Source organism: Denticeps clupeoides, chromosome 17, assembly GCF_900700375.1.
Source record: "Denticeps clupeoides chromosome 17, fDenClu1.1, whole genome shotgun sequence".
Lineage (NCBI taxonomy): Eukaryota > Metazoa > Chordata > Actinopteri > Clupeiformes > Denticipitidae > Denticeps > Denticeps clupeoides.
Genome location: NC_041723.1, coordinates 8,114,498 through 8,185,963, shown reverse-complemented (window position 1 = coordinate 8,185,963; position 71,466 = coordinate 8,114,498). Strand labels below are relative to the sequence as shown.

The 71,466-nt window shown below is 44.0% G+C and overlaps 4 protein-coding genes across 7 annotated transcripts; 1 reads left to right on the top strand and 3 right to left on the bottom strand.

Moving 5' to 3' along the window:
- Nucleotides 1–19,366: 19,366 nt before the first annotated feature.
- On the bottom strand, nucleotides 19,367–19,906 carry LOC114767303 (achaete-scute homolog 1b-like). The gene has a single exon (XM_028958941.1). The coding sequence runs from the start codon at nucleotides 19,890–19,892 to the stop codon at nucleotides 19,374–19,376; it is 519 nt and encodes a 172-aa protein (XP_028814774.1). The 5' UTR covers nucleotides 19,893–19,906; the 3' UTR covers nucleotides 19,367–19,373.
- A 7,067-nt stretch (nucleotides 19,907–26,973) lies between these two features.
- On the top strand, nucleotides 26,974–31,036 carry irf7 (interferon regulatory factor 7). 2 transcript variants are annotated; one of them, XM_028958185.1, is made up of 9 exons: nucleotides 26,974–27,091; nucleotides 27,248–27,404; nucleotides 27,725–27,896; nucleotides 27,975–28,057; nucleotides 28,313–28,367; nucleotides 29,422–29,541; nucleotides 29,617–30,003; nucleotides 30,192–30,307; nucleotides 30,381–31,036. In XM_028958185.1, exons 1-9 carry the CDS (start codon nucleotides 27,084–27,086, stop codon nucleotides 30,525–30,527), a joined length of 1,245 nt encoding a protein of 414 aa, XP_028814018.1. In that variant the 5' UTR covers nucleotides 26,974–27,083; the 3' UTR covers nucleotides 30,528–31,036. The 2 variants fall into 2 exon arrangements, with proteins under 2 accessions (XP_028814018.1, XP_028814017.1); XM_028958184.1 differs by having other exon boundaries at nucleotides 27,972–28,057.
- A 691-nt stretch (nucleotides 31,037–31,727) lies between these two features.
- Nucleotides 31,728–45,128, bottom strand: phrf1 (PHD and ring finger domains 1). 3 transcript variants are annotated; one of them, XM_028958734.1, is made up of 18 exons: nucleotides 45,016–45,128; nucleotides 43,866–43,987; nucleotides 43,537–43,647; nucleotides 43,213–43,403; nucleotides 42,904–42,987; nucleotides 42,666–42,799; nucleotides 40,448–40,539; nucleotides 40,229–40,368; nucleotides 39,606–39,738; nucleotides 39,376–39,479; nucleotides 39,096–39,289; nucleotides 38,848–38,970; nucleotides 38,383–38,531; nucleotides 34,547–37,423; nucleotides 34,390–34,466; nucleotides 32,969–33,103; nucleotides 32,743–32,871; nucleotides 31,728–32,521 (listed from the first exon to the last, which is right to left on the bottom strand). In XM_028958734.1, the coding sequence occupies exons 2-18, from the start codon at nucleotides 43,954–43,956 to the stop codon at nucleotides 32,366–32,368; spliced, it is 4,920 nt and encodes a 1,639-aa protein (XP_028814567.1). In that variant the 5' UTR covers nucleotides 43,957–43,987; nucleotides 45,016–45,128; the 3' UTR covers nucleotides 31,728–32,365. The 3 variants fall into 3 exon arrangements, with proteins under 3 accessions (XP_028814567.1, XP_028814565.1, XP_028814566.1); XM_028958732.1 differs by having other exon boundaries at nucleotides 40,214–40,368; nucleotides 43,866–43,985; nucleotides 45,016–45,121; XM_028958733.1 differs by lacking the exon at nucleotides 45,016–45,128 and adding an exon at nucleotides 44,524–44,957 and having other exon boundaries at nucleotides 40,214–40,368; nucleotides 43,866–43,985.
- A 5,626-nt stretch (nucleotides 45,129–50,754) lies between these two features.
- Nucleotides 50,755–63,482, bottom strand: LOC114767470 (ras association domain-containing protein 8). Its single transcript, XM_074933604.1, is given in 7 exon segments — nucleotides 50,755–51,022; nucleotides 52,023–52,109; nucleotides 52,551–52,725; nucleotides 54,043–54,917; nucleotides 55,008–55,121; nucleotides 55,124–55,155; nucleotides 63,460–63,482. Coding segments are annotated over 7 exon segments (1,323 nt in total). The 5' UTR covers nucleotides 63,468–63,482; the 3' UTR covers nucleotides 50,755–50,990.
- Nucleotides 63,483–71,466: the final 7,984 nt, after the last annotated feature.

The following is a 71,466-nucleotide window of genomic DNA, read 5'->3' as shown; positions in this document are numbered from 1 at the left end:
CTTGTGCATTTGCATAATAGTAGACTTATCCTGCAGCTTATAAGAGAGAGACGCCGTCTTGAGTCCCAGAAAAGGGCTCTTTTTAACACAAGGGCTCTAATAGGCAGCACTGAGACTCAAAACCAATGAGAGGAAAATGCAAACGAGGCCCCTCCAGGGCTTAGAGCGCGCTGGCGTCCCCGTCGATGGGACGAGAGAGGCATGACGCTCAGGAGAAAGACAAGCGGTACACAAAGGTCTGGGTTCGGCTTGGGCTGAAAGCAGGATATAGATGCATGAGATTGTTAAGCATTGGAGCGGCTCTGGCCGCCCGGCCACTCCTGCACCAAGTTCGGGGGCTGGCGCAGGCTTGTACACACAGATTAACTTTGAATTTAAACAATTGGCGCTTCACCACGAGTGCCACAAACCAGAGGGGGAAAGTTATGTGCAGTAGTCAACTTGTTTTTAACATGCAGTAGCAGAGGAAGAGGGTCTCCTCTTATCAAGTTTGCATAAAAATACATGCAAACTGTGGATCAGTGAACTATATAACGTTTATCACAAAGCAACATGTCATTTTTATCACATGAACACCACGCTTTTGGGGAAACGGTCAAAGAAAATGTACTGCAGAATAAATATGTTTACAAAGAATATATTTCAACAGAGACCAGACAGGGTCTCTCTCACTCCTGCCCCCTCTCCAGCCCCTCGGCTTCCCCTCGCAGGGATGATGTGAAGTTCAAACAGAAGGGAGGGGTAACCTGTGTACAACATGCTGACCAACACTTCACGCCGAGTTTGAGGCTGAAAGGGTTCGGGTCCCAGCGTTACCCCACCCCTCTACCTCACCACCCACCCACTCACCTCCGCACAGCCCCGCGAGCGAGCCCACAGCCGGGGAGCCGCGAGGGAGCAGGGACCCCAGACAAAGCAAGTATTGATGTGGCACCGGGGAGGAGAGCAGAGGGGCATACAAACGAAACAACACAAACTGGGTAAAGTGCAACTAGTGGAGAGAATGAAACCTATTGTGTGCTGCAGTTAGGGATAAGGAGGCTGAATGGGGAGGCTGAGGGACTGGGTGGGGTGTAGGTTCGGGGGAGGTAGACAAATATTATTGATGGCAACCTAAAGCCAGACAGCAGCCTAAAAAACAAATACAAAACAAATCCACAATTAAATCAATAAAGCATAAATTGTATAGAGCAGTTGGTCACATTTCTAGGGGCTGTCATTAAAATAATAGTGGGACCCTAAAGTCTGCTTAATTTCTTGGTCATCAATCATATTTAAGCAAATCTGTGACGTTAGCCATGTTAACCCATGTTAACACAAGGTCATATCACTCTTTGCATCATTTTTTATTATGTTGGATAATATTTACAAAATCTTGGAAAAAAGAGTAAGAGTTAACAATATGCTAATATGTATATAAAATTAGAAATGGCATACCAAATGGGATATTAAATGATATCAGATATTTAAAGCCCTTTTAGATGTGAAAAACAGATTTCTTCCACTCTAATGTAGTTTGAGAAGAGAAGAAATCCTCAATTCTGCAAACCAACCATACATTAACTTAGAGGATAGATGGGGAAAAGGGGGAAAGGATCCAGGTTTGCATGTTTTTTAAGCCCACAGAAAGAACATGAGAATGACTAAAATCCCAGCTAACCTGTAGAACACAGCACACTGTTCAGAGTTCTGTTCAGGTGAGATACATTGCAGAACCGCATGTATTTTGCCTGCTGAGGTTCTATCTGTGTCTGCGCTGGCCATGTTGGGTATAAACTGCAGCAGTTTCCCTATGGGTAAAGCACTGTCACCATTAACTCTCACCCTCGTCGCGTCCAGCCTTGTGAGGCAATGCGTGCGTTGGCAGTTGCAAAACTGTTGCAGCATATACAAGACACGGCATGCACCCAAGGTCACAATTGCAAATCATTCCCATTTGGAGAAATTACACTGGTGCGGTAAAAAGTGTCAGAAAGTGTGTTTGTGTGTGTGGGCAGATAAGATACGTATGCAAATGTGTCTGGGCATTTTCTTGGCATTAGATCAACTGTTTGTTCTCCCATCAAGCAGTCTAACCACCGCCTCGCTCAATACAATGGCGTGGCACAGAGTGTACGCCAGACATGTTTTGCATTAAACATGGCAGTTAAGTAGAGGTTGAGTGCATTTATCCTGAAGCGGAGCGCCTGACTCATGTATTGGGGTATTACACTAGCTCTTCTCTCTTATGTGTGTACACGCGCTGTGTCCATATCGCCGTTTTTCTCAGAGCCTTTGTTTGTTTTGCTATTTTGCGTTCGACGTCAGGTCATTTGAGGTTCCGTAACTTGTCTGCCGGTGTGGGAAGCACACAACGTGTGTTTTTAAATTAAAGATCAAAAAGCTGCGTGCGCATATGTGTGTGAACGTCAGTGAGAATGACAGACAAGTGATGGTGCCAGAGTGAAAGTCTGTGTGTGTGTTGGAGCTGCTGTGAAAGGCACCATCTGCTCAGTGTGACAGTAATGAAGTGAGGGGCATTGTTGGACAAAGGCCCAGTCCCATTCATCAGCGGGCCCGGGCAGCCCCAGCATATTTCCTCTGTCTTATGGAGGATATCTTCACTCAATGACACACTGGTGGCATTTGAGGCCTGTGTACAGGTAACACACACACATACACATACACAGACAAAACAGACAATTATCATCATCATTGATTACATGTAACCTATTTATGGATTCATATGCTGTTGACATAATCATTATTATTTACATGGGTAGTAATTGTCATAAACACACATATACACGATACACATATACATATAATCATACCGTGTTTGACTGTGTATGTGACAAATAAAAATCGAATTTGAATTTCTAAAAATATGCGTTTATTACAACTGAAAACTCAAAAGCTTCACAGACACCTGTAAAATATTTGTGTTGTAAATGTGCAGCTGCAATATTTAATGATCCTTATGGGCAAGAAAGCAGTCAGCATTTGTCCGCTTTATGCCATAATATTTGGTTATGTTTGCAATATTTGCATATTGATTCAATGCATATTGGGGCAGTGGTGGCCTAGTGGTTAAGGAAGCGGCCCCACAATCAGAAGGTTGCCGGTTCAAATCCCGATCTGCCAAGGTGCCACTGAGGTGTCACTGAGCAAAGCACCGTCCCAACACACTGCTCCCCGGGCGCCTGTCATGGCTGTCCACTGCTCACTCAGGTTGATGGGTTAAATGCAGAGGACAAATTTCACTGTGTGCACCATGTGCTGCTGTGTATCACGTGACAATCACTTCACTTTTTTTTTTTGAATACTTGCAATATTTGCACTACTGTGGTCTATATCAGTCGCTAAAGCATTTCACTGCAAATCATACCGTGTTTGACTGTGTATGTGACAAATAAAAATCGAATTTGAATTTATATTGTGTGTGGGGATGGTACCTTCGTCAAGGGGACCTCAGCGGCACCTTAACGGTTCAGGATTCGAACCAACAACCTTACAATGACGGGTCCACTTCCTTAGCCGTTAGGCCACCACTGACCCACAAATCCTTCAGAAGGCACCAATAAATATGGGGTGTATATATAGGGGTGGTAGTGGCCTAGTGGGTAACACACTCGTCTATGAACCAGAAGACGCAGGTTCAAATCCCACTTACTACCATTGTGTCCCTGAGCAAGACACTTAACCCTAAGTTGATCCAGGGGGGGACTGTCCCTGTAAATACTGATTGTAAGTCACTCTGGATAAGGGTGTCTGATAAAAGCTGTAAATGTAAAAATACATTCTACTTCACACCCTATACAGACAAATATATACAATCTGTATATTTAGAATTTATCATGTCTAACCTTTTACAGAATTGTAACCTTATCTTTATTATTTCCCTGTTATCTTATTCACCCTATAGTATTATCAGTTCTGTTCATATTCATGGTTAGAGTGAACTTAAATCCCTCATGCACAGATTGGCTTTTGCAAAGTAATTCGCAGGAAGACACACGCACACTGTCCAGTGGCTAACATGCTAATAATGAATTCTGCTCCACGAGTCCTATTCACAGACTGACAACGCATTAACATAATTTGCTTTCTTCCTCCTCCCCCGAAAAAAAGCACATGCCAGAAAGAGGATGAGATTACGAAATGTTAAACAAACCCAAGCAGGGCTAATTGAATGAATCTCAAAATCAACACAGATTCGGTTTCTCATCTCTGAATGAACATTTGCTTTGGCGCGCGTGGGCCCCTACGTGCTACCTGCATGATGCGCGCCATTCCTGTGCAGTGCGGAGAAATGAAATTACAGCTTGGGTGGAGGGCGGGTCATTATCACCGAATGACTTTCATGCCCCACACGCCTTAATTGAAATGAGGTAAACATTAGGAAACATGCAGATGAAGTGTCTCTATGCAAACACCAGTACCAACGAATTTGTTTGGTGGGAAAATTCCCCTCTGTCAGCAGAGCTGGGGGGAAACACCCTTCCACGGGTCCAACATGACCGCAGATTGTTCTTCGCAGCTTTAGTTCACTTTTGTGGTTGAAAAACCCATGTAGATTATGTAGGACCTAAATTACACTGCCGTTATTCTGCTGAATTCACGACACCATGTGAGACAAATGCAGAAGTGTGGAACGACTTCTGTTCTCATTCCCCTAAGGCAGTACTGTCTGTTCAGGGGAGGGGGGGGTGCTGTTATTTTCTCAAGAAAGCTAGACAGGCTTGGACATGGACCCGCGATTTCGATTTTCCCTCAGTCAGAGCACAGGACAGGGTAGTTTCGCAGGGTAAAGTGTCTGTAGTCTAGTAAACATTCCAATCATCCATGCAGTGGTGGCCTAGTGTGGGGCAGTGGTGGCCTAGCAGTTAAGGAAGCGGCCCCATAATCAGGAGGTTGCCGGTTCGAATCCCGATCTGCCAAGGTGCCACTGAGCAAAGCACCATCCCCACACACTGCTCCCCGGGCGCCTGTCATGGCTGCCCGCTGTTCACTCAGGGTGATGGGTTAAATGCAGAGGACAAATTTCACTGTGTGCACCGTGTGCTGTGCTGCTGTGTATCACATTTGACAATCACTTCACTTTTTTTTTTTTTTGAATACTTGCAATATTTGCACTACTGCTTTTAGCAGTCACTAAAGCATTTCACTTCAAATCATACCGAGTTAGACTGGTTAATGTGACAAATAAAATTTGAATTTGAATTTATATTGTGTGTGGGGATGGTACCTTCATCAAGGGGACCTCAGTGGCACATGTGACAATCACTTCACTTTAAATCACTTTAGCAGGAGGATCACAGTCTCAAGCACACCAGACCTCTGAGGAGCCGTCACGCTGCAGCATCTGGACAAAACGCCTGTCATCCCACAACCTTTTCATGGAAAGGCGGGACTACTCACTGCTCACAGACCTACAAACAGTAAAAAAGATTAAAAAAAAGAAAAATGCAGCTGCATTCTCCTGTGAGGAGTCTGACCAGGGACATGGATGCCATTTTCTTCCTAGCCAGAGGTGAATAAATATGGACATGGCCAGTGAAGGAGTTTTTAGAGCGTATGATAAAATCTCCTCCACAAGGACTTTTAACTTTTCGCTTTGAACTGTTTTCTTTGGTCATACTGGACCTTGGCATAAATTCAGTACAATTCGCGAGACAATTTGATAGCTTTCCAAAGTTTGGGGCTGCTGTGAGGGGGGGTATGCCTGGCGAATGCCCGGCGTCTTGGACTGTTCATTCTTTAGCCGTGAATTCCAGTAAATCCACTGACACCTGCTCAGCGGAGGAGATCCAAGTCACCGGATGTCTCTAAACAAACAAGCCCCGACACTTAAAGGAGTACAGTCTCCCCTCCTCCCAAATCGGCACCTGCCATTGGCTCTGGATGTTTAAAGAGGGAAGGGGGACAAAAAGTCCCTACCTCAAAACAGTCCATACAAAGCAGCGACTTTATCTAACCGAAAATCGGGGTCGGAGATACGGAGGCTCAAGACACTCATTTCCCATATGAATAATCGGCGTCTTATCACCAACTGACCTTAAGACTGGGCCGCCTGTATCTTGTTGATTCAGCGCTGAGCACACGGACTCAGGGTGCGAAACGCGTGCGCGCGCGATGGGTTCCGCTTCGCTTTATCATATTTCTGTTTGCCCCACTGTCCCTATCATTAAAATCACTTCTGTCTCCCCTGCGCATGCAGGACGAGTGTGTGGGTGGGCTGTCCATTCGGAGCAGCTGATGTTGTTGTGTGCGTGTGTCCACAAAGACAACTGAAGTTGAGTCCAAAGTGCCAGGCAACTGTCTTAGGAATTTCCTGGTGTTTCTTTTTACAAGGTAAGATTGATTCTTCATAAATGAGAAGGTTTAAATAAAAAAGCTGAGTTGGCATAAAGGAGCTGCTTGTAGGGCTGTACAGTATGTGTCACTCTGGGCAGATCATTGTGTAAGGAATGCAGCAGACAAACAGCTAGTTTTTTTAACGCAGTGACGTTAATTGGAACGACAAACTCATCGGCATCCCTGAGCTTGCCACCTCGGCCACGTCGAGGTTTGATTGAGCGCAGAGCACCGGCGGCAGCAGCGGTTCTCGCACGTCCGGCCTATTTTTACTCCGTCTGTGGCAGGGCCGTCTCACCCGAGACCTCCTGGAAGAGGACAAATCAGATCAGACATTCCGCTATCTGCAAAGAGATTAGCTATCATTCGTGACAGTTATCAGTGGACCACCAGCACCTCACTCAGTCAAACTCTTAGGCATAATGGGATCAGATGGGAAGGGGCAATTCCTCCCTCCCTGAGCACCGTGCACTCTGTGAATTAACACCTCTGTTAGTCAAAGGCCTTTGACCCACATGCTAATGGCTAACAGATATACAGTTACATGTATTAAGTTTAACCAATGCATTCATAGAGAGCAACTACATGGCAACCAACATGCACGCCATCAATCTCTCAGGCTAGCACAAGTACAGAAGACGAGGACCTAAAAAGTATATTAAAAAACATCACTATAATGTATGTTTTTTAAAAACATTTTTTATCAAAGACCAAGAAAAACATTGGCTAGTTTTACAATACCAATTCCAATATTTTGTACAATATACAGTACAGGCAAAGGTTTGGACACACCTTCTCATTCAATGTGTTTTCTTTATTTTCATGACCATTTACATTACACTTTTTGTCCCCCTTCCCTCTTTAAACATCCAGAGCCAATGGCAGGTGCCGATGTGGAGTTATGTACTTAACAAAAAAAGGTGAAATAACTGAAAACATGTTTTATATTCTAGTTTCTTCACCCTTTGATCTGATTACTGCTTTGCACACTCTTGGCATTCTCTCGATGAGCTTCAAGAGGTCGTCACCTGAAATGGTTTTCCAACAGTCTTGAAGGAGTTCCCAGAGGTGTTTAGCACTTGTTGGCCCCTTTGCCTTCACTCTGCGGTCCAGCTCACCTCAAACCACCTCGATTGGGTTCAGGTCCGGTGACTGTGGAGGTCAGGTCTCCACTTTTTGTTAAGTACATAACTCCACATGTGTTCATTCAGTGAGAATCTACCAATGTAAATGGTCATGAAAATAAAGGAACCACATTGAATGAGAAGGTGGGTCCAAACTTTTGGCCTGTACTGTATGTAAAAACAAGCGTGAAGAAAAATATGAGCATAAGGGCTTCCATCACCTATGAACATCAAATTGTGGCACTATTGTCCCATAACCATGATGGGACATTTCTACAAATCCAACACTGAACTAGTAGGGTGATATTTGATCTTACAGGAAAGGTTGAGATCAAAAATATTTCAGAATCTTTCCATGCACCCCTATTTTATAGGGAAAAAAATTCTAAATCACCTAAGCCTTTCAACAATAAGCATTTGTGTGCTCGGCCCTCTTAACTGAAATAGACCGTGGTGATATGTAACTGACCTGATGAGAGCCTGGAGCTGTCAAACACTTAAGACCTTACAAAATCCATACCACCCCCAGCACCCACATTGTCAAAAAAATTAGAAAGACACCAGTTTTTGTTTTAAAACCCTTCCTTTCTCAAGGAATTGGTAGCCAAGGCTGTGGATAAATTTGTTCACATCCTTTGCAAAAGGAAAATAATATTTGGATACAATTTAATCTCTATCACAGAGTGTTCAATTCAATTCACAGTTTTCAGTGTACGTCCAGGCATTGTTCTCGCTGCCCGCCACCCTGCCTGGACTCAGGAGGCGGTAGAGAAGCAGACATTTTAACCTTTATTTCCTACAAATGCCCAGGAGCAGTGACACTCGCCGGCAATAAAAGTGCCTGGCACCTGCCTTCATGTTGACGTGAAATCCGTCCTACAGAATATCTAATCACCGGCCCTCGCCAGCCACCCCGGCCTGGTGATAAATAAGCCCGCGCTGGAATTTTTTCACTTGGGCTACAGTGCTGCGCTAAACACACAGATTGTTATCCGCAGGGGAAGGTCCGCAGCCTGGCTAATGGTTAGACCAGCGGGGGACAGCGAGGGGCAAGGATGCGCTGCATATGGGGTCAGCTCGTGTCAAAGGATATAAAGAGGCACAACTGTTCACTATCCGGCCCCGGTGATTGATTGATAACTGATATCAGCGAGGCGTGATGTAGGCCAACAGCCAGGCATCTTCAGGGCTACCAGGCGTGAGCAAAATGGATAGCAATCGATTAGAAATATTAACCAGATTGTGGAGTTTTGTTAGATTGAATTTCATTTCCAAGAAAACGTGGCCTAAAGTATTCTTGTTACTGCCATAAAATGGTTATATCAATAATGAGAATTGGGACACAACATATCTTTCAGCATGTTTTTCAGTGGAAATTTATTTTTAAGCATGTAAAACAGATTTTTTCGACCAAAGTCTATGATCTTTTAAATAGAATTTTAAACGAATTTTTAGTACAGTAAGCTTTTGCACCTACTCGCAAGAATAACAACCTGTGTGGCCATTGAGCTGAACTGTTTCATTGACCCCTCCATCAGATTTGGTTCGCCCAGTGCGGACTAAAACGTGACAGTAACTGCGTGCTGACTGACAGCATAGTCCAGTGCACTTCTGTCATTCAGTGATCCGAACCTGCTCCTCAGAACCCTGCCTGGTCAGATGAGACAGACGTCAGGACATCCGTGGACGCTGTCCGTCCTGATCCGTCCCATCGCTTGGAGCACTGCGTGAGAGGTACGCTGCCAGATACAAACACCCTCGGTGCTGACCGCAGTGAATGTTTGTCCTTCTCACACTTCTGTTCTCCTGAGAACACTGGGGAGAGGAATTAAATTGGGTTTCCTAACCCTCTCTGATCCTCCCGGGGAGGACCATCTCCTGTAGCGTCTGTCTTCTGAAGTCTAGAGGGATGTCTATATATAATCTTTTTAAGATCTCACAAACTGTCAAAGACACTTTTACAAGTCTATATAATATTGTTGGTTTCAATCTATTTTTCAATTTATTTCAGGGACGTCTTCCCACATTGCAATTGCATTTTTTCTCAGTATAAATGTGGTTTAAGAAGAGTTTAATGAACACTCATAAAACAGAAATTTGTAACTAAATTGAGATGTTCTGGCAAATCTTTTTATCCTCTATAAACGCCAAAGAACTAATTCATTTAACTTTACTTTACTTTACTTTATTTGGCAGACGCTTTTTTTTAAAGATTTTTTTTTAACATATGTATTTTTATGATGAACCATAGTAAAAAAAATGCATATAGAAATTAAAATAAACTTGGATTCAGTTTTGAATGACACCAAAAATGTCCTCTAGAGTGATTATGAGGCAAAGCAAATGACCAACCGGTGCAGCGTTTTGAAAAGCCACGTTGATTTGAGTGGCAATCACTGCAATAATAAAGCCTCCGGACAAAAAGCCAGTGGAACGAGCCTTAAGAACTCTCACTGTCGGATTTAATGAACACACACAGCGAGGGGGGTGACGGACAGCAATAATTACACACACTGACCCCTTGCTTAGCTGGTGGAGGGGAGAAAAGCCCCTGCAACCCCCCCACCCCACCTCACAAACCACTACCTTTAAAATGAGGCACCAATCAATCCAATCAATCAGTGAGCCCCCCCCCCCTGCCAAATCCTCATCTCCATCTCCCTTTGAAAAGCGGACTGGCAGCCCCTTTTCCTCCTGCATTGTGTGATGAGACTGATTAGGACCCTCGGCCCGGCTACCTCCACCACGGCCGCGCAGAGCCAAGGGTTAAAGGTTCTTCATTTTGAAGCGATGTGCTCAGAAGTTCTGGACACCTGCTTCTGAAATGATGCTTGTACTCAACACCAAGCCACTTTTTTTTTTTGGGATTTGGGGTGGATGTGAGGGCTGGGGGTGAAGGGAGGGGTGAATCGGGGAGGGTGCTAAAGTTTGAAGGGGAAAGTTGGCATTCGGCCACGGCGGGAACAAAAACGAGACGCTCTTTACATGCACAGCCAGACCGAGCAAACTGCTCTGCCTTCCAGTAAATACACACTGAAAAAAAACACAACCGATAGAAAGAGGAGAATAAAAGGTGAAGGAACAACAACAAAAAAAACAGACGTTGGCCTCCTGCCTCACACCCAAAAACATTGGAAAATATTTCTCCCTCTGTCTCACTTTTAGTTTAATAATCGTAATATTTGCTTTGTGTGAAAACGGGGAGTGCAAGCTGTTCGGGTTTGATTGTGTTTGCATTCAATATCGCCCGGCGTGGCCGTGGGTAAACGACTGCGATTCCTTTGCAAACAGCAACAGAAAGAACAAATAAGTGAGATTTGTGCAGCGGCACAGCTGAGAGCCAGGTGGAGGGAGGGGAGCGGGAGCACTGGGGGATCTGAGCCGAGCTCAGCCAATGTGAACCCAGGGAGGGTCCGTCGGGGTGAGACAGCACTGGTCCAGGTGGGACACAGCACTCCATCTCCCCAGTGAAAAAACTGCAACACCTCTAACGCCATATATCACGCCGAGGATCATGTGAGCCACACAGGGGCTTTTTCACAAGGTTTCTATTTATAACCAAACGTGTGTGGAGTTGGCAGAAAATAAATCTAAATCTGAAACAACAAAGAAAAAAAAAAAAAAGACTTAAAATCACACACAACACACATATACCTTGTATTTGATATATATGTACAATATATGTAATATTTTCTTATAGTGAATTCTTTGTGATAGTGAATGATTTAATAATAAAATTATTTCTCACTGTTGCTATAATTTAAGAGTAGAACGCTCATACTTTAATGACGGCATTTCTAAAGCAAGCTGCATGGCATGATTTGACTGTGCAGAATATTTTGAAATTTAAGGGAGTTTATCTTTATTTTAACTGGTACACAAAGTCTTAACATTTTGACTGAACATATGAATTGCAACATTTTAAACAGCTGACATTTGGTGGTACATATATATATATATATATATATATATATATATATATATTTTTTTTTTTTTTTTTTTTTCTTAAAAATATTGTCATCTAAACTGTACGTTTTCAGGAAACCACTGCCACTTAGTTCATAATTTTCAAACCTGTGGGTAGGCCAGGGAATCCCAGGTAGTTCCTCTGGCCTCCAGAGAAGTGGTTCCCTGCAAGAACATGAGGAGGTGACTCTGATTTTCCTATTATTTTCTTTCATTCCTTTTTCCACACATCTTAAGGCGCTGCTGCGATTTTGCTCTTTAAAAAAGAGCCACTCCATCAACGTGGAACAATACCATATTCTGACAAACGTTTCACCTCCCCTCAGAGGACTGCTTCCTCTCCATACAGACTGGCCCCGACTGGTAAATGCCACTTTCAGTCTCCCCCTTTTCCTCTGTGCTTTCTTTCATTGCTTTTCTCCCTTCATTTGGTGTGTTAACCATTGTATGTCCATTTCTGGGCGCATTTCTGTGTCACTCAGGGTCATTAAAAGAGGGCCGAGCCTTTGGCCAGATCAAGATAATTAACTGGAGAGGTCACAAGCATAAGGAATGAAAAGAGCCCGGAATGGCACTCACTAATCCCCTGGTTTTAAAAGGGGATGGACAAGAAGCAGGGCTGCAAAGACAGCAGCTGTGTGGCCCATCAGCTCAAACTGGGCACTAAGGAATGCTGCGTGTGAGTGTGTGTGTGTGTGCGTGTGTGTGTGTATGGGTGTGAAAATGTATGTTATGCACATGCAAACATGTGTGTGTGCGTGTATACATAAAATGCAAGGTAGCAGTGTAGGTGTGTATTTAATCCCACAGACACAACGCAAGTCCATAATACAAAAGGGAACTTAAAAACCCAGCGTGCATCCAATACATTTTCTTTAGCTTTTGATTTAGACGAAAAAGATCAAAACAAACACAAATATCCATGATGTTGGACACTAGATAACTGTGTCAGTCTTGTTCCAAGTATGCCATGGTTAGTATCTACATAAAGTGGTCAGATGAAGGACAATTGGTGAACCGGAGGCAGGGTCCTTGCCCTCCAAGAAATGAAGAATGAACTTGTCAGAACAAACAATGCACACATGCTAATTATTGTTCAGTCTTACTGCTGTTATTATTGTGCAAAGGTCTCTAGAACTGACATGTGATCGCCATAGAGCAAGAGAAGAACGTGACCATCACATCATTCTTAGATTACGTGGACCATTTTTGCGTTAGATGGCAGTGGGATGCACTGTGGAAATAAGGTGAGCGAGCAGACAATGTATAATGTTCTCTCAGGAAAGCAGGACATTCGTGTAGATCCATACCACATGACATGCAGGCCTCATGCATCCCTGCATAGCAGCAGTATTCCATGCTGATGGAACATGACAAAGACTACACAGTGTTTACTTGACCTCCAAATATCCAGATCTCAATCTGCTCAACATGAATGGTTATGGACAACCTTCATAAGAGTTGTGTAGTTTGTGGAGAGAGGGGAGCTTTTGCAATATTCAGTTATGCTTTGTATATCGTGGCTTAATACAAGGCATTTTAATATCATGTCATGTCTTGGAATGAGCATGGTGGTGAGTTGTGAAGAGTCTTCTCACGTGAACACAACATTTTAAATCCAAACCATTAAAGCATCAATCATGGTTGGATTTCTATTGGTCCTCCTTTACATATGCAGTGGTTGCTGAAATACTGAAGTAACTGCAGATTCTGGATTTAAACCCAGAGGCTTTGTGAAAGTTTTGGCTCAATTGAAAATGGTTAATAGAATTCACATATGAACCTAATGGAACATATAATTCATCTAATAAAGTTAAAACCAGAAGATAAGCAATACCTCTTTTTTAAACTCTGCACTGTTATTAATGTTTTGGCAACAAAAAATCCTACCATAATTGCAAAAATGTCAAACATATTGTCCACAGCAAAACATTTCTCCCTCCATTGTAGGCCCTTCACGAAACCTGCCAAGGTCTTGGAGCATGCATTAAAGTAATTAGGCCGATATGAGCTCAGTATCAGAGGAATATACCAGCCTAGACTTTAATGGAGCATAATTAGCCGTACCGTTGGAGCAGAATTACCCTGTAAATCAAGAACGTCCCCAACAAAAGGCGCTGGAGAACATTGGGATTAAAAAGAGTGAGAGTGAGCGAGCGAGGGAGTGAGAAGGGAGAGTGGGAGGGGAAGGGGGGGGGGGGGCACAGAGAGATTAAAATTGTTTGAATTGAGTCCACACTCAGACCATTCATTTGGTATTCTGCTCAAATCAGGGGCTTTTGTTTGGGCCGAAGTAAAGTAGTGTCAATCATATCGACCCGTTTTTTTTTTTTTTTTTTCTTTTTTTTTTGCACGGCTGAAGAATTTATTATGAATTTGCTATCGCACATAATGAGGACACCTCCCCCAGCCCAAAAAAGGGCCCCTTTTTGCCCCCACCCACCCACACTACCTCACAACCTCGGCAGCATATCGGAGCCGGAGAATAGGCAATGGGGAGTGAAGTTTGCCACAGCCAAGCCTCTCGCACTCTGGACCCACATCAAAGTGACAGAAACGTCCAATCAGATTTGTCTTACAGGCATTACATGATGAATATGGTGAGGCTGCAGCACAAAAGCGTCTTTGTGTCACCCGGGAGCAGAGACTATTCACAGGCCGCAACAGCCAGCCAGAGTGGAAGTAAATGGCCAAAAGGCCCTCACCGAAAAAAAAAGCATCCAAACTTGTGCGGCACAATGGCCCATGCAAATGACAGCCGCCCCGCCTCATCCCAAGCTAGAGTCCCACCCCTGTTAGGTCGTCTGAAGTTTAGGGTCCATTCAGCGTTGCAGTGAAGTGTCAGTTGAAAGTGCTGGGCTCTGCACATTCACACCTCTTCTTTTTCAAACCCCTTCCATTTCCACTGAAGAAAGGTCGCTTTTCTTCTGGAGATAGATGTCCACCGACTGACTTTTTTTGTCAAGCGCCTCGCAAGGCCTGGATCGGCCGAGCACTTTTCTCCTCAGGCTCAGGACTGTTATACGCCGGGGTGGCAGAATGGCAAAAAAGATAAAGTAAAACCCAGTGGGTTTTATAAAAAAGCAGGTTCCGAGCAACATGACCCATGAACATGAAGGACGACGATGCAAAAGCAGATGGGGAGCCGTGACTCTTTCCCATAGAGAGCATCAAAAACTGTTCATTTACAGTTTAGGAGTAGAATGTAAACATAAAAAAGCAGACTGACCTGCATGAGTACGCTGGGTCACTTGAATGTCTGATGTAACTGCGTCCACACATTATAAATGACTTTGGCGTGCATTGTGGTGATTTCAGGGTATTAACTTAGTTTAAAAATTAACAACTCTTGTCAATGCATCTCAAGGCTACCCAGACCATGGCTCTGCTCTCTTTATTCTCTTTTACTTGACGCAGGAGATCTGACACAGGCCTACAGTATACTGTGTGAATTGCATCATCACTTTTGCAATTAACATCGCCATTGCAGAGAACATCATTTGACTGAAGTAATTACTTAAGTGGTTCACCGATATAGAAAATGATGTTCTGAATTTTATGAAAAAAGCATGTACTAAAGAGAGTTCTGTTTCTAAAGTGTCTCACCACGTACACAAAGCAATTATCATTTCACAGCGAATAATAAATCTGTGTAGGTGATCATACTGCTGAGTGGTTCCTGTAGCCATCTTAACATTTACTAAAAGGGGTAAAAACATGAGTGAACCTGAGTTAGATACCCATGATAATAATTATAATGCCAATTCTGCAATATTCGATCTATTGCTAAGAACAATTTCTGATTTCTTTATTCAGCTTCAAACTCAATATGTTGACATGAACATCAAGATGTCTTATACTACAATCAGATGTGCCACATACAGTACAGGCCAAAGGTTTGGACACACCTTCTCGTTCAATGTGTTTTCTTTATTTCCATGACCATTTACGTTGGTAGATTCTCACTGAAGGCATCAAAACTATGAATGAACACATGTGAACATAAGTACCTTAACATAGGTACTTATGTACCTTTGCTCTGATTACTGCTTTGCACACTCTTGGCATTTTCTTGATTCAAGAGGTCGTCACCTGAAATGCTTTTCCAACAGTCTTGAAGGAGTTCCCAGAGGTGTTTAGCACTTGTTGGCCCCTTTGCCTTCACTCTGCGGTCCAGCTCACCTCAAACCATCTCGATTGGGTTCAGGTCTGGTGACTGTGGAGGTCAGGTCTCCACTTTTTGTTAAGTACATAACTCCACATGTGTTCATTCAGTGAGAATCTACCAATGGTCATGAAAATAAAAGAAACACATTGAATGAGAAGATGTGTCCAAACTTTTGGCCTGTAATGTGTGTTTATTGTCCCACCTCTTTTCGGTTATTATGCAGCAATTTCACAGACTGGACTTCAGCAGATAATTCAATAATCCAGATGTCTCTGTCAATTGGTGTGGATTTGTGTGGCAAATTCAAAATAAATATACAGCTTTCAATAGGACGCTTACATTAAAATATTTTCATGTCTCAGTAATTGGAGAACGCTGCATGGTCAGAGCCACAAACCGGCCAGAAAAGCTAACGGCTGCCTTGTGGGGACCCCGTCCGTTACATTTACAGAACGTAAAGACACAAGTGCTCTCACATACACACACGCTGGAGTGTTGCCTTGCAAAGTCCACCTTTATCCTTTCACAAACACGGCGGCTCGCTTATCACGCTTTACGGCCAGGTGCTATTGGTCGCGCAGGTTATTAACAGGAATAACTGGCCTTAGTTATTCCCCAGTGTTACACTGTACAAGATAACTCTCAGGCCTTATCATGGTAATCATTAAGCCACAGCATTAATATACAACTCGTCATAGGGAGCATTTTGTGTTAAACACCGCTTGGATCGGGTTCAAATCTGTTCTGTCGCGGAAATCTATCAGGCATTGTTGCGATACTTGCCTTTCTTTTGTTTCCCTTGAGGTATGGGCTCCTCGACCACCGTCCTGGTCACTGCTGAACCCCTCATTCTCCCCACCCCATCGTGTATTGTACGTATGCAAAAAGGTTCGACTGGAAATTGAAAGGTCTGATTATGAAAACGCCCCCGGGTGAATGGGCTGCGTGTGATGGATCGGTACGTGTATGATTGCCCCAAATGAACGTGACCCCTCGGTTTTGAGACGTGGAGAATCACCCACCGGTCAAATGACAAATATAAATCGGAACGCGCGCAAGGTCCTTTATGCTGTCGCCGGCTTTTTGAGAAAGGACATTGAATGTAGAGCGTGACGCCACCGGCCGATATTTGCCCGTCCGGTGGGGGCCGCGATGGAGATGAAAGAGATGAGTAATTGTGGTCATTAATCACGCGTTAGTAATTATTGCGCGCGCCCGCCCCGCCCCCTCCGGACGCGCGTGGACGCGCGCAGCGGACGCGAGCCTCCGGCCAATGGGAAGCGGCGGATCGCGGTCAGCGAGTGCAGGCACGTGGCGCGCACCTGCATACAAAAACATTGCGTGCGTGCGTGCGTGCGTGCGTGCGTGCGTGCGCGCGCGCGTGGGAGACTTCACGCGTGGAGGTGTCACTTTTTTTTTTCTTTTTTTTTTTTTTATTTCACCCCACCCTGGATAAGGTGGCTCTCTGAAGTTGGTCCGGGAGTTGCAGGAGTTGAAACGTGCCGGGTGTGGGCACCGAGGCCCGGTTATAATGGGCCGTGATGGGCCACAGAAGACGCGCACAATGCTCCCCACGATGGATGAGAGCTGAAAAACGCGGTCGGGGACGCGGCCAGACCCACAACCCCGAGGCTTCATTTAGATTGATCGCCCGCCAGCCAATGAGAGTTTTGACCCGGCATTGTCCTGCTGACTCGCAGGACGCTATTTCATAGTCGCCGTCGCATTAAAAGAAGAAGAAGAAGAAAACACGAGTGGAGAAACCACCCGTCCCCCAGAAGTACTTTAGGGTTCCTGGATGAGAACAATAACGAGACAAAACGGTGCATGAGGTCTCGCATTAATCTGTCTCGTGGACGCGAACAATGACCGAAGCCGGGCGCTCCGAACAGCTGGTACCTTTTTAAATCTGCGGGGATCTGCAGGTTCTCGACTTATCGATATCGCGATATATGTCGGTACAATCGATACAGTGCAAAGTTGACATGGTTTAAAAACGTTTAGGTTAAACGCAACTTTTATATGAAAACTTCATTGGGTGGCCTATAGCGGGTTAAGAAAGTGGCCCAGAAGGTTGCCAGTTCGAATCCCGATCCGCCAAGCTGCCACTGAGGTGCCACACACTGCTCCCCGGGCGCCTTTCATGGCTGTCCACTGCCAAACCAAGCAGAGGACACATTTTTTAAAGTGAAAATGAAGTGATCGTCATTGTGATACATGGTGACACAAATGTGTCCTCTGCTTTTAACCATCACCCAAGGTGAGCAGTGACAGGCACCCAGGGAGCAGTGTGTAGGGACGGTGCTTTGCTCAGTGGAATCAGGATTCGGATCAGGATTCGAACCGGTAACCTTCTGATTACGGGGCCGCTTCCTTAACCGCTGCGCCATTTCACCTTGTCACCATGTGCTGTGTTTCACAATGACAATCACTTCACTTTCACTTTTCAGTTCATCATTGTGAGTTTTTGCTAAATGTGCAATATTCAGATTGCATAAACCAACACCTTGTGCAAGCACAATATGTTGGGTTTTTTTTGGTGGGGGGGCATTAAATTCTAATGTTTGCACAAAATGAAGTTAATAGAAGCAAAGTTAATGTAACATAGTGGCCTCTGTATCTGTAGATGCCTATGCAAGGAGGAGAGGTAAACCAGATTGTTCTGTATAAATAGAGAGATCTTTATTTATAAAAACTTTACACAAAATATATCTGTTGAATCGCCTATGTACATTTCAGCCTACAGAAAACGGAGAACAAGTGCATACATCGTTTAAACAAACAAAACAAAAAAAAAGTCTCCATACTCGTACCCTCGTTCACAAGAAGTAATCGTACTTGAGGCTTCTATAAAATCCCACTGGACGATCATGCGGAATCGCGTCCAATGTTTACAGCAGGCCCATCGGTCAAACGCGGTCCTCATCACTAAGTCGCTGTCATAAGAAGGCAGGGTTAACGTAACGACTTTATGTACAAAAATAAGTCTTCATATATAACAATGCATATTAACATACACTTTCGAATAAAGAACGTGTTGAGATTTCATCAGATTCCTCTTCGGCATTTTCCAGTATGAAGTTTTTGTGTGTGTGTGAGTGTGTCCCTTTTTCTTCATGCCATGTTGTGGGAACCAGGCCTACTTTGTGTAGGTTCTTGCAGCCATTGACGACTGAATTTAATTGCACTTTTCATTTCTCTCAGATTCCCCTGCATCTTCAGAGCAAACCCTTGTCCAGTGGGTCCAGCAAGTGGGCTCCAGGGCCACCGCCCTTTAAATCCCCTCCTCACTGGAGAGGAGCGGCTGGAGGCCGCGAGTCCTACTGGTTTGGGCTTGCATGAGGTGAGAGTGGGACACAGGCTTACTGTAATTTTTTTTTTTTTTTTTTTTTGGTCTTTGCTTAATTTTCACAATACTGTTCACATTCCCTTTCAAAATGAATAAAAAAAGACACACCTTTACCCTAAATGTCTTGTAAGTCGTGATGGGGCGTTGGGGGGGTAGACTGCAAAATCACTGGCAGATGAATGTAAACAAATAAACTCGGTACAATCACGTCACGACGCAGGTGACGTCACGTGGCAAATACTCCCCTCACACCGATGCCTCTCCGACACTCAGACAGGTGCCGGAGGTTCGTAGGCAATAATAAATAAAAAAAAAAAAAGCAACAATTTAAAAAAAAAAAGAATAATAATAATAATAATAATCGACGAGGTTCTCGCAGGTGCAACGTTGCGTGGCTCTCTCTCTCTCTCTCTCTCTCTCTCTCTCTCTCTCAGTACCTGTCGAACCAGGTGGTAAAGTCCAGCAGCTCCTGGTCCTCGGAGCTCAGCTGGCCGTAGCTGCCCTCGTCGGACGAGTAGGCGGACTGCGGCGACTCCGGCTCGGCGGAGTAGCCGCTGGACAGCGTGGGCGACGGCACGCCGCACTGGAAGGCGGCCGACACGGCGTCGTGCTCGTCCAGCAGCTGCTGCAGGGCGCGGATGTACTCCACGGCGGAGCGCAGGGTCTCCACCTTGCTCATCTTCTTGTTGGCCGCCCCGTTGGGCACGTGCTGGCGCAGGGTCTGGAAGCCCATGTTGACCTGCTTGACCCGGTTCCTCTCGCGCTCGTTGCGCCGGGCCACCGCCACCGGCTGCTGCTGCGGGATGGCGTAGCCCAGGCCGGTGAAGGTGAGGCGGCGCTTGCAGCGCAGCAGCTCGGGCGAGGCGGAGCGCTGTCTCTTCAGCACCTTGGCCTTGCCGGGGAACGGCGCGCCGAACGCGTGCGTCGCGGGGATGCCGGTGGTCTCCATCGCGGTGCGCGCCGGGAGCGGGTCTGGTGCGAACTTTTGGCAGAGGCCGGCTTTTTCTAACACGCGCCGGACCCCACCCCACCCCTCCTCCCGGTCGGAGACGCACGCTCTGCGCTCGGGGGAACGGGGGGTTGGGGGGGGTTGGGGGGGGGGGGGGGGGAGACCCCGCCCCGCTGCGCGATTCTTCTGCTCGGCGACTCCGCGAGCCGGGCGCGTGGCTCGCCGGGCTTCGGCAAACAATCCGGGGCTTTGAGGCGCGCCGGGAGCACGCGCGGCGCTCATCTGCATCCCAATGCGGGTTCGGGGCCGGACGCCCATTGGCGGGCCGGCGGTGGAAGGCGAGCGACGGGGAGAATAGTAAAAAGAAGAAGAAGAGAAGAAGAGAAGAAGATGGGGAAAAAAAACGTCAATGGCGTGCTGCACCCCCCCCCCCCCCCCCCCCCCCCCCCCCCCTCCCAACTTTTTTTTTTTTTTTTTTTTTTGAAATTGACAATGTTCCTCTGGCAAGACTTTAATTTCGCCTATCGGCCCTCCCTCCCCTCCCGTCCCGTCCTTTTGACGCTGAAATTCCGAGGACGCCGTGTCCGGTATCCAGGTTACTTCTGCTGAATAGAAGGTGCATGAAAAGCGTGCCTCGCATCTAATAATAATAACCGTCATTCACGAGCATTCTTAATATCGTTGCTGTTGCTGATGTTGTTGTTTTTATTGCTTTGCGGCGATGCATTAATAACTACTGCTAATTGCACTCGTCGAAGTGCGTTTTTTTTTTTTTTTTTTGCATGTTTGCCGAGGTTTCGTCTCGGTTGTACAGTAATCTCCGATTTGGCGGCTGCTCTCCGACGGGGGGGTGTTTAAAAAAACCTGGTCGTGCAGCGCCACCTGGCGGTGGCGTTACATCCGTTCAACGTAAAGTTTATTAGAAATTCAAATTCGATCTACACACAACAACAACAACAACAACAACAACAGATCCCTCATGGGAATATGCAGACGTTGATTTGAGAATAAATGCATCTGGATTTTATTTATGTAATGAAACGTCGGCTTGAGGTCATTTCTGTGTGCCAAGTACTGGTAAAACTTCATAAAAACACAGAACAAATACAAAACTGACATTCAAAGAGGAGAACTTTCACTTCTGGAATTAGGACTTGACTGAGATCAATTTACATTCAAATTCATGTTTATATCATCTTTGTCCTGTCTCACCAGCCCATAGCACTCACGCTCACTCTTGGGGCAGTGGTGGCCTAGCGGGCAAAGAAACGGCACCATAATCAGAAGGTTGCGGGTTCGAATCACTGAGGTGCCACTGAGCAAGGGACCATTCCCACGCGCTGCTCCCCGGGCGCCTGTCATGGCTGCCCACTGCTCACCAAGGGTGATGGCTAAATGCAGAGGACACATTTCGTTGTGTCACCGTGTGCTGTGCTGCCGTGTTTCTCAATGACAATCACTTAACTTTATCTTTACTTTACTCTACTGACACCCATCATTATGAAGTGCTTTAAGAGGCTGGTACTGAGGCACATGAAGACTTCAGCTTGCTTACCACCCCAACTGCTCCACAGACGATGCAATTTCGTCCACCCTACATGCCACCCTCTACCACCTAGACAAAAAAAGACACGGCAGAAGCTTGTAAGGAAGTTGGACCTCCTGGGAATAAGCTTTCCAATCTGCAGCTGGATCTTGGACTTCCTAACAGACAGACCTCAGTCTGTGTCTATAGAAAATAACACCTCCAAGGTCCTCAGACTGAGCACAGGTTCCCCAGAAGGATGCTGCTCAGCCCACTGCTGTTCACTCTGATGACACACGACTGTGCTGCACAGTACCATTCGAACCACATCATCAAGTTCACCGATGACACAACAGTAATGAAGCTCATCACAGACAACGATGGGTCTGCTTACAGAGAGGAGATAAAACATCTGGTGGATTTGTGCCGGAGCAACAACCTGACTCTCAATGTCACCAAGACCAAAGATGGTTGTCAACTTTAGGAAGAAACCGACTGTCCCCACCCCACTGCACACCGATTGATCTGCTGTTGAGATCGTCAGCAGCGTGAAGTTCCTGGGTGTGCACGCGACAGACGACCTCTCCGGGAGCCTCAACACCACCTCCATCACCAGGAAACCCCAGCAACGCCTGCACTTCCCCAGGAAGCTGAAGAAGGCCAACCTCCCTCCTCCCATCGTCATATTGCTACATCACTGTCTGGTACGGGAACTGCACTGTCACTGACGGAATACACGTACCGGCGTTACGTATTTAGAATACAAAATACGAGTAACTGTATTTCGTTACAGTTACCGATTAAATGAGTGATAATCAGAATACAGTTACTTTGTTGAAATAAATGGATTACACGGCGGTCTGATCCACGCCCCGGGACACGCGTGCGCCCGCTGCCACCAGGACGACCCGGCCGGGCAGCATCTGCCGGTTCCAGAGCAAGCACAAGTGTGCGTAATACTGCGCGTAATAGTGCCAAACGTTTCTGCAAAATGTTCCATTTTCACCAACTACAGTGTGAGTGCGAGGAATAATTCATTCATGCATTTTTATAATCCTGTCATTAAAGTCATTCTGTGTGTGTGTGAGGTTTTTTTCACCGGTTGCTGTGACATGGACAGTTTCCCTCTTAAGTCAACAGGGAGCTGTGGGCTGTAAAATGTGTTGCCAGATATGTGCCATCTGTCCAAGAGGCTCATCTCCTCAACACAGAACCTTCTAATGAGGCAGGTCCAGCACCACTGGACCTGCCTCAGAGACAAATGAGCCAGAAGATGATGACGACAACTTCTTCAGTTTTCAGAGTCCATAGGTGACTTGTTCTACAGTGGAGGATGATGTACAGAGGTATCTTCAAGATTCAGATAAGTCATTGGCCTCATTAAAGGCATATCCAGTGATCAGAACCCTCTTCATAAAATACAAAACGACTCTGCCGTCAAGTGCTCCTGTCCAATGTCTCTTTAGCCACGGAGGACTTGTTTTCACCCCACACCGTAACCGCATTACATACAAACACTTTGAACAGCTGCTCTTGCTGCATTACAACCGACTTTACTGGACTGGAGACTAAGTGGAACAGATGTAGGTAGGTTGCTGAAAATATCTTGGTAATGTTCACTCATAAGGCTCATAACCTCATTCTTCTGTAAACTTAGTGTTTGATTTTTGCAAGTATTAGAAAAGCAGCACCTCATATGTTTATGGAAATTGTTAGCTAATTATTGGATTTTGATGGTTCTTGTTGCATTTGTTAAATGGCTCTGAAGTAATGTTGCGGGGTTGCATTAAAACATATATTGTCTTGTGTTTAAAATTATATCTGGTGGCAAGGTTTAAAGTGCATTTTGTCATTGTCACATCAAGTTTGAATATCTGATTTTTATTGAAGGATCTTTAGTATTTTTAAATTATTTGTAGAAGAATAATATTGACAGTAAATGCCAAAAAAAGGATATTTTTAATTTTTGAGATTTGTTTTATATATTCAATTTTTTGTCCTAATCAGGAAGAGGGTCATTGAAAATGCTGGGTTTTTTTTCCTTTTTATTTTAACTAAGTGATGGAATATGTTGGTGACCATAACTGTAAATACTTTTCAATGGCATATTTTATGTTTTTCTAATACTCTTCCACTTTTTAGCTTTATAAATAAAGAAATTGTTAAGGAAAAACAGGGCTTTTTATTATTTGTGATTGCTACATTCATGTAGTTGTAAAAAGCATGACAATATATTAAGTAATCCAAAGTATTCAGAATCTTGAGTAACTATTCACATTGAGTAACTTAATGGAAAAAGTTACAAACTACATTTTGGGGCATGTATTCTGTAATCTGTAGTGGAATACATTTCAAAAGTAACCTCCCCAACACTGGTCGCTGAGCAGAAGCACTTCCAGCCGTCTCTCAGCTCCACAAGAAACACCTCATCTGTCGAGTCCACTTCACTTTCAAGCGTCTTATTTGATGTTGTACAGTATTTTTCATAGTCTGTATAGGTATTTAAGTTTTAGTTTGTGTGAAACAGTATTTCAATACACTGTATACTGTGACTCTATGAATCTTACAGAGTAGTTTCGCGTGAATCCAGCAGAGGGCGGAAGGGTATAAAGAACTGAATTTATTTCAGTCCTGGTCATGGGTAATTTTTGCTGGAATGTCCTGGCAGTGGGAACACGCGTTTATTGTTTCTTGTTTTAGTGACAGTATGAAACAGGCATGACACTGTGACTGTTCTAGATTACTGCAGCGTCTCTTTTTTATACGATTCAGGGTTATGAATTAGGACTTCTGTCATATTAATGAATATGAAGATATTACAATCTATTAATCTTCTGACCGAACACTCTGTCTTTGGACAGAAAGAAGTGTGAGGAGGGGTAAAAGGGGATGTAAAATATTGACTCAACCTAACCCCTTCACCAAGATCAGCACGCTCATATATGAGGGTCGGCCGCTTCCTTTGAACCAGAATAGGGAAGTGCAAAAGAGAAGGGAGAATTCCTGTGGTGAATTTTTGAAGGGACAGAGTGTTTGGTGTGTTTTAGAAAAGAGATTATTTCATGGGGCCACTGTGAGCCATATGTTCATACTGCGTGTACCATGGATTTTGGCCTTTTGTGCACCATTCACATTAGACTGAAACTGTTCGGAATGTCACGCCTATTAATAACCAGAGCATGGTTATTGTTTCCCCTGAAACACAGACACCTGCAGAAAACCTGAAGTGTCACCAGATGTATACAGTGGCACACATTCCTTCCTTCTGAGGAGTTTCCCTGTGTGTGTTACCATCTGAACTGCATGGAACATTTCTGCACATTGGGGACATGTACGGCCTAGTTGCCTAGTGGGTGAAACACTCACCTATGAACCAAAAGACCACAGTCACAGGCTCAAACCCAACTTACTACCATTGTGTCCCTGAGCAAGACACTTAACCCTGAGTGTCTTGAGGGGGACTGTCCCTGTAACTACTGGACAAGAGCGTCTGATAAATGCTGTAAATGTAAAGTGATATGTGTTGTAATCACCACAGACTGATGACTAAATTTGATCCCTTCATCAGTGACTGTCGACTTTTTAAAACTTGCTTAACAAGTTGATGCAGATGCCACATTGCGTGGGAGCAACCAGTCTAGTCTGCAAGGAACCGAGCACAAAGGAGCCCGGCTCACTGGTATGGCAGTCGCTGGGGGTTGGGGAAATCTATAGTGTGGGAGTACGCCATAGTACATCAAGCTCCTGGAAAAAACTATGAAATCCTCCCAGACAAGCTGATTTTGGAATGACAAAAACAAGATGACACAATATTTGCCATGTCCGTTGACACAATGCCTTCACCTGAAAAGACCAAGCGATTCCAATAAACCGTGTATTGCTCAAGGTGTGTGAGATTTAATACTGTCTTCATCCCTGACACAAGTAGCCAGCTCACATCTGCAGGTCTCCGGCTGATATTTTTTTCCCCAGAGATCAGATTTTTGAACCTGAAGACTTTACTTAATGCCTTTCTGTAGCTTTTGGAATCTCATCCTCCTGGACCAAATTACCATTCAGACAGATCAAAATGGGACTAAATAAGAAAATATACAGTGGTTGATAAATCTGTTTTATAAGCATGGCTAATTTGCTCGTCTGCGAAGCTAAACTTCAGTGCTTATGTGTGCTACAGTTACAGTTGTCTTGCCCTACGCTGATTTACAGAATTGATTACAGGGCCCACCACTGTGCACAAGGTGTTCTAGCACAATTACAAGGTCAAACCACCCCAGCTTTCTCTGAGCTGCTCTGGTCCCCGGTGCTGAGTTGGACCAGTGTGAGACGTACCAGAGGGTCACCTAAGCAATCCAAACCACTGGTTCTGAAGCTACACGCACACTCATGCCACCAAGTTTTACTATCTTCTTCTCAGTTCTTTAAGCGCACAGAGACATACAGTGAAATGCATGCTGCTGTTGTCATTGCCATTGCAAACCATGTGCAAGGAAACCTCCACAGAGTGAGCAGGTCAGACATAGGTTTCACTTCATTAAACTTTCACCTGCACCACCGCTCAAAACTTTACGTTCATTTATACATTTTCCATGAAAAAAAAAACACAAAAACATGGTTTGAATAGAAATGTGTTCCCTGCATTGAACCATCACCCTTAGTGAGCAGTGGGCAGCCGCGTAAGCTCCCTGGATTTGAACCAGAAACCTTCCAATTAAGGGTCCACTTCCTTACCCGCTAGGCCATAAATGCCCTTTTTTTTGTACCAGAGTGAAAGTGAAAATTAGTTTTCTAATAATGACTTTCTAATAACCTAATAATGAGTTTTTAAAGTGACAGAATAATATATAAAGATATTCCATAATTACCAGCCATTTACAACATGAACAATGCCCATTGCTCACGTTTGGGGGTCTGCCGAGGTGCCACTGAGCAAAGAATCGTCCCCACACAATGTTCCCTGGGCTCTGGTCATGGCTGCCCACTTCTCACCAAGGGTGACTGACAAGTTAGGCCTTATCTTCTTCTTCTTGACAAGTTAGGCCTTATCAGGTCTCTTAGTTTTTTGAAAGTAAAAGTAAAGTAAAGTAAAGTGATGGTACAAAGCAGAGGACACATTTCGTTGTGTCACCGTGTGCTGTGCTGCAGTGTTTCACAATGAAAATCACTTCACTTTCAATGCAAATTTAATTCTATTTATTTGACCAAAATAAATTTGCCACTATAAAAAAAGTACATAAAGTTCTATATGATGCACATCTGTAGTGCATTGGTCAGTTTTACCCCTTACAACTCGATACAACCCCCACCCCACCCCCAAATCAGGGTGGTAGTAGCCTAGTGGGTAACACACTCTATGAACCAGAAGACCCAGGTTCAAATCCCACTTACTAACATTGTGTCCCTGAGCAAGACACTTAACCCCCTGCTCCAGGGGGGACTGTCCCTGTAACTACTGATTGGATAAGGGCGCCTGATAATTGCTGTAAATGTAAATGTTACTTTCACTGTACAGGGACGCATGACGTCACCCCAGGCGCGCCGCCAACTATTCCGTCACACCGGCAGCGCGGCCCCGCCCACTTCCACTCGCTCCGTATAAACGCGCCGCGTCTCGGAACCCGCGTCGTCGCCGGCGACCGAAAGCTGTGAAAGACAGCCTTCCTTCAGCCATGCAGAGGTAACGAAGGGACGGTCATGTTTTAACGTCGTGTTCGCTGTTGTTATGGTGCATGCTGGGTAAAGCGCACGCTCTCAGGTGGAAGTGTTGTTGTTGTTGTTGTTGTTGTGTCATATGCCCGATAACGACACTTTGCTCATGGTGTTGTTGCGCCAGCGTTAATAACAAGCCGCAGTTCGGCCCGTGGCTGGTCCAGCAAGTGCACAGCGGAGAGTACGAGGGCCTGCGCTGGATCGCCGACGGGATTTTCCGCATTCCGTGGAAGCACAACTCCAGGAAGGACTGCGGCGCCGGGGACAACAAAATATTCAGGGTATGCTGGTATTAAAACGTTTTTTAAAAGGTAGAGTCGGGGCCTAATGAGGGAATTTTGCTATGATTCTTCTCGTTGGTCTTGTTTTCAGACATTTACAGCATTTATCAGACGCCCTTATCCAGAGCGACTTACAATCAGTAGTTACAGGGACAGTCCCCCCCCTGGAGACACTCAGGGTTAAGTGTCTTGGGGACACAGTGGTAGTAAGTGGGATTTGAACCTGGGTCTTCTGGTTCATAGGCGAGTGTGTTATCCACTAAGCTACTACCACCCAAACCCATGGTGTTAGTAGCCAAGTTTTGACCAATTTCTTCCAGGCTTGGGCTGTTGCAAGTGGGAAGATCTCTGAGAACCCCGATGACAAGGCGAAGTGGAAGACGAATTTCCGTTGTGCACTGGGCTGTCTTAAAAACCAGTTCAGGATGCTGGACGATCACTCCAACAACATGGCTGACCCCCACAAAGTTTACCAGGTCCTCACTGTGGAACGTAAGTAACAAGGAAGTAAATGGCATGGCCTCTGATGTACTGAATGGTCAAGTAACCCCTTTTGACTTCTTTTAGCAGGGAGTTCGGCAAGCCAGAGTGCTCCCTTGGTGGAGCAATCCAGCCATTTTGCAGATCGCATGTATGCTCACGAGGAAATGGAGGTAAGGTGTTGTTCAGCGTCTTCACTGGCTGAGCACCATGTCAGCATCGCTTAGGGTCAAGCTCCGGAAGTCCTAGAACTTCAATGATGTTCTGCATCCAAAAAACACTTTTAGTCCTGGACTTAAACAGGAAACTAAGCCAAGTTTGAGTAGCTGCAATAAAGATTAACTAGACTGAGCGCACCAGTGGTGTAAAGTAGTCAAGGAGTATATCTTCTTTAATAACATCTGGGGGGGGGTCTCATTTCCTGACAGCCCAACGATCTGCTAAGAGACATTATGACCTTAGGCCTCAACAACCAACAACCAGGTAACAATCAGCATTCTTTTAATAGACAAATGTGGCTCTGAACAAATACAAGTGACAGCGGCGCTGATGGCCTTATGTCAGTCTAGAGTATAATGTGGTCTATACACTACTAGTTAAAAAGTTTGGACGTACCTACTCATTGATGGTTTTTTTTTTTTTTTTTTCCTCAAATTATAGATCAAAACTGATGACACGGGGCTATGAAATAAAACATGAAGTTATTTAAGCCAACAAGGCAAAAAAAAAAAGGTGTATGCTGAACACTTTCTTATCAATCCCTCCTAATGGGCATCTCATTTTGTGATGACAATAGAGAAGAAAGTACACCTTCACCCTACCTGTTACATTTGTTTTATGTTAAACAGTGTAATATTTAGTTATGTTTGCACATTGGTTCATTGTATATTTGCAATATTGAGGTCTATAGCGGTCGCTAAAGTGTTTGTCTTTGTATGTGACAAATAAAATTTGAATTTGAAAGCAGCAATGAAGGTGAAAAACAGGCCATTCTGAAAAAACTGATTCATTAAACATACTTCATGTTCTTCTGAAAAAATACTAAATGTGTTTCTTCCATTGGATTCCTCAAAATGGCATCAAACATTAAATTCCCTAAACCCCACAGAGTAGGTACGTCCAAACTTTTTATTGGTACTTTATCTTCTCTATATTCTTGAATAAATCACTAATCAGATTTGAATCAAAATCTGTTCAATTGTTAAGAAATAAAAATATACCACAGTTTTACTGTAAAGCAACATAACTAAGTTAAAAACAGAATAATCTTATAATGAAGGATATAATAACACTGTAGCTTAGAAAGGGTTAAAAAATCAAAAGAAGATTAAACAGGAGAGTTGAGTCCACGATGCCAAATCAGCATCTTATCCTGTTGAATGGTTGGGCGTGGAATGGCTGCCATAGAAAATAAAGGCAGCGTTTGAAGTGGCTTTTTTTTTTTTTTTTTTTTTTTTTTTTTCTCTTCATAGAGTTGTGTATAGGAATGTATAATATTCCATATTTTCTATTATTAAAACGTAACCTTTTTGTTAAGTACAAGAATGGAATACTCCCTACAACTATCAAGACCCAATTCCAGCTCAGCCCACCCAGTATCCAATACCAGTCACCCAGAATACTTCAGCTGTCCCAGTGGAGCAACCTTATTACGAAGGTGTGTGTGTGTGTGTGTGTGTGTGTGTAAAATATATATATTCTCATTATTCATTCATACCTGTCATTTTCACAGTAAGTCATGATTTGCCATCAATCTGCGATCTGGAAATCTCTATCCACTACCGAAGGCGAGAGATGCTGAAGACCAGGGTGTCTTCTCAGTTCGTCCAGCTTCACTTTAACTCAGAGATGCCAAATTTCAATGGTCAGTCACTGAGTTTTCCTACAACGGAGGGCCTGCTGGACCACAAGCAGGTGAAGTACACTAAGCGAATCCTCAACAGCATCCAGAGGGGGCTTCTCCTGGAAGTGTGTCATACAGGCATCTACGGCTTCCGCCAGGACAAGTGCAATGTGTTTGCCAGCACCAGTGACCCAACGGAGTTGCAGGGCGCCGAGCCCAGGAAGCTGGACCCGAATTGCAGGGTGCAGCTGCTTAGCTACGAGAAGTATGGGAGGGGTGAGTTGAATTTGGATCGTACAACCTGGACCTTGACCCCTGACCTCAGATGAGCATACAGTAGTTCTGTGCGCTTCTAGTTCTTGACAATGAAAGTTATAACATTTAAAAGAGACAGGCCCTGACTCTAATCACCTGAAACAGCAGATAGATTAAAGACTGATCAAAATTTTGAAATGCACACGCAGATCTGATGGACTTCAGAGAGAACAAGCGGGGATCTCCAGAGTACACCCTCTACCTGTGCTTCGGAGAGAAATTCCCAGACGGGAGGCCATTAGAGAGGAAACTGATACTGGTCAAGGTAACATCGCCACAGAAGATATTAGAGAGAGGTAAGAGGCGAGGTTGATGGTGTCTTTTTCCACCTGGTGCAGGTGGTGCCCCTCATCTGTCGAGAGTTCCATGAGAGAGCCCACCTGGATGGAGCCTCGTCCATATCCTCCAGTGTGAGTTTGCAGATTTCCCATAACAGCCTGTTTGACCTGATCAACGCCACATTCGGACTGCCTACTGCCGAGTGACAACATGGCGGGGAAATGGATTCCAGTTCTCCACCCCCACGCTCCTCTCTTCTTCTGACTGCAGCGAAGACAACGCTGCTCACTACTCATGAACACTCTTAAGCTGTTCACACACTTGCTGTTGCTCCATTAGGCTGTAGACTGTGGTCGTTTATTACGTGTTTTAATGCAGCATCACAAAGCCGGCTTTCAGAACTACAATGCTCTCTGCTCCAGTTGTAATCACCTTTGTCCGTAAAAACCACGTTTACAATCTTAAATAATGTAACAGTGATTCTGTCTAAAACATCCTTGCTTGTTTATTAACCTTGGACTGTAGGTGTTGGTCACAAGTGTCATAAGTGCACTTTTTCTTCTTATTATACCAGCACAAACTTCATAATGCTCCCTTATGAAGAATTTCTTCTGTACCCTATGGGTTATATATATATATATAAACTAGTTTCTTTCCTGTGCTACATTGCTGTAGTTTATGTAATATTTCTTAATAAAGCTATATATGATAAGTTTTTTTTTTTTTTATGTGGGTAAGAATGCTCACTGGAAATCACCATGGACACCGGTGTGTTTAATCTTTTTTATTTAATACATTACTGACAAAAATATATTTACAAAGCATTTTAGCTCAACGTCCCTCTCCAAGCAGTTTGACTGACAGCTGCCGTCACTCAAGTAGCAATAGTAAGCTGCCAAACTGGAGATATGAGGTCAAGGACACACACTCACCAATTATAACCTACGTTAAAAACGAGATAATGAAACAAATGTTGTCAGTAGGGTAACTGCAAAAGACTCTTTCCAAAACTCATGACTACGTCCATTGGGATTTTACCAGCAGAAAGTGAGTCCCATAAATAAACCATATGTACATTCAAATGAATAGAGGCACCAGTCAAACGATCAGACTTGGAGGGCTCATATTTGCATATTTACTGTGTCTTTGTGGCCAGTCTGCACAGTGAAAAAGCAAAAAAGTAAATATCTTAAAACTCAGAGGCGCTAAATGCAAGAAACACTGTCTCGTGTCCACCGCACTATCGTGCACACAAGATAAGAAAAAATGTAAAGTCAGGTTTTCACAGGCAGATACCTCCGCATACAATCTCATTTGATTTGAATTCCTTTTAGCAATGTGTGTGCATATCAACATAACCAAATTTTGAATATCAGCATATGTAAATCAATAGATACCACACTTAATTACTGACATGACCGTATTGTATTTTTCTGATCTTAACATCTTTTAAAAAGTTGTATGCATTCAACTAAACAACTTACACAGATTGCATATGGGAATCAAGTATTCACAAAAAGTGTAAATGGCAACTGATTTTTTTTACTTGGAAAGCAAAAACAGATTAATGTACATTACACTATGATGCCTGGTGTGCAATCAAAGACCACTAAAAAGAGACAAAGATGGCACTGGACAAGAGAAAGAAATACCTCCAAGTAGGATTTCTGCTGAACATGAAGCATACTTAACTTGGCAAAGTAAAACGCTCAGATGAGAACTTAAGCAAATGCTTTCATTGAGATGTGTGTGATTAATCTGTAAGGATACTTCCCATTTTCACTTCCCGGTTGCTCACAAACAGTGAACCTAGATTGACGTCTCACATTCATTGAAAACACACACAATTTCCAATGTCCCTGCTCATGAATTGTGGGTTCCAGTAGACTCTTTCCATGCTGATATGAATTTTTAAAAAAAGTATTCAACAAGCCCTTAAATATACCCATAGGGTTCCATAATTGGACAGGATCTAAAAAGACATTTTTTTGTAGTGTCTGATGGTTGCAGAAAGTTTCTACAGGTAGGTTTCATCCTGTTGCCTCTAAGTGTTGACCTCTTTACTGCTTTCTGCCTCCTGGCTTGACGTGCACTCTTCACCTTTCTTGTGCTTCCTGGCATACTTGTATTTGTCCACGTAAGCCTTGACCAGGTTTGCAACCTTCACAGGGTTGATCTCGCCACTCTTACTATGACACACCTTATGACACACAGAGAAACAAGACACGGGCTAAAGTTCACAGAGAACCTGTATAAACAAATTCATACACAGCCCAAAAGCAAATTCAAGTTTTAGAAAAATCTGAAATGATCTGAAAATGGTAAAAGCTGATATTGGAAGAGAATCCATGACTTCTCTTCATTAGTGTTCTCTGCACAACACACTCCAGTCACTTGTGATAAGGAAACATGTCTGTTTACCTTCTGAACAGCCTTACGCAGGATGTCCTTGTACTCCTCCTTGGTGATATCTCTTTTCTGATAGAAAGGCTTGATTGCAAGTTTCACCTCCTCGATGGCCCTCTCCTGCATATGCAGCTTCTTCATGTACTGGAAGTAAATGAATGTGTACAGAAATAATTGAAAATAGGAAACATACAGTAAATGGTGCCGCAAAGTAAAATGGGGTTTGTGGTGTTGAAAGTACCTTGTCTTTGCAGGATGGCTCCTCAGAGCTATCCTCCCCTTTGGCTGTTGAGGTACCCTGACTCGTGTCAGACACTTCACCTGGGACAGTGACACTGGTAGATGCAACGGCATCTACACTGAGTGTGGCTCCCACCTTGCATGAAGTTACAGGAAAAAAAAAAAAAGGAAGGAATCATAATTGGAAAAAAAACAATTAGGGTCAGACAGAATGTAGGCCACATGATGAACACTAGCAGTTATCAAGGAAATTGCTCAAGACATCTAGTTGTAAAAAGTTCCTAAACGGGATGAGGCGAGGACCACTTAAGTTACAATTTCCCTGTCTGCAGTGAGTTTCGTTTCAAAAGAAACCCTTCCAGATTAGGTACCATTTCCGGTCACGTGCAGCCTCTGCTGGATACAGTAAGGCCTGTATGGAGTGAAAGCTCTTGTTATTGAGCGAATACTGCCACCCAATGGTGTCACGACGCTACCAACTTTTCTTTGCTTCAAAATCCCCTGAAATTCAAGGGAAAGCACTGATGACTAAAAACAATTACTTTGTACTTTCCATGCATTTCTTGTCACTATTAAAAAAAAAAATAATAATTTTTAAGTATATGAAACACTGATAATGCTACTCTAGGTAGATGTTTTGGCCTCAGAGAAGCCCATGCCAAAAGCAAATGCTGCTAAGAAATAAAACATTTTGCCACATCAGTCTATTCCAATTGATCAGTTAACAGAAAAAAAACAGAATTCAGTGCATTGCCCCCAAGTTGAAAGCACATACAGTGGAATAATGTCTCTGCTTTTAACCCATCCCCAGAGGTAGCAGTGGGCAGCCATTGGGCAGCCAGTGTGGGGACGGTACTTTGCTCGGTGGCACTGTCATGAGTGGGAGGATCTTTTGACGACAGTGGTTGGCCTTGCAAGCAAGGAAACAGACCCGTAATTGGAAAGTTTGTCGTTTTTTGAACTCCCGAACCGCCAAGGTGCCACTAAGCAAAGTACCGTCCATACACACTGCTCCCCAGGTGCCTTTTTACTGCATATCACAGATAAAAGCCTAGTGGGTAACACACTCACCTGTAAATCAGAAGACCACAAAGTCACATGGAGTCTCAGAAAATCAAAGCAGTTGGAAATAGCATTATGAATGGACGTTTCTGCTGAAGAAAACGTGAAACCTTCAGGTGACCCTATATTTCAGACAGGACCAGATGTCTTGATCCAATTTGCATTTACATTTATCAGACGCCCTTATCCACAATCAGTAGTTACAGGGACAGTCCCAACCAGAGCAACTTAGGGTTAAGAGTCTTGCTCAGAGACACAATGGTAGTAAGTGGGGTTTGAACCTGGGTCTTCTGGTTCATAGGTGAGTGTGTTACCCACTAGGCTACTAGCACCACCTATGTAGTAGACACAAAGCTTTACCTGGCTTTGGCTCAGGATGTTGCTGGCAGCCTTTCGAGCCCCATCCTGCTTCAGTTTCATTTTATATAGTGCAAGCTCTAGAGAAGGCAGACAGAAGGCTTTATAAGAGTGACACCACAGGCTGCTCTGAGAGTCATCATACAGATTTCACACTTACTGCTGGTTTTCTCTACTGGAAGGCTGTCCGACTCTTGCAAGTTCCAGGTGACTCTTTTGACTTGACTTTTGGCCTTGGATCCCATGACGCCAGCAGTTGGCTCCACTTCCTGCTTTTCTAAGGCCAACTCAGTCTTGACCAAAGGAGCATTTAGAACAAAAGACTCTGCGTCTACTTCAGCATTCTTGGTCGTCTCATTTTTGATATCGATGCAGTCCAACATGGAATCTACATTGAAATCCTCATCAGTCAAGTCCTCATCATTCTCCTGTTTGACTGGATATAATCGCTGAGGAGAGTCAAGAACCACATTGTTCTCTGCTTCTGTGGTGAACTGAGAAGAGCTCGCTGTTGCAATCCCTGAGCAATCGGTAACCCAAGCACCATTAGGGTCTACACTGTATTCAACCAGATCATTCGAACGTGAACAGCTACTGACAGAGTGGTGTGTCTGCCCTGTCATGATATGCTCATCTTTTATCTCCTTAATGGCATCCAACATTTCCACTTTCTCTGACCTTTCTTCCAGATGCAAGGCAGAGGTAGTCTCCTCCTCAGACTTGACTCGTTCATGTTCTTCAATCTCTGCTTCAATTTGAGTGTGGTTTCCCTCTGTTTTTATCCCTTTATACCCATGTTCCTCACAAAAATAAGGAGCATTGTTTTCCTGCTTGAATTCAGGTGCCCCCTGTGATTGGCCTGCACTTGGTGACCAAGGTTTTTCTTGTTTAATTTCTTTACTCATAGGAAGTGAACGGTTTTTGTCCACATTGTTGTCAGATTCTTGAGAGCCCATTTTGACTATTCCACAAATGCTGTCTCTGATGCAATCAGACTCCTGTTTAATTGATGCATTTTCATATTTGATTTCTTGAACTTTTGTTTCTTCCTTTCCTGGATCTGGTAGGGTTTTTTTCTGGGCTAATTTCTGACTGGGCTCTTTATTCACTAAAGACAATGAGAATCTGGATGACACGGTCCTTCTATCTTTTGATTGTGACCTCGATCGCTCCCCCTTTTTCCCTTCAGACCTACCCTCAACTTGCTCCTTTGATGAGGAGGATGAAGAGATGGAAGACTTTGGCCAAGTCTGTTCCCTGCTCCTTTCCCTTGATAAAGATCTTGGCCGAGATCGGGAAGGGCTGTGCCTCTTGGTTTTTGATCTCCTGTGCCTATCGCAGTCATGGCTCTCGCCACGGTGCCTAACGTGCTTCTTTGTCCTCCTCCTTTCCTCACTACTCGATCGAGAACGTCCCCTGTCTCTTGACCGAGACCGTGAGCGTTTCTTCTTTTTCTGTGACTGCTGTTTACTACAGGGACTGCTGGATCGCGACCGGGTCCTTCTCCTTTCCCTGGGGTGGGAACCCGGACTGCTCTGCTCGGTCTCGCCTCTCTGTACATGATCAGAGCTGCTGGAGTTGGACCGATGACACCGCTTAGGAAAGTCATTGTCGTTACAGTGCTGCTTCTTATAAGCAGAGGAGCTTACAGGCTTGCAGTCAAGTGACGCTTCGTCAGTAGGCTCAGATTTGACCTCTGCTTCTGTCTTCCTCTTATCATTGTGGCGGCTGGATGTGGAGTTAGACTTGAAACACTGTGTCTGCCCTGCGACGCTTTCAGAAGTTCCACTTCCTTCAGCATTTTCAAAGTCAATATATTTTGGACTTTGATGAAAATGCATGGACATCCCTGACATCTCTGCCTCCTTTGGAGAGTTTCGTAACCGTTCATCAAGGTGGTGCAAGTGTCCATCATTCTCAGGTTCCTCCTTGACCTTAACACAGACCGCAGTGTTTTCCTCGACTTTCACATCAGTATTCTCACTTTTAACAGGAAGCTCAGTTTCTTCCTTTTTGCAGTCTGTGTGGCCCAGGCCAGACCCAAGAGAGGGTAAATGACTCTGGTTCATCTGTGCAGGTTCATCAGTGTCTGATCCATAATCAGACGAGTCTGAGCCTGTAGGATCAAACGGGTCATATATCTTACTCTTACCAGGCATCTCCTCGGTCTGAGACTTTGATGCCAACAGCATCTGTTTGGTCTTGTGGTGCCTCTTTGCTACCTCCTCCTGTGCAGGCTTTGGGGGTTTACTGCTGGATAACATTGCCCCAGATGTGCCCAGCCGCCGGACGTGCCATGAGTTCCCACTCGAGCTAATGCGGAAACTCACAGAGGACGACGATGCAGATGTAGCAGTGCTAGACACAGACCCTGAAGAGGACGCTGAAGAGGAAGAGGAGAAAGAGCTGCAGAAGGAAGACGAGTGGCCAGCTCTGTCAGACCTCTGCCTCTGAGCACCCATGTTCACACCCTGCTGGCCAGAGTTTGACCGTTGCTGGTTTACAGTTTGCTGCCGGCTCTGGTTCCCTGCCAGGCTGTTCATGCCACCAGGGTGTCCATTTCTCCTGCTGCCTTCAACCTGGGCGCTGTCCTCACGTTTGATCTTTGGTATCCTGGGCAACGTAGCAACATCTACCCAGACTGGTTTGGGTAGAGGAGCTTTTTTAGCTGCAGGCTCTTGTTGAATAGCCAAGTCCTGCCTCTCACTGTTGTGGAGTTCAGACGGGTTGCTCATGGGTCTTTGTGAAACCCAGGGGTTTCTGGCTTTGCCGAGGGCTGAACCCTGAGAAGGTCCAAGGCAATTAAGGCCGTTAGGCTGCAGGTCGGAGTGTGGCTGGAGAGTGGGAGTTGGAAGACGAAGGGATGTGGATGTATGTGGGGGACTAGTATGGCTACTTGTAGAGCTGTGTGATGGTGAGGTTCTGCTTAAAGGGGTACAATAAGGTCCGGCGTCTTCATTAGAAGAAAATGGACTTGATGCAGAGGTTGACGTATTAGCAGTTTCACTCACACTGCTGTTCCTGAAGGCTGTGTTCACTACAAATTAAAATAAAATATTTATTACCACTGAAGGACCAAAATGTACATAATTTATGGTCACAGGGTATACACTCTGAAAATCCAAGTAAGGACTATTTGACTGGTAAGAAACAGAAAGAAAAGGCTCCAACAGAGACGACTTTGATTAAAGGTCCCCTGACATGATATTTTTACTTTGTGAGATTATTTAACATTAATAAGGCTTCCCCTAGCCTGTTTATGTTCCTGCAGTGGCTAGAAATGGCGATAGATGTAAAGAATGCTTTGGTCATTCTGCTTCAGATGGTCAGCTTAGACCGTCGAATCTGGAATTTCTCCCCTCATTTCATCATATGGGGAAAGGTTACCTCCAGTTTGTCATGCTTTGTCCACCCAGAGCATTTCACCCCAAAAAAGTAACTCCACTGACAGTCAATGTATGCAAACGTGATAAGCATTGCAGTTGCTCAGTGATTGGATGTAAAAATTGTGGCATAATTGTATTTTATTTTAGTTCAGTCACGTGAGATTCTAAAAAAAAATATTTTCTGGAAAAACCACAGACACAACTTCCTGTCTCCGCCAAACATTGTGATTGGTGAATGGTGTTCATGACATAATTTCTGTGAATGCCCCCCCCCCAACGTCTATAGGCCTGTCTCCTTCTCGTCCTGCCTCTCTCGTCCTCCTTCTCATTTAAAGCTACACACAGAAAAGGCGCATCCTGGGGAAATGTCATTGTGTGACTGGATTAAAGTGGCTGTAATTCTGCACCAAGTTTGAATTTTGGAAAAGACACTTAAGATACAGTATTAGGGGACCACTAAGACCAATATAAAAGTAAAACAATTCATGTCAGGTCACCTTTAATAACTATAAATCGAACACGTGGCTTATTAAATCAAGCCATGCAGGACTCTCAAGGACTGGTATTTTGGATGCCAATTCCTACTAAATCTACTAAACATTGGTCTGACCTGGTTTGATTGCTTTAAGGGAGCCATCTCTATTAATGACCACGTTGGCGCTATCCATCATGAGCAAATTCTGTCCAGAGAGGATGCTGCCCAGCAGGTCAGGAACAGGGGCTGCAACCACCTCAGCTGGAGCCACACTCTGGCCCTGTCTAAAAAACAAACTGCATGAATACTATGCTTTTCCTTGACTGCGAGTTGTGCCAAAAAGTAGACAACAGCTATTACGCCTCTTTAAAGCTTAAACTACTGGCTAGGAGTGGAGTCAAATCTAGAATTTGGTTAAGAAAATAATTTTTATTAATATTTATTTTATCATATATATATATATGGAACAGTATGTATTTTAGTCAGCAGGTGCTTATGAGCCTAGAAAAGATTGAAGATCAGGAATGAACTATGCAGCCTGCCTGATTAAAATAATGTTTTCCTCATTGCAGTAAGAGTGCATTAGCATGGTTCTACTACCTGGACAGGCCAGCAGTTATGGGTCTGGCCACAGGGTGATGAGAACGCAGGGCAGAACGAGACAGGCCACCCCTCTTCAGATCCAGTAGGGATGAAGGTGTCTCCTCCATCTCCTCTTCTTCTCTATAATAACCAGCAAAAAGTTGCAGAAAAAATAGCGGGAATGTAATTACAGAAACACAACCGGGCACTGCCGACTACAAAAGGGATTCCTACAGAAGAATTTTGGAAACTTTTGGATGACATACCCATCTTCAAAAGGGTCCAAGTCAAACGGGTCCCCATACACAGAGAGTGATGCAGCCCCAATATCCATACGCATGCTACCCAGACTCTGCTCTGTGGGTCTGTACACAGAGGGAATGGAGGTAGATCGTGCCGGCTTTCCCAGGCCCAGGTTCCTGGCAATACGGCAACGGGAACTTGACTCTTTCTTCACAACCTGGGGATGGACCATCGTTTAAATACACATATCTCAATACTTTCAACGGAGTAAAAAATATATATATAAGCTTTAGATCATCTCACTAGTTTCCTCCTGGACTTTTTCCTTCTCACTTTGCGTTTACGTCTCTTCACCCCTGTGCCTGCAGTTTTGCCACCACTGGTGCTTTTTCCTTTTCTTCGTTTTACTGTTCAGAGACCAAACATCCCTTTAAATTGACGCCAGCTAAACCGCCCAAGAGTGACAGCCTCTGGGTGAGCGAGTTATAAAAGATAAACATTACAGTGTTTGGTGTTTTAAGGAGTGTCCTCACCTGTCTTTCTCCTCCTACGTGAGGTTGCCCGAGGTGTGAGGTTGCGCATATACACAGCAGTGTTCATTCCAGCCACCACAGCATTAATGGTCTCATCCAACCAGGTGGACTGGATCATGTACCTGGGAGCAAGCTAATTGTAGCCAAACAGATTGCAATCAGATCTTTCAATAGATTATAATACATTTATTTCACAATTACAACCTGCTGCAATTTTAGCAGCTCTTTGAGCTGTGGCTCAGTATTTAGACAAATAACTCTGATATAAAAAGTAAGTGTCGTATGATTGCAACCTTTCTCGTTGATACATTTTTATTTTATTTCAAAATGCAGGACAACTGTGTTAGTATAATCAGATTTTGCACAACGCCACACAGCAGCAAACACATTAATGATACACAATATTAGATTATGGCATGCGGCAGATGAGATTTTCATACCAGCCCCTCGTGAGGGAGAGAATGAAAATAATCTTCTGTGAAAAGGCATGTGACTGTCAAAAACGTACTTGAGTGATTATACCTTGTACCTGAAGACACGATTGCAGTGATTCACATAAACGGTCAAAAAAGAAAGAAAGCAAAATCAAGCAAAAAACTCATGCAAACCTGTGCAGTCCGTGCCTGTGTGATGCGGTGCCGGTTGATACTGGCCCGGACTCTCTCACTCTGCTGGGTTCGAGCAATGGCTCGGGTCGGCCGGGACGTGGAGGACCGTGATCGACTTGTTGAAGGACGTTCGTTAGAATCTCCCACCGCTCCACCTAAACGAGAGAAGAAGCCAATAATTAAAGTTTAAAACATGAAAAACATCAAGAATTATAAGATCTTCTGATGACTCACCTCCATTGCGACTATTGGCTGCACATTCCGGGCAGAACCACTCCTCCACAGGTACAGCGTCCAGTGGGGGAGTAAGACACTCCATGTGGTACCTGTAATTGGGGGGATGAAAACAGCCATGTTTCATGTCCAAGTACCTGTGAATGTTTTAGAGAATTGTGAGTGTGAGCCTAAGCCTATGTCAAAGAGGTGCAGCGGGCTTCTTTAATACAGAATGCACCCGCTCGTCCCAGCATGGATCTTAAAAACAACATTAATTGGAATAGACGCATCCTCCAGGCGGCACCCCCCTAATATTCTGACCAAGTGATTTGTCCCAGATAATCAGTCCATTCCTCGTTGGGCTGGACACCCATATTCTTAACTAGTGGCCGATGAAATAAGAAAATAAGAAATATTTGCGTCCAACGATATTTACGATCTACATCTAGCTACGACAGTTGGACATCCACCAGGACATAAAATACATTTCTGTATCCCTCTCAGTTTCCTAAAAATTAATGTGTCTTGATTGCCATTTGCTGCCTCGGTGTTCACCACACTTCTGGATGTATTTTTAAACCCGTGTGCACGCGCATGAAAGAAAAGAACTGCTCCTTCATACTCATGTGGGTGAGCTGATGGAGCGCCTTCCAAGTTTAGGATATGGACTCAAAGACTGTGATCACAAATTGTTTCATTGACTGCAAATGTTTGATAAGCAGTCCACAGTCAGGTACTGCTCAATGAATTATGACCATCAGAAACCATAAATTGCTCCCTTTCCACTGAGACTCATCTTTGGCTCTCTGACACCAGACTTACAGTTGTATCCAAATATTTTGAGAATGACAAGTACTGATTTTCACAAAATTTGCTGCCCTCGTTTTTATTATGTAAATTTTCATATATTCCAGAATGATCAGATGAATTGCAAAGTCCTTCTTTGCCATGAAAATAAACTAAAATAAGAGAATAAATCCACTGTATTTCAGCCCTGCCACAAAAGGACATGCTGAGATCAGTTCAGTGAGCATGTTGTCGAGCACAAGGCTGGAGATCATTCTGTCATGTTAGAATAGCAGACTGGATGCTTTAAAAGGAGGGAGATGCTTGAAATCATTGTTCTTCCCCTGTTAACCACGGTTACCTGAAAGGAAACACGTGCAGTCATCGTTGTGTTGGATAACATGGGCTTCACAGGCAAGGATATTGCTGCTAGTCAGATTGCACCTAAAATCAACCATTTATCGGATCATCAAAATCTTGAAGAAGAGAGGTTCAAGCGTTGTGAAGAAGGCTTCAGTGTGGCCAAGGAAGTCCAGCAAGCAGCAGGACCATCTCCTGAAGACGATTCAGCTGCAGGATCGAGTGCCACCAGCGCAGAATTGCAGCAGGCAAGTGTGATGGCATCTGTACACAGAGTGAGGCCAAGACTTTAGAGGATGGCCTGGTGTCATGAATGGCAGCAAAGAAGCCACTTCTCTCCAAGAAAAAGGATGGACTGATATTATGTAAAAAAAAAAAAAAAAAAAAAAATTGGACGGCTGAGGATTGCTGGGGTCATTTTCTCTGATGAAGCCCCATTTACTATTGTTTGGGGCATTTGGAAAAATGATTGTCCGGAGAAAAAAAGGTGAGCGCCACCATCAGTAAAGAAAGAATTCATGTGTGGGGCTGCTTCTCATCCAAGGGAATGGGCTCACTCACAATTTTGCCTAAGAATACAACCATGAATAAAGAATGGTACCAAAAGCAACCCTCTCAACCATCCAAGAACAGTTTGGTAAAGAATGATGCCTTTATCTGCCTGATGGAGCACCGTGCCATTAGGCCAAAGTGATAACCAAGTAGCTCGGGAAACCAAACATTGAAATTTTGGGTCCATGGTCAGGAAACTCACTGGACATTAATACAATTGGATTGAACACTGAAGCAGCAAACTGTGTGAAAGCAGTATTTTTACATTTACATTTACATTTATTTGTGTCACTCTCAAAACCTTTGGCCTTGACTGTAGGACAAGTGCCCTTTAACCTTTTCCCTGCTCTTCCTGCTCCTTTCAAGTCTCTGTGTAGTGTGAGTTCATCTGAAGTTAACTGTGTAAAAGGTTACTGTGTGGAAAGTCAGGCTTCGTAAAGGCCTGAAGAGGCCCAGAGACCCAGAAAGATTTCAATATTACCCACAAATATCACAACATGGGCTGTCGTGGAAGACTCCAGATTCCAGATATTTTTACCCAGCATCGCAGCCATCGCAGAGCAGGAGACGGTCCTCGCGATCACTTCCGCCACACACCTCACAGTTGGTCTGTTCCAGGTCCACATCCACCTGTTCATCCTCACCCTCTTTCACTTTTTTTTCAACCTCAATCTACATGACAAAATCCAGATGAAGTTAACACTTACACTGAACAAAATACATTCAAAGACAGCACATGAATTCAACAATTCTAAATTATTGTGATTGCATCTTACATGTTTTTGAACTTTTCCACCATAACACGTCCTTAGGCAGATGTTTTTGAACACTATCCGGTCCACGGGGCAAGAGTTAGCATTCTGAGGAAGAAGAAGATTTATAACATCCTGCTTTAGGAGCACTAGCACTAATCGCTACTCTGCAAGGGAACAGCCCAATGAAGAGCATTTAACCAACAGGGCAATCTTTAAAAATTTCACTGACTCTATAACACCGGAAAATGACAAAACCCTAAAAGAGCTGAAACCATTTTAACAAACAATTAATTTAAGGGGAGAACGTGAAGTTACTGATAACAGGCTCACCTTGGACCACTCAAGAATACAATCCAGACAGAAGTAGTGTTCACAGCTCTCAGGTGTGGCCACTGGCTGCTCGTGAAAAGAGTTGAGGCAGATGGGGCATTTCTCGGAGTCCTCGTCTGAGCTTAATCCAGCCAGATCTGTGGAGGGACCACCCACTGCACCTTCCAGCTCCTTTCCATCACAATCTCCTTCTATAGAAGATACAGAACATAATTCAACAAAACATAATTCAACAAAACCAATGCAGAATAAGGGATATTAATAACAAGGGATGTTATTAAAATGGTTTTCATGGTTCATGGAATCATGGTTTTATCCTATTACCGTCACTGACACCCTCTTCATCCTCCTCCTCTTCCTCTTCTTTGTGATCATCCTCTTCGTCGCTGTCAATTTCTTCTTCCCCTGAGTCGTCCCCATCATTGGAGTCTTCGTCTGGCATCAACAAGTATTAACAGTCAGAAATTATCTGAATTTTGGTTCATGAAGAAACAGCACAAACACTCAAATATTTTACAAAACATTGAAACTTTCCGGTACAATTTGAGAGAAAACCAAACTCCTATTTAAGATACAACATTACATTGCATTAGAGATAAACCAAACAAAATGTCTCTCAAGGCCATAGTCTACGTTTTTGTCCTGATATTCACCATTGTCTGACCAGATAATTGACGTTGGCCTCCTACTCTTCTGGGACGTGTTCCGGTTAATCAGCTCGTCCTGGCTGTCCTCCTCATCCATGACAACTCATCAGAGTCCCCAGTCAAGACCTCTTAAATTAGAATTATTCTTAGTCAACCTTATACCCGCTCAAAAACAGAGTGCCCATTTACGTTGGTAGATTCTCACTGAAGGCGTCAAAACTATGAAGGATCACATGCGGAGTTATGTACTTGTGTGCAAAGCAGTAACCAGAGCAAAGGGCGTCTATTTTGAAGAAACTAGAATATAAAACATGTTTTCAGTTAAGTACATAACCCCACATGTGTTCATTCATAGTTTTGATGCCTTCAGTGAGAATCTACCAATGTAAATGGTCATGTAAATAAAGGAAACACATTGAATGAGAAGGTGTGTCCAAACTTTTGGCCCGCGCTGTATAAAAAAAAACAACACTGTGACAAAAACGGGGGTAAAATGATGCCAGTTGCACACGAAACCCCCAGATCTACCCGACACAACCTCGAGGAACCTGCGAGTCGGGGTTCGATCAAGGACTTCGCTTAATTCGAGGCTCCTCCGGGCCTTCTGCTGGATTCAGGGCTGCACTTGCAGCTCCAACCATCCGCGCCGGACTCCAGTACTCACATCGCACGGAGAGGCCGGACGCTTTAAAGAGCTCCCGCGTCACTGGAGAAGAAAAAAAACCGTGGAAAAAGAGCCCGTGTTCGAGCTCGTCCGCGGCCGGGGCGCACCAGCACCGGCCTCCGCGGGGACCGGGGCGCTGTTCCTTCACGCTGTCGACGAGCCGAAGCTAACGGCTAACGAGCCGCGCCGTGCGCCGAGCCGGCGGTCAGCTGGACGTCAGGTGTGACGGACACCACAGTCGACGTGGCCGACGGACAGCCGCAAAAGTGTCCGAACGCTAAAGCCGGCACACAAGCGCGGCCTTGTCTTTGAACGCGTCGGCCTTGCCGAAGCCGACGCTGAGCCGTCGCGAGTCGGCTAGCCTAGCAGCGGACGTCGGCGCCGATGTCGACGTGGTGTCGGGACTGACGGTGCTCGTTGCACGGGGTGGGGGCCACTAGACGCGGCGTTCGGGTCGCGGCATGCGTTTCCAACGTCGCCCAGAACACCTACCCCCGACCGCCGGGTGAGACATTCGGCTTTACATCGCAGCCGGTGCAGCTGAGTGACGCTGCCGGCTGTGCGAGGACGGAAATGGCCGATGGCGCTCGAATCACCGGGACGATCTTAAAGCTACAGATTAAGGCGTGAGACGTGACGATTGCGGATCCCAGGACAACTACAGACATGCATTATTTACATGTAAAGTAGGATGCCCTCTAAAGCACTGTATATGCAAAAATACAGTACTTTACTTTTACTTTACTTTATTTGGCAGACGCTTTTATCCAAAGCGACTTACAATGGGAACAGTACAGGCCAAAGGTTTGGACACACCTCCTCATTCAATGTGTTTTCTTTATTTTCATGACCATTCACATTGGTAGATTCTCACTGAAGGCATCAAAACTATGAATGAACACATGTGGAGTTATGTACTTAACAAAAAGTGGATACCTGGCCTCCACAGTCACCGGACCTGAACCCAATCGAGATGGTTTGGGGTGAGCTGGACCGCAGAGTGAAGGTAAAGGGGCCAACAAGTGCTAAACACCTCTGGGAACTCCTTCAACACTGTTGGAAAACCATTTCAGGTGACGACCTCTTGAGGTTCATCGAGAGAATGCCAAGAGTGTGCAAAGCAGAATTCAGAGCAAAGAAACTAGAATATAAAACATGTTTTCAGTAATTTCATCTTTTTTTGTTAAGTGCATAACTCCACATGTGTTCATTCATAGTTTTGATGTCTTCAGTGAGAATCTACCAATGTAAATGGTCATGAAAATAAAGAAAACACATTGAATGAGGTGTGTCCAAACTTTTGGCCTGTACTGTATATAACACAATTAACAACAGAACAAAATAATCATATTGTATAGATGTAATTTTAGGATATAATCTTGTTGTTTGAAAATTGCAATCAGGGAGCAGTAGTAATACTATTTGTAGGATGACACCATGTTTAATGAGTCACAATTAACATATATTTAACATATATTTGACTCCCATTTTTACATTTACATTTACAGCATTTACCAGACGCCATTATCCAGAGCGACTTACAAGCAGTAGTTACAGGGACAGTCCCCCCCTGGAGCAACTTAGGGTTAAGTGTCTTGCTCAGTCACACAATGGTAGTAAGTGGGATTTGAACTTCTGGTTCATAGGCAAGTGTGTTACCCACTAGGCTACTACCACCCACCCATTTTTGACATTTTCAGAGGAACACTGATGTTTGCTTACAAAATGATGACACAAGAATTGACACAATCACATCAAAAGTGAATTTAGATCATTGTGTTGGTAGCCACAGGTTATATGTCTGTAATTGACAAAGTTCCGTGTAGGCAGAATGAAATGTCTCTACATTAAGTTGCCATGACTCACCTTTCAGACATGTCTGTAATAATTGCTGAAATATTTACTCAGTTGATTCACATGGGTTAAAATTGTTAGAGGGTTTTATAGAAATTAGTTAGGAACTTAGGAAACCCAGATGTCTTAGTCATGGGTCATTCAAATTGGTCAGATCAGTCAATTCTGTGGATTAATGGTGGATCTGGCAACCCAACATAGAGCTATGACATTGGTCTTTTAGAATGCGATTAATTTGCCGGCTTTTGGCCCATTTAGAGAATGTGACATACATACATTTGATCACCAACACATTTACGTTTACATTTGTGGCATTTGGCAGACGGCGTTATCCACTGTCACTTACAACATGCTTTCATGTTACCATTCATGTTACCATCGGGGTCAGCATAACCCCAATTATGAATAAAATCCTTTTGTTTCACTCCGTTGTAGTTTGTCTTACATAAGTCAGACTATAAGAAAGCTACAAGTCTACAGTTACAAGTCTACAGGTCTTAAACTGCCGTTTGGAAATACTCAGCTGTTCTGACCTCGAGGGGAAGTTCATTCCACCACCTCGGGGACAGAGAATGAGGGTCTAGATGAGTGTCTTCCTTGCACCTTCAGCAGTGGAGGGACCAGGCGAGTAGTACTGGATGCTCGGAGAAAACAAGGTGCAGTGTGAGGTATAATAAGGGCTGTGCGGTCGGCATTGTTTTTTAATGTTTGGCTTTGTAGGCCAGCAAAAGTGTTTTGAATCTGGAGCCAGAAAGCCTGTAAGTCATGACCATGTCAAATAGTTCTGAAAAACAGGTTATTCAAAGAAGCCTGATATACGCAAGTTGTTTTGCCTCATGTGATGACTGGCTTGATTGATACTGTTGGTGTATTTTTTTAACACCCGACCTGGTTGGTAGGGAGAAGAGGCTGATGCCACCTAGCGGTTCATTAATAGAACTCCCAGTTTGTTAAAGTCACTAAATCACTGTAATAATCGCTGTAATTATTATATAATTCCAATGTACGTATGTTCGCTCGCTCTAAACAGAGGGCAATAAATAATGGATAACTAATATAATTTAAGTTCTATATAATATAATGCTACGAAATGGATTGATTTATTGGCCATACACAGGTAAAGTTAAGTTGCTATGGATGATACCAGTTCTACTGAGATAAAAAAAAAAATGATAATCGTCTACTACTATATATATATATACTGCTCTTACTTCTATTAGCAAATGATGAAACTAATTTTAACAACAAGACTTTTTATTATTCATACTATCGTCGTCATCATTATAAGTAGTGGAACTAATTCATTTTACACCTTTATTCATTTATATCATTATTGTCCAGCTAAATTACGCCGTGTGGTTTTTGCCTGCCACTACAACAGTAGACACATACACACACACAATCACACACACACACACACACACACACCTCCCTCCCTTTCGATCCTTCGTTCACTGACTCTACTGTCATGCTGCATCCTTGGTACGTGCACAGCCACACCAGCTTCATGGCAACACTGTACACAAGCGGACCGAGTCAAACCATTCTGTGTCTGGCGGGTGGAGCCACGTTTCTTATACTGAATCAAAACGCCCCGTTTTCGCGGCCGACCATCCACATAACACGATATATCGCGCTTTTACGTAACATGGAGGCTAGTAAAGGGAAAAACTGTCGACCAATTCTTGTCAGCGACAGGAAACAGCCGGTCGAAATGGTATCTTCCCAAAGTAAGACGTGCAAAAATGAACGCACCGCACCCCAACTATAACTCGGGGAAAATCCACCAAACCCATTGGTTGTTGTTGTCACACCCCACGGCTGCTGTAATACGATATTAGTGGGTGGAGGGCGGGACCTGAAGTTCACCTGACAGTGTCTATTGGTTAAACGGCATGTCAGCCAGATGGTGATTTGCATAACCAGGTCAGGTTGCAGATGCAGGGGAGTGGACAGGGATGGAATATCGCAAGTGAGCTGAACTTCTGCACTGGTGTCCGCTCGAACAAAAAAATCTTTATTAAAAATCAGGTCTGCTTATTAATCCGACCATTTCGCGTGGGTCGTGTCGGTGGTTTGCCATGGACTTTTCTTTCCTCAGCCGAGGGTCTTGGAAGAAAGAAAACTTGAATGATGGTAAGAGCTAAACTGCACGCTTATTATATGAAATGATTAAAATTGTATATAGATTTTTGCTGGACTTTTTTGTCGCAGTTCATAAACGTCAAAATTTGGTTTAAATTATATTATTAAAAGGGCCAGTTGGACATTACAGACTTGCGTGAAACTGCAATGTTAATGTCAAATGTATAATTGAGCTTTGAAAAGCAAACTAGTAATGTTAATGTTAAGAAGACATATAGTGCAGAGATAATGAAAATAAAGTATATAGTGTGATTCATACGGCCGGCGCTATAAAGCGATACTGTAATCACGTGGGCATATCGCCAGTAATTCTGGTTTATTGAGGATTATTCCTATTGGACGCATTGGCTCGTATTGCAATTTAATGGTCAATTTGTCACTTATCCAACAGTTTCTGTTGTAATTTTTTCTTCCTCTAGATGAAAAAAGAAAGAAAGAAAGAAAGAAAGAAAAGAAAAAGATATTTCCATTTCTGAAAGCTGGTAAGCCACTGACTAACGCACATTGCGCCAGTTGTCAGTTCCACTGTGCGTGTGACAGCGGCTAACCAGCTTTTGGCCGTGTCGTGTCGCTCCGACGTGGGAGCGTGGACGCACCGGACCCACTCTTGCTCTGGTTAGAGTGGTAGGCCAAAGGGCGTCTCTCTCTCTCTCTTTTCCACCTCGTGTCACTGCGTCTCTTTTCATTTATGGACGGAGAAAAGTCATTTAAAAAAAAATGCATGCATGTTTTACGCCCAGAAGAGTTTTTTTTCTTCTTCTGTTTTAATTTGCATTGATTGGTGTTGCCCTGCTGGTTGTTATTAAATATGCCTGATCGTGTGAATGTCTCCTGTGTAATTTCTGTGTCTGTGCCAGTATATATGGACAGGAGGCTGTGTTAGGGTTGGTGTGCAGAGTAAGGGGGTAACAGGTGGACGAGCTTCCTTTCACACACGTGTGTCACCACAGTAGGAGTCACAGCGTAGTGTTGAAGCAGAAAGAAAATAAGACATATCACCTGAAAGACCAGGTCCATTTCATGCCAGTGTTGTCCTCCAAATACTCTTATCCGTAATGTATATTTTTGTATGATGAGTTGTCGACCTGTCCACAGTAACAGCATTTAAGTCTGTCCATTATTCCAAATAACAATAAAATATACTTTATTAAATACACTTTATTTTGAACCTGGGACCAGGTAAGAATGGTCACATGAGTCCGCTCTTCCTGGGCAGGTGCAATTTCATGCAAAAAGGGTGTAACGGTCGGTCTCTTGGGGACGTGCGACAGTGAGCAGACGCGAGTCTTTTTCTTTACACATGCTTAGCAGGCAGGGCAGCTCACTCTTGTGAACTTGCGGGGATTTGTGGTCTATCTGACCCAAGCCACACCAGACCAAGCCGATCTTATCATTGTAATCCAATTTGACATGATTAATCTTAGCAGCCCAAGCCCTTACAAACACCCAAGACAAACAAGTAAAAAAAAAGAAAAAGTGAAATAGAAACCAGTCAAACTTACATGCAGGTATGCAATTTGCTGGATGTTGACAATGCGATAAATTAATATGTAATAATTGTATCATACAATTTTTTTTTTTTTAATGAAACTCATGTGGCTTATTGTAGCTGCACTCTGATGAACATGACTGCGTTTATTCCCATGGTCTCTATTAACAAGAAGCTACGAGCCCATATGTGTATATTATTAGTATCAGTGAGGCTGCTGTGTACAGGTGTACAGTTTCGCTGCATTTAGCCACCACCCAGATTTGGCCTGCCCACTACATAAATGCAGCATATGATCAGAGTTCAGCATTTAGCCAGCGCCGCTCTTCTAGACGACTCCAAAGGTGTGTACATGCAGGAATCCATGCACCCTATGGCCTCCCCTCTGGCTGACTCACCGCCACGGCACACATACTTCAGCCCTTACTAACCTCACATCAATGATCAGCATGTACAGTATGCCTTGTTACCATTGTCAAGATGAAGGAACCTGCACTGTTTTACAATGTCCAGTGAACATGTACTGGAAAAAATAAACTACACATTTTCTGTAATATTTCATGCAAAAAAAAAAAAAGTAATTAAGTATGTACCTCAATAAAATATCCTATATTCCATTTAACCTGTTTTGACCAAATTTTATGACTAAACTGACACAAGTTTGAAAGTATAGTAGAGTGTTATATTACATCAGGACTTTAATGTAAAGTCAAATATTTCACAACACTCAGCACATGCAAAAAGACAATTCACAAATTTTATTTGATTTAAATATGCAGACAAAGAGATAGCTCTATAGATAAAACTTTATATGATTATTTTTACAGTAAATACATATTTTGCCATGTAAATATGTTCTATGTACAGTTTGTATGTATACATGGTTTATATCAACAGTGACACTTTATTAAAACTAAGTACAAAACTAAACATGGTAAAGTGTATATGGAACAAATCCTTGGTCCTTTTGGTCCATGTTTTACCTCCATGAAGACTCCCTGGATGTCAGGACTGTAAGACACACAAAAATAAGTGGATTCACGTTCCCTGTTGCCTTGTTTGGCTAAGAAACTTCATTTGTGAAGTGAAGAGACCATGCTTTGCCGTTTCCCCCGCTTTGTCCCATGCCACAAACATCGAAAACGCGACACCGCAACCAGCAGGAGAAGAAGCCTCCTTAGCTACTTTGAACTGACTGGAGAGACTCTGAGGGTATAGAACTACCCACAGTACCTTCACCTATACCTTTTTTATACTTCAAATCACATTTTTCTTTAAAGAACACTGTAAAATGGTAGTAAAGTAGTAACATCTGAAAACTTTGGCTCCGATGGTGCCATTTTCTTCCATATGGTCTCTACAGTTGTAACAGCTCAAATTTACACTCATAGAGAAAGAGTTTAGAAAATCTGAGAAACACCACCAACACAAGGTACACCGAAACACAGAACCTGCTGCCCTGTGTATGTGCCATTGTATCAGTTGTAGACAAAACATATGGGGAAAACATTTCAGTACATATGGTATCATATGTTTGTGTAAAATGAATGTCAATCTTTAGTGTGACAAGTAATATAATTGATAGTGCCATTTGCTAAACAGCCTGTGTCAGTGGTCTGGCCCACATTAGCAGCTGGAGACACCAGAGCTCAGTACTACTGTTCATCCCAAAACAAAGAGACGGCAGTTGCCACACCACAACCGGTGAGGGCGGAGTGGGGAAAAAAGGCAAACACCCAACAGAGAAGCAGATCCAAACAGATGAGTACAGGCAGATCAGAATCAAAGGGAAAGGGGAAAAAGGCTGGAAATGTGAAACCTGAAGGCAGCAGAGTCAAGGGAAACAACAGGCATGAAAAGTCCATTTTATTTGAGGAGAGGCTTTAGAGAACACCATGCGAGGAGGACCTCCACCCTTGGGGCAATTAGGCAGTTGGGTACGGCAGGGTCAAGCTGGAGAGGGTTGGATGGGATGGGAGGAGGGTAGCAGCGAGGTCTCACACATACACACCCTCAGGGTTGAGTCTGGACACCAGGGGATGCTGGAGGTTGCGAGGGTGCCCCAGGAACTGCTTGGCTGTGGGACGAGGAGGCGAATCTGCCGGACCAGACAACGGGCCTGTCAGGGTAGTGAAGACAACGGCATTCTGGGGTTTAATGCCTCCCCCCTGATGTGCTTTTGTTCATCGACATCATTTGGAAAAAAATGCAATTGCATATTGCTGACATGCTTTGTAACCTCCCACGTTTAAAAAGCTTTGAATCAGTTTTCCCCAGTGCATGCATGCACCCTGTTATCACAGAGTGGCTTTTGGATGTAGTATTAAACTGAATTTATAGGTGTTGCATAATCCAAAATTCGTAGTTGGTTTATGAGAAATAAAAGGGAATTCATTATAATGTCCATACACAGGGACATTATAGGCTTTTATGGAAAATGGAAGGGACATGTGTCTCAGATGCCTATCCACAAGTTCCATGATTGTCAACATACAGTGTGTTCATGTGTGTGTGTGTGTGTGTGAGAACGGACACGTACTGCTGTCCTTATATCGTTCTTGCAGCAGCTGGGCGAGATCCACATGCTCCAGCTGCTCCGTGAGGTCGGTGCGGGAGCTGGAGTGACCAGGAAGGGTGCCTGTCTGCTGGATGAAATGCTGCAGGTTGCACTGCCTCAGCTCTTTGTTCAGCTCCTCCAGTTCCTCCTGTTTGGCCTGAGGGATAAGGAGCACGACACGAGTCACTATGGCTGTAGGTGCTGACCTCACGGGCTTCAGAAGCGCAGGTGACTTATTACTTAATGTCTTGGCAACAAAGGTGGACATTTACTTGACATTTATTTTATTATCTGAATTTATAGAGTTAAGTAGATATTATAGCAAGAAGAAACCAGTCTGTTAATATGTGTAAAGAATGGTAGCAACCAATTCTTTTAATAGTATTTCTGAAAGTTTATAAGCAACAGACCCACAGTCTCTGAGTATTGCAATACACAATATGACCACAGGGGTGCAACAAAGTCTACTTAACACAAAAACACCCGGGACCAAAGTTTTTTGTCTCTTGGGTCAAGTTGGTTGTAACCTCTCCCTGGGAGTGTTTTACACCTGCAGGCTCTGCTGTACTTCAGTACATCTTGTTAAATATCAAAAGCCAAAACAAGTCTAGACCAAGAGTAGGCCTCCCTAGAAAATGGTTTCATGTTCTCGGCATGGAACAGGAACAATTTAGTGATGCAATTAAGATTCTGAGTAGATAATGGTTTTGGGACCCATTATGTAATAAAGATGTATTGTGGAATTACGTTATGGCAGAACAGCGAGTCTTCATTTTCTATGAATGCTATATAGTAACATTTATATGGATAATTGACTCATGAAACACTTGTAAAATGAACAAACATAGTGAATGTCATGGATTCGTAACGTTATAGCTTTTTCAGATTCCGTATTAGTTCACGTGCCACTCACCATCTTCATTCGCAACCAAAACACCAATTCATTCATTAATCACTTGGGGTTTTTTAAGTTTAAAATGATCAAAAAAACGTCCTTTGACAGTGTCAACAAACAAGTTTGTACAAATCTGACTTAAAAAAAAAAAAAAAGCAACCGCTTTATTGGTCATCAGGCATTTTTGAAACAACAAGAATGCTGCTTCAACACAGGACATGGCAGATTTCTACATGAGTTAACGTGCTAAATGACTTGTGACTGTGGAGTTTTTTTTTTTTTGTTTTCTATAGTCACACATTTTTATATTTTCAAGCAGATTCCCAAATGTAGACAATAGTTGAACTTGTAAGAATCAGATTCACAATCTTTATTTTTGTACCCACATCTTTAACACTTACACAAAGGAACATATTTCCATATCCCAGCACTGTTGTTGGTGGAGGTAGACATGCTAACCAACAATTTAAATGAAGCCACTGTATCATAAGATCATGAGATTGTTGGGAAATGGACCTCAGATCGTCAAAGTCTTTGTCGTCACACACCTTTTTCCAGGGTCAGGCGCTCTCTGCTTACCTCTAGCAGTGACTCTGCTTTTCCCATGGCCTTCTCTGTCTCACTCAGCTCCGCCTGTAACTCCGCCCCTTGCCTCTGTTGGCTCTGGAGCTCTGCTTGGACCGAATCAACAGACTTCTCTAAGCCCGTCTGACTGGATGGAGCCTTGGACCCTTTGCTTTCCCTCTGGATCTCCAGCTCCAGCTGTGCAGAGCGCGTGGAGAATTCGTGCAACCGCCGGCCGCAGTCGTCCATCTTGGCGTGCAGCTCTCCGAGCTTCCGCCTCATGCTGCCTTCCCGCTCCGTCTCCACCCTCAACTCCTCCTCCCAGTAGTCCTCGTGGATGAGCTCGGCTTGGTTCCGCCTCACGGCCTGCTCCAGCGCGTCCAGCTCATCCTGCAGGCCAGGCCCTGACGTTGGGAGAGGCTGCTCCCATGCCTGGCTCTCTCGCTCCAGGGCCTCCATCTGAGCCTCCAGAGCTGCCAACCGCTCCTGCTGCTGCAGAACATGCCGGAACACCTCCTGCTTTGTCGGGCCGGCAAGGGAAGATAGCCCATTGGAGGCATGGGGAACTTTCTGATCGGGAGAGTCTCTGGGTGTTTTTCGGGGCTGTTTGGACTTGGCTCTGGGTGAGCTGGAGGGACCAAGGTTGAAGGTAAGGGACTTCTTGGGCTCCCTTCGTTTCAGGTGTTCAGGCTCAGGCAGTTTTGGGAGCGGAAGACCTCTGTCCGGACCTGGAACGTCACTGCTACTGGGGCCGGTGCGACGGAGGAAGAACTGGACTTCGCTGCCATGCTGACCAAGCTTGGCTAGCGACTCCAGGGGCTTCTCATTGGCCAGCAGCTGCCGCTCTGTGTCCCTTAACCTCTGAATGAGCACATACCGACCCGTTTGACCTGACGAGGGCAAAGGGACAGAGTTAATGTGAGTTCAGATGAAGAAGAAGAAAGAAAATCTCAGTGGTTCATAACTAGAAATAGACTCACCAATAGCCTGGGCAAGGGCAATGACCACATCTTGGCAGGACGTCTCCTCAGACAAGCCACAGACCACACGCACCACTCCATCCACCCACACTTTCAGCTCCATCTGCAGCACTGGCACAGGTCACCACTGCATAGCACTGCCTTCAGTCTACGGGGAGAGAGGCAGACAACAGATCACTGCAGTGATACACATGGGACTAATGAGGAACAAGCTCACGCCAGAATCCTGTCTTAGTAAACAGTGATTGAGAATGACACAAAGAGTCCGGAATTCAGTTTTTTTTTCCAGCTACTATCATTTGTATGATTAATTTCCACCAGTTCCCTCAATCTTGGGTTCATCTTTAGAAATATCATTTTTTTAAACCAGAAAGGATTCTTGTTAGATATCTATACTTAACTACCCACACATCCCTTTTTTGTTTGAGTCTAAGTATATTGGAAACATAAAAGACAAGTTCTTTTAAACACTGTCAATGTCACATTTGTCATCTCCAGACACTGTCTGCTATAAAATCAAACGTGCAGATAGAATATCAGCACTTTAAAACAGAAGTATTCTGATTGGGGAACTAATGAATATGACATTTACAAGCTCTTCCTCATAATGGCACATACGCCGCTCTGGCTCTGCTTCCTTAATAACACACTATGCAACACAATGCAGATGTGTGAAGGTTTTTGTTTTTTATAATGGCGTTGATTAAGCAGACCTAAACAGCGGCCTGAGGCAGATAGCTTTCACACAACAAGCCTCATGTGAATTCTCACATACGTCAGCACCCGATCTTCTCCGGCAGGGAGGGCCAGCTTCTCCTGCTATCATTAGCGAGAGAGGTACCTCATGGACCCAGCAGACGCTTTAGCTCTGCTCCAATTAAATGCACCAGTGCATCTCTTCAAAGCCATTAGGACAGATTAGGGCCAAAGGGGAGCAGAGAAGCCGAACGTAGCATCGCTGAGACCCCATGTGATCCTTTGAAGCGGGAACACGCTGCGCACCCCGCAACATCACAGGCTCTGGCTGTGCAGCAGGTAGTCAGATGAGGGCCCGGGTGGGCATGGCGTGCGAGCGCACGTGGATGGAATGTCAGCCTTTTAAAATGTTTACAGCCACATTTTACAAGCCATTTGTAATAAAAATAGCACGGCCATAAAGATTTCATAAAGAAATCATGATGTACTGAAGACACACTCAGACAGATGGGGACAAGTACACACGCAGAACCATTAGAGCGGCTTGTATAAAGCTGCTGTGGTGCCAAATAAAGATCCACTCGGCTGTTTTTTTTTTTTTTTATATATATATTATTAAGTTCACTGATGTGTAGACTGTTATTTTTCCTAACTTCAAGGTTATGGCCCTTATTTAACCCACATTGATTTAAACAAAACGTGAGGTTTGTACAAACTAGCAATTATTTATGTGGCAAGAAAGTGGCGAAATCAGGCCCTACCTTCACATACATACCCAGCATAATAAAAAGGGCGATTAGAGGAAACCCTAAAAAAAAGAATATTCATGCAGATTTTGTCAATTACAAGCAACCTATTAAGAAAGCTTAGCATGCTTTAAGTCACAAAAGGATACACAAAAAATCAGTTCTTGCAACTACAGCATGCAATAGGTGGATTCGTAACACAATTACACACATTCTCACTTCCCTGGGATAATAAAGTGGGCTTCTGCAAAGGTGGGCTTTGGGGGTAATAGCACCCACCCATTTCTGGAATGACTCCTAAACAACAACACAGTGGGAATCTTTGCCTGGTTCATAATGCACATTTAGTGAAACCTAATCCAGTGTATATATGACAACATACTACACTGTAACATCACAGCTTGCAGAGCAGTACTGTTGTTTCATTCAGCAACTGTGTACACACGAAGAACCGGTACAGCCAATGATCGGGCAGATGATCTAGGTGGGATGCAGTGGACTCATTCTTTTTTAAGGAATCATATTTACAGGGTATATAAAACATGTAATTAACCCTGTTACAATGAAGGTTGTTGGAATGGCCCAACCAGTCCATGTGATTCAAAGAAGTATTTTAGTCGTTTTAAGTTACATTTTGTTGGGGGGAATTTTTACTTAAACGTGCTTTTCCACACATTAAAAGGTGATTTTTTTTGTTTGTTTTACACCTTTGTTCTAAATCTACACTTTTTACATCTACTCTACAGTAAGCATATATTAGGATTCTTTACATTTCTAACACATGGTTTGAACCCATTACCCACTGACACCACAAAAATGCACATCGTCCCTCCCAGCCCATCCCAATCTTTGGCCATAACAGCTGTCGATACAGAACACATCCCCTCCCATCATCATCCTCCTTCAGATCAGCAGCCTGGGAAAAGCCAACAGGAGGAACTCATAAATCACTCCGCTGCGTGAAATCCTGCTGAGGGGCCACACTCCATTTTCCTGACCACTGGCTTCCAGCTGGATTTTTTTTTTTTTTAAATAATAAAACCAGTGAAACTGTTTGAAGTGGAACTACACATTTTTTAACTAGTGGTCATACTTTCAAGAGAACTAGAAAGTAACTAGAAGGCCCTTCTGTGCTGAAACAAGGAACACCTTCATCAAAGGGAACCAGCCAGAATGGAACCCAGTGTGGCGTCCCCTGGCATAATGACTGATTAAATGGCAGCCATGAGGAACAGAAAACCATTACCGGTAGCTGAGTGTGACCCCGGCACCCATGTGTGAGAAACACCTGCTGGCACGAAGAGGGAAGAGTCTCCTCAGCTATGGGAAATACAACCTTACACTTACAGTAAATGTTATTGAATATATATGTACATTGCTGTAAGTCCATTAATAATGGTGTCACAATAGTTTGGATACTTGAAACAAACTGAGTAGTGGCATGACTACTGAATACCGTTTGTGGGAACGAGGCCAGATGAACTCCAGTCACCGGCACCTGGAGGGTGAGTGCAATGTTTGGTAGGTGGGGAGAGCAAGGTGCCGTCACGGCTTTGAAACCGTCCCAGGACAATTTGTCTGTATGACAGGGCTGCCTGGGCGCGGAAGAGAAGTATTTGACACCGCAGCCCTGGCACATTACTCTTCCTCGGGGTTTCAGCAGGGAACAATACAACAGTGGGAGGAAAGAAACGGGCTAAATACAGTCTCTGTCTAGACCGCACACACACACACACACACACACACACACACTTGACTGGCAGGCACACAAGTGCTTTTCTGTGTATCTTGATACTACCTATTAGTGTTTAACTGGCAAAATGAATGTATTTATTTATAGCAACGTGTGCTGGCATGGCCGCAGTCCATTATTCTCTGAAGAACACCATTCAACCGTTCTTGAACTTTCCCCGTGTTCAATACAATGAGCGAGGCTCAGCCGGGCCCATCAATATCACCGCTCTCCTGCCAGAGAAGCACATTTCTGCAACAATAAATGCCAGCAAAAACACACAAAAGCCATTAGGCAGGACGTCGGCCCAACAATGGGGTCTGTGCCGGGTGCCAGGCTGCTGTGAGGCCGCGGCAGTAACACCATGGCACTGCGCTGCCACGCCCTGCCCTGCTCTGCCCACGGCAGACAGAGCGGCTGGGAGAGAGAGACGTTAGACCGCCCGCCCTCGGCAGCGTAAACCATTAACACCAGACAGAGGCGAGCGGCCCAAACATGCCTTCCCCTCGTAAAACTCTGCAGAGACGCCGCTCCGTTTAATTACTTGCCTCGTTTCTGACCCATCTCACACACAGCGGGGAAGACGCCGTTTAGCCCGTGATTACACGTTGTGTGATATACCCCGCAGCCCCTGCTGAGGGCTCGGGTACGGGCAGCGCCCGCAGATGAGTCGACCACAGCGGACTGAGGGGAGTGATCCATTCGTTAGTTAGTGACTGCATCAAAGAACGTTTAAAAGGGAAAAACATAGATGACTGACATCACAGACATTCATCAGAGACTAAAGCAACTTCTTTAAAATGGTACTTTTGTGGTAGTTTGCAAGGCTAAACCAACATTAACTAGGTATAAACAAAAACCATCCCGGGAACACAAAGATGCATATTTCATAGGTACTGTATAAGAAAACCCAATATTAAAAACCCTGGCAACCTATCTGCATGCTGAGCAGATGTGGGGTCCCGAGACGATAATGTTTGTGATGTCTGCTGAACAAGGTGTATTATGAACATAGAAACCAGAAGGAAACAGAGGAGGAAGGGCAGTGACAGGACTGCATTTCAGTTGCGCATGTGATGTATTGGCAGAAAGAGGTTTAAATTTAGGCTTTGTTTAAAAAAAAAAAAAAGATTATTAAAATTGTGTCTTCTTGGTTTTAGAAATAAGAACACAACTGACAAAAAGGGCCTGGGTAGACATTGTGAGTGTGTGTGTGTGTGTGTGTGTGTGTGTGTGTATATATATATATATATGCATACATATACACACAAGTGCATATATAAATCACACACTCGCACACACATACACTCCATAGTCTCACAGCCACAATTTCGTAGTCTGATAAGTTTTTATATTGTTTATGTGTGTGTGAATATATACATATTCAATATAAAAACTTATCAGACTACGAAATTGTGGCTGTGAGACTATGGAGTGTATGTGTGTGCGAGTGTGCTATTATATATGCACTTGGGATATATGTATGTAACCTCTAAAAACCTGGTGACAATGACAAAGTTCTACAACATTAATGTTCAGATCAAATGAGGTAAAGTTCAGATCCAAGCATCTGTAGAAGGCTCCTGCATGGGCGTAAGGGTCTGAGGAGGTTTTAATGAGGGCGTGACGCGTCTGGCTTTTCACTGCACAGCCACAGGTCCATGAATAATGTCGTTCGGCTAATTTAATGATTCAAAAACACATGCCGGCAGCTAATTACGCCGAGCAGTTGCCTAGTTCCCCTGCAGATGAAACAATGTTTTGAAAAACGGATTTCAAGACGGTGATCTCCAGCACATAATTCTCAAGATATTTCTGCTGAAGGGTTTCAGAATGACTGCGATGCAGCTGCAGTCGGAAGCAGCTTTTCTTCATTCTTGCTCTAATAAGGGGATATGACACAGAACCTCTTTAGTGTGCCGTCACCCTGCCGCCACGAATTGCACGTTCTGACCCATGACAGCAGAGCCCTACTATGTGGGTCACAGGACACATACATGCCACTCCTCACTGAGACAGCGGCGCTAAATGCTATTCTTTGCATGGTGCTGAAATATTAAACAAGAATAAACAACTGGTAGAAAAGCAATGGTGCTCAAGAGCAGGAAAAACTAAAAGCACAACTAAAAGCACAAAAAAAAAAAAAAAAAACTTATAGGGCATATAGGCAATGGGTGGGTTTTATATTTACATTTACAGAATAGAAAATAGTGAAATTTTCAATACATATCTCCCTGTGCTACTGTGGCTGACTGACATACATCTGTTCATACATTGTTAACATTGTATTTGAGCACAATGACAGGTTTAGTTCATTGGTTTTAGGATTTTCCACATAAAGCATCCTTAATAATTCATCATTGTGTTCCTTTTGTGTACGTTTCCAACAAGGACCTGCATTATTGCCAAGCCGGACGCAACATCTCCGCGTTGGGCTCTGGCCGGCCATCAGAACAGTTCAACAAAGTAAGTAGGTGCATATTTACTACATTCCCCAGCAGTCATTTGAGAAATGTTTCAACAGATGAGCGCCGCCTGCTCCACAAATCAATTTCCGCAGAGGCGTGAAACGTGATCTGTTCCAATGGAAAATACTGGGAATGTGGACTGTAGTGGCGCCAAATCAGATATGTGGTGAGGCCCTTAATTCCTTGGTGATTTGGATTACCCATAAAAATGTACAAAGCTAAACAACATCAAAAATATATTTAAAAATGCATTTCATAAAACACCTAACAAAAGGTGGTGAGAAACCTTCTCTTGGTTCCGAGGTTGTAATGCGCGCGCACACCTTGACCCGCCGCATTTCGTAGAACTCTGCATAATTAATAGAGGCCAACGGCCAAGTCCACTAATACCTGCATACCTGCGGAAGGGGAGCGCGGGATGCCACTGAGCCGGCCACAGGGATTACTGAGGCACACCGAGTTTCAGGTGACTCCCGGGTCACTAAACACTGGGGTAGTGCAGCAGGACAGCGGTATTTGAACGCGGAACACAAATACACGTGCGAAGAATGCGTGTTGTGCAAACGCGTACACATTCCTAACTAGCGCCCACGGCCAATTAATTCACAACCTGATTTATGGAGCCACCAGCAGGATGGGTGGAGCCATCGCCCGTGGGGATACAGACGTGGCTCTGGGAATTTTTCCTGTTATTTGCATAGATGTTTGGGGTTGTGGGGTGGAGACTCGCGGCCTCTCATTACACATTCCCCTTACACATGACCCCAACCCTTCCCGTCCCCACCCTCTGCAAGGGTAGATGCCAGGCAACAGATTTACAACATGAGAACCGCCTTATTGGAGAGAAGCCCCTGTGTCTTGATCCAGGGTCTGTTGCAAATGAACACGTTTCCCTCTAGGAATTAGTCACCCTAGGGAACAAGAAAGGCAGAGGGGTGGTGCACCTCCCCTCTAAAATGCTTCAGAGTAAACAAAGAGCAACAAAAGTAAACTCAAACCAGTAATACAGTATAAGATACATTAAATTTGTTCATATTAAAAGGGGGAAAATGTGTTAGTTTGAGTATTAAATTCTTCTCAAAATCTGATTAATGCTACCAAGCTACCCCTTACGAAACAAACATATATTGCTATATACTAGAAGTTATATTGCAATACATTGGTACATATATTTCAATAAGAGAAATTTAACAAATTTCCCATTTCGTTTAATTTTTCAGTATATATAACAACGTATTTATTCAATATATGAAAATGGCTTTCATTACTAACAAATTGGAAAAAAGGGTGGAAGTAGCCTAGTGGGTAACACACTCCTCTATGAACCAGAAGACCCAGGTTCAAATCCCACTTACTACCATTGTGTCCCTGAGCAAGACACTTAACCTTAAGTTGCTCCAGGGGGACACTGTCCCTGTAACTACTGATTGTAAGTCGCTCTGGATAAGGGCGATTGATAAATGCTGTAAATGTAAAAAAAAAAAAAAAAAAAAAAAAAAAAAAAAAAAAAAACTAAAGAATCTCAGCCAGACGTAAATGTCACTACACTAGAATGATACAATATAAAGAGTGCAATGAAAGTGAAGCCACATTTAATGATCTGCAGAATTCTGCCCTCAGCACTTGTAGACTGAAACATTTCGCCAGTATGCTGCCAGCGAACCGGGAAAAAAAAAATAAAAATAAAAGAGCATAGAGAGCTTTTCCGGAGATTTACACGGGTGATAAACTCACGGTGCTCAGCGCACACTCTGTGTACACTGTCCTCATTCCAGACAGCCAAGTTGGGAGGGGTTTATTCAGTGGTGTGTAAAGAGGAACAGGTCCCACTGCAGGGGTGGGACACCTCAGCAAAGCACCTGTCCTCCAAAAGACCAGATTTACAGAGTCCGGCCTTATTTCGAGCCGCTTTAAAAAAAACTACCGCGGTTGCTGAGCCCTTCTGGTGTATTTACAGCCAAATAACTCCTCACTCACACACACACACACACACACACACACACACACACACACACACGTTAAGCTGTTTGTGTGACTCTCTCATGGAACTGTGGACTGTTTGCTTAGTCACTGGTGCTCAAAAACTGAATGAGAGTGAAGTAGAAGTGGGGGGCCGGGGTGGGGGGAGCAGATCTCTGGACAGATCTATGGACCCAGCCCAGCAGCTCAAGACAGACGGCTCAGCTCCCATGGCTCAGGGCCACTGGAGCCAACTTATCTTCCCAGTACAGACAATCGGACACCTTCTCGTTCTCGCAGCCGCACCGACAAACAGAACATGAAGAAAAAAACATTTAAAAAAAAAAAAGACGATGTGAGTGACAGGAAATAAGCACATCTGACTGACCCCTCCCATGACAAGCATTGTTACCGCACACAAAGAGGGAGAAGGGTACCGAAATGAGGGGACAATAGGGAGATGAAAAACGCACAGGGGGACGGATGAGAAAAGAGGAAAAAAAAAAAAAAAAAAGAAGAAGAAGAAGAAGAGAGATGAATTGAGCGCTTTACGTGAAACCGCTGTCAGAGAAACGGGGCGGTGGGAAGAGTAGGTGGACCATGTTCACACTGACCAAGTGTCTGCCCAAAGACAACAAGGTGATATAAGAGCCGAGGTTTCACCCTGCATCACCGAAAGGTCTCATTTAAATTATGTATGGCCCTGCAAAACAAAATATGTTTCACAAGCGAAGAGACATAAAACGTGAGAAGACTTGTTCTGCATTTAAAAGTGTGGTGGAGACACGGGTGACTGCAGAGGAACGCGGGATCGATTTCCTTCGTGACACTGGGCCATTGTCTCTACTCACCGGGTCATCGGGCCGCCGCACAATTTCTCAGTCCTAACCTGTCCTGACTGACGCATGACAGAGAACGCACAACTTCAACATCACACCCTTCAGCTGACAACTTCCCTCGAGGGCAGCTTTATGTCAAAATAAAGAGAACAACGTGATAAATTGGCTCATTTGCATATGAAAGGCCTGCATAGCATGACACAAAACATAAAAAGAGGGTGTACCAATAGTAATCACAATTCAACATATTGCAGTACAGTGTAAACGTACAGACCAACAAACTAAAGCTGTACAGTGGAACAAGGAGGGGCATTTTCACAAGCTCAGAAGAAGTCGAACCTGACTATTTGAAACAGATAGTTGGCTTTTATGATCATTACCAAGACCTTCATTGGCCTTTTTTCCCCCTCTTTTCCACACCCAGCATGCACTGGGGTTTAAAACCATGAAAGTGAGATAAGCAGTGATCAAAAGAGGCTGTTATGACTTACATCCAAGACGCTTTTAGGTGAGGAAGTCCATCTGCTCACAAACAGAGGACCCAAGTCAGCTATGCCCTTCCCTATGTTAAAATGAACCCTCTTTGAATGGAAGCGCCCCATTCATCAAGATATTAGGAAAGGTCTAAAGTCCATCGCAGCATCGTAGCAGGTCAGGCACAAACCCTTTCCCACCAACAACGAACTCTGCCCACCGTGTCATAAATTAATCTTTAATCCCTGAGTTATATAAAAAAAGCTTTCCTCCAGCAGCGGACTGGCGTGTAAGCGATACCTTATCAGCGGAACTCTCAAAAGGCTCTGTGCTGGGCGAGTTTCGCCTGAGCGTATTTAAAATCCCTCGTATGTCAGGGCACGCGGGCCCGAAAAGCCAACAGGTTGATTTAAAGCTACAGCGACGCCGAAAACGGCGAGAACAAGCAGAGTGCCGGAGGTTCGGTACGCCCGGCTTACCTTGTGTTAGCGGCGGTGAGACTTCCTACACGGACAGATCCTTTAAATCTTCCAGGCCCTGAGAGTCTGAGAGCAGCAGGACGAGAAGGCAGATAAAGGAGCCGATAAGCCCAGCGCAGATGAGGTCATGAGGGGCCGCAGAGGTTTAAGCGGACCTGGCATCTGACCCCACACGCTCTGTAGGAATGTGGTTCTCCTGTCTCTCTTCACCGCGCTTCTGGCGGCAGCGAGGCAGTGGAAAGCAGTTGATTTCTCGCCCTCTCTCTTTCACACACACACACTCTCTCTCTTTCTACCCCCTCCTTCTCTCCTCCCAGTTTCTCTCTCGCTCTCTCTCTCCGCCCAGGATAACTCTGCTGACAATGCAGGCCCCTCCCACTGGCCAGGTAGGAGGAGTGTCTTGTTACTCTTCTCTGTCATACTAGACTCTAGACAGCTTCACAGTCACGGGGTCCAGCGCATGGGATTATCTGTATCCAGCCATTTCTGTGGGTCTGTAATTACTTCTAGCACACAGATGCTGAAGTTAAATAAGCAAAGTTTACAAAGTAAGACGTCCACAAAAAATGTTTGACAGCTCACATGCTTCGGTCAATAAGTCACACAAATAAGTATAACACATGATTCTCCCTCCTCCCTATGCACCTTGTCCATATGGCTTCTCAGTCAACATCACAAACGTGACTGCTGATATAGACGTCTTATAGTCTTATGAGAGATATATATCCACTACCAGACATATCATCACCACCAGTTTTAATAATACAGGTATTACTTTGCACATGTACAGTATCTCAGTGTTGGCATGGAGCTGTGGGTTCAAATCCCGAACCACTAAGGTGCCACCGAAGCAACGTCCCCACACACTGCTCCCCAGGTGCCTGTCTTGGCTGTTAGAATTCTGCTTGTGTGTGTGTGTGTGTGTGTGTGTGTGTGTGTGTGTGTGTGAAACTGTAACCTGAGGCCTCTGCTACATCCGGCTGGCCCTTAGTCACATTCCCAGCTGGAAATGCAAATAATGCTCAGGTGATGTGCGCTTCCTAGTATGAGCTCATATTCTCAAACAGCGTGGTGACTCGGCTGTATTTGCCTTTGAGATGGGAGTAGTCGTCTCCCAGTTAAGGACTGAACTAAAGAATATGTGACCTTTCAGGTTTCGGAAGGAAGGAAGAAGCAAAGAAAACACATAACTTAGAACAAACCTAGCCAGGGACAGACAGAATTAAGGCCAAAACCAAACCGCATGAGCCAGGACCTTATTGATTTGCAGTTGGCCTGCCCTCACCGTATACGGTATATACTGAGGCACAGTATATATTGGCAGGCTGCCACTGTTGCTACGGCTGAAATGAAAATCCAATTAAGCTGCATTTTGGCAAACAACCCAGACAATTAGCCGAATGTTGCTCTGATGAGACGGAGGCCTGATTTGACCTTTTCTGATCAACGTTTCTTAATTAAGTCATTTTGAATTACCGCAGGAACCCCCTCCAGATCTATATGCTCAGTGGTTAATAATAATCCTCTCGCAACCTCTCATCCACACATCAAATACAAGTCCAGTCTGGTGCTTCATCTTGACCCTCTAACCGTCAAGAAGATCAGACAGAAACTGGGCCAACACAGAAGCTACAATTTGCGAGGTTGGCCAAAACTTAAACACCACTACTACATCTATAAACTACAAGTTACACCACAGAATTTCCGACAGCCATGCAAAATTTATGGATCCCTGTATGACACACTTAAGAAGAATATAAAGGAATTTCTTGGGACACTAAATAAATAATCATACTATAGCAGCTAACAACAGTATTCTGCATTTTAATAATGATACCTTCATATAACAAGACCAAAAGGTTGCTCAAAGAACAAAAAAAATATGTTTTTCATAAAAACTGCATATTCAAAAACTGTTTTTGCATGTCAAAAATACCTCCTCAGTTTTTCTAGACTGTTTTTCCCAAATGTCTCTAAACGTTCAACTTGACGTTGACACTCGAGAAAACATAACCAAAGAAAGTTGGCCCAAGGGACCAGACAGAAAAAAAAAATCAAGTTGGGTGATCAATACATTTGCTATTGGTTCTGACATCTGTTGGCAAAGTAAAACAGAAAGTCAGCTCCATCTTGAGCCTTAAGACTTAAAATTGACTGTTTATGCACAGAAGCATGCATAATGCAGGAGGGCTCCAGGGATCCAAAGAACAAGCTTTTGGCACATTGAGGAGCTGAGAACTCACTCCCCGCACAGGGTCTGTAGCTGCAGACTGTGACCGGGCAGACAAACACCAGCCGACAGTATCACTCCTGGTGGTGCTGCTGCCCCCACCCCCGCCAAAAGACAAGGGAGGAAGCGCGCTGTGAAGAGGAAATATGCACCTCAAACTTCATTGTTTGAACTTCAAATTCAGCTGCAACCAACCAAGATGTTGCACAGAAATGTTCCTCTTAGCATCAGAAAAAAAGTGAAGCTGTGCTCCCATTCATGGAAATCGGTTTTATTGACCCGGCTCTGCCACTCTGACTTTAGCTGCGCACCGCAGAGAAAAGCTGTTGTTCCGATCCGGGGATTAGCCATCTCCAGTTTCACTGACACCTCACAGGCATTCCAGAGGGCGACTCCCTCTCTCCCTTCAGTAGGGTGGGAGACAGGGCCCATCAATCCACACCTACACATTACTCTGTACCAGGGTAGCAATCAAAGCAGAGGAAAAACAGTCAAAGGAATTTAAGTCTAGCTGTCAAGATGGCAAATAAAACTTGTTTAAATAAAACAGATTGCATATTTCCGCTTCATGGTAACAAAGCAAAGGCTTTTCAGAGTGAAGCACACATGAAAATGATGCAGGTAGCCCTGCAACCCTGTTTAACCCTGCTCAACAAGACCATGTCCAAAAACTCCTGACTCACGGATGGTAATGCAAATAGCCCTGCACAGATTTGCATATCATTCTAACGACAATACAAGTGAGAGGATGAGTAGAATTTCATGTTGGGAGTTGGGAAAATACAAATGGGTCTTGCAGAAAATAAAAGCTAAATCTCATTTTCGGGGGGGGCTCCAAACAGTTTGCCTCCACACCAAAACAAGTATTAATAGATGCCAAATTAATTGTTACCAGATATTTCAGATAAGACATACTGTGTACTCATTTATGCAAAGTTTGTGCAAAGAGCAAAATCAACAGTAATGTATAAGCAAGTGATGCTAAAAGCGATGCATGAACATTTTACAGCACCTTTATAGTCAATAGTTACAGGACAGTCCGCCTGGAGTCACTCAGGGTCAAGTGTCTTGCTCAGGGAAACAATGGTAGTGAGTGGGCTTTGAACCTAGGTCATTTGGAATAAAAAAAAAAAAAAATCGAACCCTGAACGTGACCACAGCTTCCTTCCTCCGACCCCGAACACTGAACGAACATCCATCCTTAAGCCACAGAACTAGCCGTTGTGAGCAACTCTGAAATAAATGAAGCTGCTCTGGGGGGAAAAAAAAAATCTTGATTGCGGGAGAGTTATGGTGGAGGGTGAACGCTTATAAGGAAAGTTAATGTGCTGTATCTTGTATAATTGCACATCCTTGCATCCCTTGCTCGGCTTTGTGGGAGAAGAGAATAAGGTAGGCCATGCTTTATTACTGTTTACAGCAAACAAAGCTAAATATAGCTGCACTCTGTCATTATGGTCTCGGCGATGGCACAAAACCGTATTGTCTTTTCACTCAATATACCTTCAGGATTGTGCAGTTTTGCCTTTGATAATTACATGTTTTTGACTTAAATACAGTGGCCCAATTCCAGTGCCGAACAGGAAGCATCTTTGTACTCCCCTCCCATACTAAACACAGCATTCAATAGTCTTCATTGTCATTCTGTTTTGTTTTTCAGTACCTAATGCTACCCATGTATTATAAGACTTTGAAAAGACTTCACTCTCTAACATATAATGACATAAATGACTGTCACTATTTACAAGAACCTGCTTCCCAGTTCTCAGCAAAGTTCTTCCTGTTCTTAGCGATACATGTTTGTTTAGTGCCAGAGCTCATCTACTCAGTGTTGACAATGCACGTCAATCTTTGAAAATGGTGCAAGTCTGGAATTAGTTTGCACGAGGAATCAGTGAAGCCTCAATGATCATCATGGACATAGTGTCCAGGTCTTTTATTATAGCTCTGAATTCTGCAGCTGCAACTGGCAAGCAGGAAACACCCAAAAAGATCCTCACAACATGACCAGGTTGAGTAGGTTGAGTATCGGTTTGGCAATTCACGCCCGCATGGGGCGCTTCACGCGGTCTCTGGCCATGCTTCAGACACTCCACTCGCTTGTCCTCCTTTTTCCAGACAAATATTTTCTGGGTGACTGGCTGTGAGAGGAGGTTGCTGGCTGCACAAGTTTGGATGGGGTGACCAGTGATGACTGGTCTTAGCCGGCCACTGGTGTTACTACCGGTCTGCCAGATCATAACTGCCATGCCAACTCCAACCTAACGCCCATTTCATGAATTAAACATTTACTTTAATGGATAATTTAAATTGGACGATATGAAATTTTGATCATAGGTCTGTTGATTGTCATTTTTAACAGGTGTGTGGATAAAGTAACCAGCCAGGTATCAGAGCTCCCAAGAAACAAAGGGCCCATGTCTTCCTGCCTGAGCCCACCCCTGGAACAAAACACCACCGTAAACTTCGCCTCCTGCTGCATTGCTCCTTCTCTCTAGGGAGCCACCTGGTAGAACAAAGGAGCAAGGACAGGCCTTTCCCACTCACCACCGCTCTCCATTAAAGCCCTCAGCTGGCAGATCAGTAGAGGGCTTTATCAGTCGCAGTTACGTGCTGTTGTAAGGCCTCGGCTGATACTTCCTTTTTAATCAATCAAACACGCGCTATTCTGGACCTTAATGGAAAGCAATTCCATTAAAAATGGCAATCACTGGCTAGCAAAAACACAAATATCAACTGCTCTGGTCATAAAAAGGTATAAAGAAGTGCTTGAAGATGGAAGCAGGAGGTTGGCGTGTGTTTGTGGTTCAGTGGAAACTGGCCATTAATAATTAAACTGAAGTTGAATGTTAGCTTGCGGGAGGGTGACTGAAACCAGCCTCTCTACGGCAGCCTCAGCCGTGAACCAGAAAGCAGGAATTTCAGGACTGTTCAGTCAACAAACCAGGAGCAAGCCAGCGGTATTATTTACCCCTGTTTACACAAGCCTGCCTGCACAGCTAACATTTCAGAAAGGGCCATGACATCATCCACTCCACATTGAAATATTTGCAAGGAAATTCTTAAGATATGAAATTACAGATGCAGTGACATCGGAAATCTCAAAATAATGGTATGGAGTAAAGAGAACCATTTCATTGCCACTTTAGATATTGTGTGCAGCAATAATGTACGATGAAGTGTGGGACATTTTACCAAAATGCAGCGTTTGATAAACATAACAATCATTCCCTATTTTCAATAACTACTACACAAGTCATCAAATATAAACCACTCACTACAAAGGCTGCTATTTAACCCTTTCCTTAGACGGTGCGGTGAAATCCTAGGAGACGAGATAGAACAAGAGAAGAATTGTACAGGTGGAAAGCGTCCTCCTTGGATGGGTGTGTTGCCGTGGAAACAAAAACATGCCAGTCACATGCTAAAGTGGAACCGATTAGGACGGTTGGAGCTGGTTAATCAGCCACAACAGTAAAATTTTCATCAATACACATCCGTATTAACGAGTGTTTAAAAAAAAAACTGCACAAACGTTTCAGTGGCCATTAGCTCCATAGGATGGGATGGGCACATGACAAAGTATTACTAACTTACTATTATAACTTACTAGAAACATACATGGGGGGAAAAAAATTAAAGAAAGAGTGCTGTCGGATGCAGGACAAGCCCTTAATTCAGAAGCTTATTTCAGTCATTTTGTAACCAAGGAGATGTCCTTCAGGCCCCTCACATTTTCTCACTCACTATACTATAGTCAAAGAAGTGAATCACCTTTAATTGCCTTCTCCCACAACATCTAGACTGAACGCACACTTTTTTTTTATTCAGAAGCAACAAGTTAAATGCTACCAAAAAGCCTCCATAGACTTAAATCAAATATTCATCTTTACAATATATAAAGAGAAGCTGAAATAACTCACCTGTTGAGTTGCACAGTTCAGATAAGGCACGCCGAAGGACAGCAACAGCTGTGACTCCCTAATACCTGAATACTGAGTTGAGTGTGTGAGACACAATTCTCGGGTTGTGAGAGAGTGGAGTCGGGGGGGCAAAGTGAAGTGGTGCCGCCATTCTCTGTCGTCCTGGAGACCGATGCTCTTTCAAAGAAATTGGCCAATGACAAACGCTGGCAATTGTGCCGAGACAAAAAGTCACATGACCGTCAGAAAAACAGACGGGGGCTGGCGGGGTGGAGACTGAGGGCTGGCAGAGTTACAAAAGGATCCTGCCGTCCAGCACGCTTGGCCCCCCGTTCTATTGTCTGCTCCAGATCTATTCGGGCCTTTACTTTAGTCAGCCTACCAACCCCAACCCACTGTGCCCTTTGGCCTTCCACAATTTTCTGCTTTTTTCCTTTTTTCTCATTCTATGGATGCGGGAAAATTTCACTAAATGTTTCACACAACATATATGGCCACATTGTGCAATTCCAAAACAAATTTTTGGAGCATGATTGAGTACGTTTTTAATCTAACAAATTTAGAAAAAATTGGAGAATTTTTTGTGTTTTTTGAAACACAATACATCTGATGCAATGACAAACTAAACAGACCCTACTTGTGTCGGATGTTCATTTAAAATCATTTTTTTCTCTTCCATAGCCATCATATAGCTATAGCTCACACAGCTCACACTAACCTGTTTTCATTGAAGGAAAATGACCCCTCTTGAGTACTGATAGGTCTCACTTAGAGAAAACCATTTGGCTTGTGAAAATGACCCCATTATCTCTCAGCTGTGAGGTCTGTGACATGCCTGCTGATTATTCTTTGTCTGATTATAAAAGAGGGGACCTGAAACCTCTTTTTTTCCCCCCTAAGACTCAGGCATGAT

Bases quoted from the DNA above. Each gene is read 5' to 3' on its own strand.
- irf7 (XM_028958184.1), top strand. The intron at 28,058-28,312 runs GTAAGGTGTTGT...ATTTCCTGACAG, and splicing joins ATGCTCACGAGGAAATGGAG to CCCAACGATCTGCTAAGAGA. The intron at 28,368-29,421 runs GTAACAATCAGC...CTTTTTGTTAAG, and splicing joins CCTCAACAACCAACAACCAG to TACAAGAATGGAATACTCCC.
- LOC114767303 (XM_028958941.1), bottom strand. From the start codon at position 19,892: ATGGAGACCACCGGCATCCCCGCGACGCACGCGTTCGGCGCGCCGTTC.
- phrf1 (XM_028958732.1), bottom strand. From the start codon at position 43,956: ATGGATGAGGAGGACAGCCAGGACGAGCTGATTAACCGGAACACGTCC. The intron at 39,480-39,605 runs GTGAGGACACTC...GTCTCTGAACAG, and splicing joins ACGTAGGAGGAGAAAGACAG to TAAAACGAAGAAAAGGAAAA. The intron at 34,467-34,546 runs GTAAGTGTGAAA...TGCCTTCTCTAG, and splicing joins TCCAGTAGAGAAAACCAGCA to AGCTTGCACTATATAAAATG.